We start from the raw sequence: 58,413 nt of genomic DNA on the forward strand, positions 1-58,413 counted from the left end.
GGGCCCCTCTCCTCACCCAGGGCCCCTCCCCTCACCCAGGGCCCCTCTCCTCACCCAGGGCCCCTCCCATCACCCAGGGCCCCTCTCCTCACCCAGGGCCCCTCCCCTCACCCAGGGCCCCTCCCCTCACCCAGGGCCCCTCTCCTCACCCCAGGGCCCCTCTCCTCACCCAGGGCCCCTCCCCTCACCCAGGGCCCCTAACCTAAGCCTAGCTATAATGGACAGATGGTCTTACACACTTACCCTGGAAACACATTCATGACTTTGAGAAATGTGTGCGTGTTTGCATGAAAGAGAGAGTTTGTGTGCTTCAACCAGAGTACAGAAATGTTCATGTCATTAATTTTGCACACATCAAAGTAATATAAAATATTGCAGCAAAAGATAAAGGATAAAACTGTGTTCAAACCCAACGCAAAGCAAATTTTTCGCACGGCAAGATTGCATGTAAATTCAATGCAAACACGTGAATTTGCGCAATTCGCGTCAATCGCGTCTTATTTCGCTTCAGTTGAACATTTTCAACTCAAGTGAAATATGACGCTGTGTCGCCGAGAGTTTATCACTGTTGAGATGTCACTGACGTTTTAGAAGAAATGGAGGGCAAGAGTATTGTAGCTGTCTGTGGGCGTCCTCTGCTGTACGACACTACTTCGTATTTGTTTATAGTAGTCATTTCAAACATGATTTACGCTGAAAAAATACGTTTGGCTCCTAACGATTTGTTTTGCGTTTGGTGTGAACACAGCATAAAGTTCTACAGTCTTTTGGTGGTCGTTGTCAAGGTATTGTCAAGATATTTTCCAGACACATTGCAAAGCATTCGGGGGGTGTGGGGGAAGGTCTGGGGGTCTGGGGGGGCCCAAGTCTGACTATGAAGAAGACTAAAGTCAGAGAGGGGATGGTCATGTGGAGGTTGATGAGGAACTCTGCTCTGCTCTGTTCAGCAGATATGTGTGATGGGTCACAGTTGAAAACATTTACCTAACGAAGATCTACACTGCTTTATGTCTTTGTGAATGAAAGTATCAGTTGTTTGGAATCATTGACGTTTGTAGGTGTGTGTGATGCATATATGTGGTGTTGGTGGTTGGGGATGGGGAGAACAGTCGTCATGGTCACGGGCTAGCGGCCTCACCAGGCCCCCCCCCCTCTGAGGGGACACATGGTACTACGCCCCCCAACAGCCAGCCACACCACAGGACCCCCTCTCACACCAGCCAGCCAGCCTGGCGCCCAGATGGAGGCTGCTCGCCACACACACACACAGGCAGGCACACACACACACATACATACACACACACTCATGCATACATGCAAGCAGACAAACACACACACACACACATACACACACACACACTCATGCATACATGCAAGCAGACAAACACACACACATACACACACAGACATTGACACAGACACACTGACAAAGACAAACACAAACACACATTCACACAAATACACGCACGTGCACACACTCAAAAGCATAAAACATGATCACTTCATGGAAATGTAATACAGTAAACAACAACTCAGTAAACAACTCTCTAACCACAAAACAAGTCCTCTCTCGGGGTAGCACACACAGTGAATAAACATGCCCAGTCATCAGATTGTTCAGTGTGAAAGCATCAGCAGCTAAGATGAGCAAACTACTATCTATAACTAAACATGAGGAATGTTCCCTGAACAAGACAACAAGTTTACCCTCTGGCCTGTGTCCTAATCTGGCCCTGGAGAATTCTGTTGAAATGAGAAAAGCTGCAGAATGTTGCCTGTCTAATCAGAGGGGAACATTCCCCCATGTGATCGACACGCACACATCAGATCAATATTTGGACATTCTGGAATGATCCCCGATAAGAAGCCAGTGTTAGAGAGTTTATTTACCCAGGGTTAGGGTTAGGGTTTGTAGATAATCACTTTCCACATGGTCAGCAGGGGGAGCGGGGTCTACTAGAACAGTGTCTGGTTGGTCTCTGCTGGTGGTCAAGAACCAGGATTCCCAGGCCCTATACTCCCCCTATCCTCCCTCCTATCCTATCCCCCCCTCCTCCTCCCCCTCCTCCCCCCCTCCTCCTCCCCCTCCTCCCCCCCCTCCCCCCCCCTCTTCCCCCCCCCTCCTCCCCCCCCCTCCTCCTCCTCCTCCTCCTCTACTCTGCCTGGTTAATGTTTACAGGTTTATTGAACTGCCTCTTCAGGCTAATGGAAGACTAACAACATGATTGTGATTAACACATCAAGCCTGGGCCTGGCCAGAGAACAATTTGGCTCCTCAATCTGCAAACTAAACAAGCCAGAGGTGCTCTGTGTTGTCACCCTCTGATTGACCCCTCTCTCTCCCTCACCCTCATTCTCACTCCCAATCTCTCCCCCTCTCTCCCTCCCCCTAACCCTCCCCTCTCTCCCCCTCACCTCTCTCCCCCTCTCCCTCACCCTCATTCTCACTCCCAATCTCTCCCCCTCTCTCCCTCCCCCTAACCCTCCCCTCTCTCCCCCTCACCCTCTCTCCCCCTCTCCCTCACCCTCATTCTCACTCCCAATCTCTCCCCCTCTCTCCCTCACCCTAACCCTCCCCTCTCTCCCCCTCTCTCCCTCACCCTAACCCTCCCCTCTCTCCCCCTCTCTCCCTCACCCTAACCCTCCCTCTCCCCCCTCTCTCCCTCACCCTAACCCTCCCTCTCTCCCCCTCTCTCCCTCACCCTAACCCTCCCCTCTCTCCCCCTCTCTCCCCTTCACCCTCACCCTCTCTCCCCCTCACCCTCACTCACCCTCTCTCCCCCTCACCCTCTCTCCCCATCTCCCTCACCCTCATTCTCACTCCCAATCTCTACCCCTCTCTCCCTCACCCTAACCCTCCCCTCTCTCCCCCTCTCTCCCTCACCCTAACCCTCCCCTCTCTCCCCCTCTCTCCCTCACCCTAACCCTCCCTCTCTCCCCCTCTCTCCCTCACCCTAACCCTCCCCTCTCTCCCCCTCTCTCCCCTTCACCCTCACCCTCTCTCCCCCTCTCTCCCTCACCCTAACCCTCCCTCTCTCCCCCTCTCTCCCCTCACCCTAACCCTCCCCTCTCTCCCCCTCTCTCCCTCTCTCCCCTTCACCCTCACCCTCTCTCCCCCTGACTGATGCCAGGGTATCATGCCTCCCCTCATTTTCTCTCTTTCTTTCTTTCTTTCTTTCTTTCTTTCTCCAGCTCATCCTCCTCTTTCCTCATATTATCTTCTTCTCTCTGACCTGTCTTTCTTTCAGGGATGGTAAATGTGCGTCACACTCTTACAAAAACAAGCCGTCAGAAGTCCATTTGAGACGAGGTGTGAAATCTGTCCACTCCCTCCTCTCTGCAGTCTCTCCTCCCCCAGCCTCTCTGCAGTCTCTTCTCCCCCAGCCTCTCTGCAGTCTCTCCTCCCCCAGCCTCTCTGCAGTCTCTCCTCCCCCAGCCTCTCTGCAGTCTCTCCTCCCCCAGCCTCTCTGCAGTCTCTCCTCCCCCAGCCTCTCTGCAGTCTCTCCTCCCCCAGCCTCTCTGCAGTCTCTCCTCCCCCAGCCTCTCTGCAGTCTCTCCTCCCCCAGCCTCTCTGCAGTCTCTCCTCCCCCAGCCTCTCTGCAGTCTCTCCTCCCCCAGCCTCTCTGCAGTCTCTCCTCCCCCAGAGGTTAGAGGTCCCCAGCTCACCCCAGCGCCTCTGTGACAGGACCCCCGATTCTCAGCCCCTCACAGCCTGTTCAAATAATAACAACCAAAGCCAGAAGTTACGGCAGCTTTACCAAAGTATTTACAAGACAATCCCTAAGCCAACGGAGTAATGCAAGTGGGAACAGTGAAGAGTGAAATATGAATGTGAGGTTTTCATTAACTAAAAGACAGCCTGGAGGTGTACATGACCATCTCCTCTCTTGCCCTCCTCTCACTCTCTTTCTCTCTGTTCTTTCTGTTCACTGTTCTCCCTCTCCCTTTTTTTCTACCCAGCCCTCCTGAACCCCCTCCCTCCACACACACTCACACACTCACACACACACACACACACACGCACACACACTCCATCCCCCGCCAGTAGCCCCCACTCTCTTGGTGTGGTGTGAAGGACCGGGGAGGTACGTAGTGTGGCCAGTTGTTTGTTGTCACAGTCAATTATGGTGACGCACTGGAGAAGTGACAGCTCTCACTGGGTGGGAGAGGAGAGGGTCTCATAACCCGGGAGGAGGGAGGAGGGAGGGAGGGAAGGAGAAGGGAGAAGGGAGAAGAAAGGAGGGAGTTGGGAGAGTAGAAAGAGAATGCAGGGAGGGGTAGTTAAAGTGAGCAGCCTCCTCTACAGCCCATAGTGAGCAGTAGATGACTGGAGTGTCACTAAAACATTCCCACGTTTGATCTTTTGTGTTTGTGTAGATTGATCTCCCGGGCAGTTCAGAGATATTTCCTTAAAAACCTAAATCATTCACCGTATTTTGTCTTGAAGATTGTTGAGAAGACTTCAGTCCAGTATTTCCCCTCCTGGTTTATAAATATGTTAACAAGCACTTGGTTAAGTGGGTATGGTCTCTGCTCTCCTGCCCAGCCCAGGTTCTCCTGGAGAGAGGAGGTGTTGTAGACCAGGTTTTCCTGGAGAGAGGAGGTGCTGGAGACCAGGTTCTCCTGGAGAGAGGAGGTGCTGTAGACCAGATTCTCCTGGAGCAAGGAGGTGTTGTAGACCAGGTTCTCCTGGAGAAAGGAGGTGCTGTAGACCAGGTTCTCCTGGAGAGAGGAGGTGCTGTAGACCAGGTTCTCCTGGAGAGAGGAGGTGCTGTAGACCAGGTTCTCCTGGAGAGAGGAGGTGCTGTAGACCAGGTTCTCTTGGAGAGAGGAGGTGCTGTAGACCAGGTTCTCCTGGAGAGAGGAGGTGCTGTAGACCAGGTTCTCTTGGAGAGAGGAGGTGCTGTAGCGGGCCATGCGTTGAGGGACAGGCCGTTCACAAGCTGCCGTTGTGCAACCGGCTAATTTACCAGCATGAGTGCGTAACGGCAGACAACAATGTAAATCTGTCAGTCTGGGCTCTGAAGGTATGCAAGCCACAACACGGAGCGGAGCGCCGAGCCAACCTGCTCACAATCCCTCCTCTGTTATCCTGTCAGAGCAGGAAACCTTGCTGCAGGAGCAGCTCAACACACACACACACACAACCACACACACAACCACACACACAACCACACACACAACCACACACACTCACACACATTCTCACACACGTTCACACACACACACAACCACACAGACACATATTCACACACACAAATGTAGAGTAGGGCAGAGGAGAATTTATGACGTAATGAACACAAGGAGACGGGGTAGGGTGAGGTGTTGGGTAATGTATAAGGTGATGTGGTTTGAGTTTGTACTTTAGATACAATGTTTTTGCACTGTGTCTTTCAACATGAACAGTTCCTTGGCCTTAACCACTGTAAGACTCTTACAACTATGAACTAGTCCTGATTATCTGCTACACATACTGCATGGGTTAGGTTTGGGGTTAGGGTTGGGCACGTTTGTACATTGCTTTGGAAAAAGAAGTGTATGTCAATGTGGGGCTGATCATGAGCAGGGAATCGAGACCACAGGCATGCCAAGGTCAGGCCTTTAAACTGCTGGTTTGGGGCGAGGGGTGATTTAGGTGCTGGGGGGGGGGAAGGTGTTGAGCGCTATGCTGTTAATGACAGCAGGACACAGTGCAGAGTCTCTAGCCTGGGCTGGGGGGGAAGGGGAGGGGGGTCAAAGGTGAGACAGCACATTTACTGACCCTGTGATTTATTCCCTGCCCCCCCCACTATAAACACAAGGAGAGCAGTGCATGATGGGAAAGCAGTGAACCTCCAGCTCTGTCCTCTTGTTGTTCCAGATTCCAGAAGGTTCTGTGAGCCATTCGGATATGCAGGGAACTTACTGACACGTCTAGCAACCAGCATAAGTTGTCTTAGAGGTTAACTTTTGTTAACAGGAAGTACTTGGTCTGACTTTCCGCTGGGCCTGTAAACAGGAAGTACTTGGGCCTAACTTTCCGCTGGGCCTGTAAACAGGAAGTACTTGGGCCTGACTTTACGCTGGGCCTCTAAACAGAAATTACTTGGGCCTGACTTTACGCTGGGCCTGTAAACAGGAAGTACTTGGGCCTGCCTTTACGCTGACCCTGTAAACAGGAAGTACTTGGGCCTGACTTTACGCTGGGCCTGTAAACAGGAAGTACTTGGCCTGGCTGCGAGGGTGAGCTAACCAGACCCGGTGCTGTGACTCAGCAGCCAAGTCTGAACAATGTTTAACTGTTCTTCCTGCTGCTCCAGACAGAATGACTCTGCAGACCACCAGAGTCAGCACTAATGGATAACCTCCACCACACTCCACTGTGAGATCTCACCACTGCAGTTAGCATCAAGCTCTGTGTCACTGCTGGCTATTGAATTTGTGGGACATGACTTTACACTCCAGTATAGGACAGGCAGAACTCAAGTTTGGGGAGGAATCTGCATAACTCTGCTGACAGGATCATCTTCACTGCAAAACAAGCAGATCCTTTTACGTATGGCACTGGACTAAAACCACATTCAAATAATTCACATCTGAAAACAACAGGGTGTTTTGCTCACTAATGTTGGTTTCTGGGTCATCTCTGTTGGAACTGAATAACATTCAGTGTCTAAAGAGGAGCCAAGCTATCTATGCCAAGTTCACTGTCAGGGCGTGGATTGTCAAACCATTAAAAACCACCATATAAAGGCTGCCTAACTCCAGCTGGAGCCAGCAGCTAGCAGCTCTGATAATCATAGCAGTGATACTGTCCTTGTGGGATTCCAAACCCACTATGCTTCTGCAAGCAGCACCCTGAGGTCTAGAGACCCCCTCTTCTCCTCTCCCTTCTACGTGAGCATTGGGAACGACCCTTCACAACTCGGAAATGTCTGCTTCCCTTTCCATCTTCTAACCTCCTTCTGAGAGGAGTGTCTGTTTGTAAACTCAGACAGAATACAATTAGACTGGTATCAGGTGAGGATGAGCAGCACATGGTGGCTGGCGGATGGGAATCAGTTTTACGGCCCCTCAGGAAGGAGAGGTAGCTGCCTGTTGTTGATTAGCTCACTTCAGCAGCTCCTCTTTAGCATAGCAGCACAGTTTCCTTTCTGATGATGGAGAGGGAGAGCTCATGTATTGACTGAAACCCTCCAAGCATAGTTACTATGCTAGTACTGTAGCCGGTGTGTGGTGAAACTCACTCCTCAGGTATGTAACAGGCCACCCGCGTCAACGAATTGCTAGCTTTTCGTTGGCGTAGTTGGTAGTGGCGGCGCTTGGGAAGTCAGAGGTGGTCGGTTCGACTCCTGGTCGGAGTGAACAGTGGCCCGTATACCTCTGACCTCGGAGCTTGCAAGACCACGTCTGTTACAGTAGCATAGCATAGGTTCTGCAATTCCTATTTATAACCTTTAAAAACTATTATGGGATAGTAAGAGTTGTCAGAGTTATCGCTTCTTCCATCCCCCACTGGCAGGAGGGGGGGTAAAAGATGTGGGAGAGAGGGAGGACAACAGCAGGCTGCGTAGTTTCCCCTGCTCTGCTGCCTGGAGCACTGCTGGGCAGAAGCTAAGCGTGATGAGGTTTCTCCTGGGCTGTAAACCAAGATGGGAGAAGACTTGAACGTCCCTCCCCCATCTCTCGCTCTCCCTTCCTCTGTTTCAACCCTGCTGCCACCTCTCCTCGCTGATGGCTTCACTGCTGGAGACAAACACTGATGAAGCAAGAGAGAGCCATTCACACCCCCTTGCCTTTCACAAAAGGCCTTATTAGTTGCCCTCTTTAGAAAGAGTAGGAGAAGCCCCCTCCCTGGACTTCCATACTGGAAGAGAGAGAAAAAAGTTAGGGGAGATTAGCCTCTCTCCCTCTGTTCCACTGCTCTCTCTTTCAGAGCCCTTTAGAAGCCCAGAGCCAATGAGAGAGACAGCTTGGAGTGGACTGCAGGGGCCCGCTGCTGAGAAGAGCCTGGGGCCATTGTAGTCAGGATCCCAGGAATGATCTTAACATTCACAGTCAGAGTCTGAGAGTCTACTGGGAGGGATCAACACATGTTTTCTTGAATCCTTATATTTGCTCATCTGCAGTAACAACTGCTGTTCAGAGTGACTTACAGTAATTTGGTGTAGGTACAAGAAATGTTGGCTAAAGTGAATTTGGTAGGCAAATGCTCAGAAGCTAGTTGATCCCAAATATGAATTAGTAAAATACCTCCTACTATGCGCTTATCGGTATAACATTGCTTCTGTCCACAGGGCGGCGTTGTTACTGCGGGTTGCTAGTGGCCGAAAGGGAGAGGAGGACTATGCACGCATGGGCCAAGTTTGTAGTGAGCGCCGTAAGTTGAGCCGTCTCCGCGGGCGTACGGAGCAAGGCTCGTCATTTCTTTGAGGCAGAAGCGTACAACGGGGGACACTGAGTTTTGATTGGCGGAGGAAGGCAGAGCCAAAATCACTCTCGCCAGGAAACGGGTCGAATTTCAGGGGGGAGTGACACCCACTAGAGTGAGGGAGGGGGGCAGTGTGTGGGGACGTAAGGAGGAGAAAAAAATCTAGCTAGTAAACCTGACAAAGCGTCTGAGAACACAACGAGGATTGTCGGGGGAGAAGACGCCGAGCCGCGAGGGACCGTATATTGATGGATTCTATGTTCTTGGATAGTAGATCGGCGTTCATTTCCGCGCTCTAGTTTTCACACGTTGTGAGATTTGCATTTACAGTGCACTACTTTAGAACACTGACATAAATGCCTCTAAAAGAAACTTGCTGAGGAAGTGAAGTTTCGGGAACCTATGTTTTTCTGTCTGTTTTTGGAGGATATATGCATTGAAACGCGGATTTCTTCAAGTGCAGTGGACTACTAAATATTTTGGAATACATGAAACGATTTTTTTCTGTGATTTGAGTCGGTTCTTTTGGGTTCTGCTGCTTTAAGCTTTGCATTTTTTGGTGCAGTGGGGAGTAAGAGCTACACATTCCTCTCTCGTTCCGGCCCGTGCATTCGGCTCTCTGCATGCAAACAGGAGATCTTCAACACTTTAGTCCGTCTTGGTGAGTACTTTCCAACCGGCAGAATGTGTGAATATGTCGCGTAACGTCATGGCTTGGCTACCCTCGACCCTCTGACAGTCTGATCCAGATGCAGACCAGTCACCGCGCATCTCCCGTCATGTCTGGGAAAGTTGAGTTGGTAGCTTAGCTTAAAGTTGCTGTAGCTTTACAGATTTTCCTCAATTTTTTGTCAATAAAAAGAAAGAAAAAAAGCCAATCCTAGGCCTAAAATATGGATTTATTGTAAGAAGCATCAATGTAGGCCTTTACTTTTCCGACCCACAGTATTTCTTCTACGTGTAGATTCTTTGATTGTATTTTGTATGAGTAAAATAAGGCTACAAATTATGTATATTGAGCAAATCATAATTCAAGCAGACGAAAAAACGTATCACAGTATGCGCGCGGATATTTTCTTCTGGAGATTATAGATTACATTGTAAGCAAGTTTCAGTCTTTAAAACATTGAAATACATTCCCCTGGCTGCATCATTCACTGTACTCTCCTTAACAACTATTAAGGTAATTTTCTTGTAACATTTTCTCCATTGCCTTTATGGTGCCGATAATGTCAATTAATAATTTCTTGTTTAATTGTTTACGTTAGCCTACATTAATGGTGCCAATTATCCTGTGACCACAGTTGTTATTTCACTGCATTAAGATGGACCTCTAAATCACTGAGCGCTCTAAATGAGCCTTCATTGTAAAAAAAATAAAAAATAAAAATAAAAATAAAAATTGATTTGAATTTCAATAGGAATTCAATCAGTGCCAAGAAATTTCATTCAGAAGCCCTGGTTTAAAGGGGGGATATGGAAACTTGTGGACGTGCATAATGCTCCAATCCCTCAGGGATCCAAACCTGTTCGCCACCTAACTGCAGCATCCAGAATACTTAATGAAACGTTTACAACCCAAGATATGTTATGTAATGAAACAAACGTGCACTACACAAATGAAAAATTCCGTAAAGCCGAGGTAGGCTGTAACTGTAGCCTTTTGTTTAACCTTGCTTGCTGTCTACATCTATTGTATATAAATATAATATTTGAGTCTTCGATGTGTCCCTCGATTTAACCATGTTAACCAGGTTACTACAACCTTTAGTTGGCCAAGACCCTAGTTCTCCACGCTGTCTCCAGCACGTGCATAAATCTGGCCTCAGTGATGTGATGCGCTTGTTCGGTCTTATTTGTGGCCCACGATCGGTTTTCTCGAGGGTCACTATAGATGAAACGGAGCCTCTTGACACCTTGGCGGTTTGCTCCCGTCACATGGCATGCATCTTTCGGGGTAAACTAATCAATATCTCGCAGCTGGAACAGAAGGCGCTCGAGGAAGCGTGACTTGGGTGCCGGTGCAGCAAGCTTCAACCCTCCCGAGACTCTTCAACCGGATTGAACCGCAGATGTCTGGCCAATACCCTGGCGCAATCCTTAATGTCTTGCACTGAACGTGCTATTTAACGGTTTCCATTGATAAAATATTAATCTAAATTAATCGAAAGCAACAGGATTGATTAATCTGTTGTGCACTGGAAAAGTGGGAAAAATATAGGCCGACCGGGTAAACTGTTCAAAAAAGTGGTGTTAAGGTGTAATCTGTAATGTATCAGAAATATGATAGACTATATAATATACGTTGACTTTTTAAGAATTATTAGGTTTTCTCAAATAAGATGCTGGTAGCCATATGCGGAATCTAAATTAAAATAAAATTCAAGTTATAAAATAAAAGTTGAAAAAAATAAAAAATAAAATCTTCGTTCAATTTTGGTTCTCATTGTAATTACGCAATTTAGCCTATAGTTGCATATACAAATAATTACTAAAAGTATTCTCAGCACGCCGTTTAGTCACTGGTCCTTCAGTGGAGTACATTGTTACAGGGAACAGCTGTCACAGTAATTAGGGGACAGTAGTTCAGAATGAAAGGTAGGTAGCTGTATTGTAGTTGACTGTGTGTGCGTGTATTGTAGTTGTGTGTTGAGTGTGTAGTTGTGTGTTGAGTGTGTAGTTGTGTGTTGAGAGTGCATCAGAGTTTCGGTATGTCTGTGGCGAGGCTCGTTCGACAGCATTTCGAGAAACGATCTCCTGCTTTCTAACACTCTCTCGCTCTTTTTCTTTCTCTTTTCGTATACAGAATATATATATATACACCTCTCTCTCTTTTGTTTCTCTTTTATCTCTGTCACTTATTATTCTGTACTGGTGGAGTGAGAGGATGCCAGCAGGGTTATTGTACAGATTTTGTGTGGGTTGACATCATAACATTATTTATCAAGTAATTAATTAATGTTTCTCCATTTTCCTCACCACATGCTTGCCCAACTGTCCTTCATACTAACCCTGGTCTCCTTCATCCTTTCATCCCAACTCTCCTGTCTTCCCTCTCCTCTCCTCTGCCCTGCAGCCCAGGTGATTGCTGGGACTTCCAGTGGGTGACAGGCCAGACAGCCTGCAGTTGATGGTTGGGTGGTGGAGCCCCTCAGATGGGATCCTTGTCCAGGGGGAGGCGAAGGAGGGGGGCATGGCTGGACCTGCGCCCCAGTAAAGGCATGGCCTCGTGGGCCTGGCTTCTTGCAGCTGTCCTGCTGTCGCTGCTGACAGCCACCCTGGCCAGACCTCCATTCACTGCTACAGAGGAGGAGGAGGAGGGGGGGGCCACGACGGAGCCTGAAGGTACGACCCTGGGGGGGGGGGGGGGGGGGGGGGGGAGAGACACTGCTTGTTGACCTGACCAAAGAGTGGTGGAGTTGTAAAGGGTAGGTTGGAGTGGTGGCTTGTGGTTGGGTAGATCTGGCTGAAATAATTCCACAGAAAACAAGTAGTTGAGGCTACGTTTTGGGGGGAAAGAAAAGGAAAAAAATAAACTCACCTTTGGTATGTCCAAAATATTTACCACATGGCACACAGCTTAGTCTTAGTCATTTCCTGGCAATTTAGCTCTGTCAGAGGCAGGGGCTGTGATACCTGTGTGTGTGTGTGTGTGTGTGTGGTAGAAGATGAGGAGGAGTGCGTGTGTGTGTGTGGTAGAAGATGAGGAGGAGTGTGTGTGTGTGTGTGTGTGGTAGAAGATGAGGAGGAGTGCGTGTGTGTGTGTGGTAGAAGATGAGGAGGAGTGTGTGTGTGTCTGTGGTAGAAGATGAGGAGGAGTGTGTGTGTGTGTGTGTGTGGTAGAAGATGAGGAGGAGTGCGTGTGTGTGTGTGGTAGAAGATGAGGAGGAGTGTGTGTGTGTGTGTGGTAGAAGATGAGGAGGAGTGTGTGTGTGTGTGTGGTAGAAGATGAGGAGGAGTGCGTGTGTGTGTGTGGTAGAAGATGAGGAGGAGTGTGTGTGTGTGTGTGGTAGAAGATGAGGAGGAGTGCGTGTGTGTGTGTGGTAGAAGATGAGGAGGAGTGTGTGTGTGTGTGTGGTAGAAGATGAGGAGGAGTGCGTGTGTGTGTGTGGTAGAAGATGAGGAGGAGTGCGTGTGTGTGTGTGGTAGAAGATGAGGAGGAGTGTGTGTGTGTGTGTGCGTGGTAGAAGATGAGGAGGAGTGCGTAATGTGGCTGGGACTGTTTTCACAGGTATTTTTCTCGTGCCCTGCTGCCCCAGAAAGAGAGAGATAAAAGAGAGATTAAATGAGGAGAACAGAGACAAAAAGAGAGAGGGAGATAGAAAGAGAGAGAGACAGAGAGGGAGATAGAAAAAGAGAGAGAGATAGGAGGCGAGAAAGAGTGTGTATGGTGGCACATGGGGTTTTTGAACTCTGCTTATAGTTTACACCTGCCTAGCATGTCAAAACCTTTTTAGGTGTTTCTAAAGGTTGAGGAAAATATTTTCATTATTTCTCTCTGTGATGTTTAGCTGTTCAGTGTCTCATTGTCTCAGCTGAGACTATAACGGAGCAGTGATTTCAGAAGGAAACATTTTCTTCCTTTTAATAGTTTTTTGTTCCATCAAACCCTGGGACATTGTTTAGGTTTTTACGCCTAGCTTCTTAGTTCTGGCAAGTAGGAACACTTTCAGGGGCTATTTTGAAATGAATTTGAAACTGCTGGAAAAAGGTTAAAACACCTTCTAGAAGGTTCTGTCCCCCTGATGGACACGTACGTAGCCAGCAGCGTGTTTATCTGTTGTGGGGACATCTGTCCAAGTGTCATCCTAGTCTGGGCTCTGAGGTCATTGGGTGTGCTCAAGCCTTCGGCGAGAGCACAACCTTTGTTCTCTCACATATATGTTATTATTATTATTCTTGCCCCCCTAAAACTCAGTCAATATTTGGCCTACATAGACAACCTAGGTGTCAAAAGTTTCGTCTTGGTAGCGATTGAGTTGCTTCTATTGGGATTTACGTTCCGTTGCATGGTTTAGGCTCAAGTTACGTTTTTGTGGCGAAAAGTGAAGCTAACGGTGGCTAATTTGCTAGCCACAGTCACTGACGTTACTAACGTCACTACGTCACTAACGTCACGAAAACACGCGTGACTACCTGTAGCAGAACATTCGTTTCGCATCTGTTAACTTGGGGGATAGCTAGGCTAACTATAGCTTTACTGCAAGGCAGCTGCAGAAACGCCACAAGCAAAGAGGCCAGGGTGATAACTATTTACTTATTTTACTTTGTGATGTGAAACACAATTGTAAAATGTAATGTACAATATTATCTGATATTATTAAGGAAGTAGGCCCACATCTACTTTCGGAAACGGTAGTCTACTATTTCACTGAGGCATTAGCATGACATTAGCCTCTGTTACCCGGGCAACACATACTACAGTGGTCTATGATGCATCTGTTTTCAATCATTAAAAAAAACATTCCTCACAAATACATTTTCGTTGTAGGATTTATTATGACATTACATTACAAGTAAACGATTTGTTGGTGAAATTATCATTACCTGTGGTTTCAAACCAGTGTTGCTCACTGCAATGCTGTAGCCTACACGAGACACACTACAAAAAAAACATCTACACAGCTGTTTAGGAAGTCAAACGGCGACAGAACATGTTTGGCACTCCCCTTACTTAAATCAAAAGTCTATCTAACTACTAACCTGAACTTCATTGCCACAGGCCCACAGCCTAAACTTTGTCAATCTGTTCATGAAAATAATTAATTTCAGCCTAAACCGTACAACGGAACGTTAAATCGAATTCAACCAACGCAGTCGCTACCAAGACGAACACAGCAGTAGTCTAGTACTGTACTGTAGTAGTAGAATTTACCTGGGCAGCTTCTCCACACAGGGCCATATCGCATTTTGCGTTGTTACTGACAATGATCTCTACCAGTGAGCTTTTTATGAATGAGCGATTTTCCACTAAATAAATGTCAAGCTTATTTACGTTTTTGGGGGCATATTTTCAGTTAGCAGATGGTACTGTTTGAATCGCGATTCTATCTTCTGCCGGTAACGTCGTAGAATAATCTTCAAAGGGGGTTCTTTATTAATGAATGAATGCAATATGAGTAGGCTAAATGCCTGAAAATATCACGAGAAGGGAAAACTTAAAAGGACGTTTAAGTCATAGAGATAAGGTCAATTTTTACACCGGTCTGCCAAATTTATTCGTTTTGATTCAGCCTGTCAGCTGCCTCTTGCAGGGGAAATGAGAAGACATCTATTTCATTCTACACTTCACTCGTATTTTGAGTTGTAAATGAGCAGCAAAAAAAAGATGCTTTTAAATCTATGTAATCTTTATAAATAATAAGTAGGCCCGATGCATTTTTATATAAAATATACAGACCCCTGTGCAACCGACGCAAGCAAGCACACCCTACAATTTCCCCAGAAATTGTATCCTCTCTAGTTAGTGTTGTTGTGATGGATACTACATCACATCCCTCTGTCTTTGTTCCACACTGTAATCAATCTGGACAACCAAACGCTTCCACCTCCACCCAACCTCCACCTCCACCACCCAACCTCCACCTCCACACAACCTCCACCACCCAACCTCCACCACCCAACCTCCACCTCCACCCAACCTCCACCACCCAACCTCCACCTCCACCCAACCTCCACCTCCTCCACCCAACCTCCACCACCCAACCTCCACCCCTCAACCTCCACCTCCACCCAACCTCCACCACCCAACCTCCACCTCCACCCAACCTCCACCGCCCAACCTCCACCTCCTCCACCCAACCTCCACCCAACCGCAACCTCCACCTCCAACCTCCACCTCCACCCAACCTCCACCTCCACCCAACCTCCACCTCCCCCACCCAACCTCCACCTCCACCCCCCACCCCACCTCCACACACTCTCACCTCCACCCACCTCCACACACTCTCACCTCCACCCACCTCCACACACTCTCACCTCCACCCCCCACCCCACCTCCACACACTCTCACCTCCACCCACCTCAACACACTCTCACCTCCACCCACCTCCACACACTCTCACCTCCACCCCACCTCCACACACTCTCACCTCCACCCCCCACCCCCACCTCCACACAGTCTCATCCCCCCACCTTCACCCATAAGAGGATTTGCAGATATTTGACTTCAGATAGGAGATTAGGGAGACTGGAGTCTGGAAGTCATGTGACTGAGGATTAAGTGGCTGGACCTGGGTCACATGAGGAGGGCTGCATCACAACCTGCCCTCCGCTTTCCAACACACATGCACACACACACCAGACACACACACATGCACACACACATGCACACACACACACACTAGAGAAGGAGAGAGAGATGGAGGGAGAAGGAGAGAGAGAGGGAGAGGAAGAAGGAGAGAAATAGAGTGTGAGAGAGATTGTACAAGTTGTACAAGTTAGGTATTGTTGTCAGTCCAGCCTCCTGCCTGGTCTCTATGGTCTGCTGTGTTTACCTTGTCCAGTATCTAGATTGGCCCTGTGATTAAAATACCCTGTGTGTGAACTGTGATACACCACTGGAGCTGAACAGAGGTGTCTGTGTGTGAACTGTGATACACCACTGTGTGCCTGGGTCCTGCAATGGGCTCTTGTGAGTTAATGTGCACTGTGAACTATGTGTCAGAGGAACTGACAACACAGACACAAAGAAGGCAAGCTAACAATGGTTTAGCTGGAGCCAAACTTGGCTCAAACTGGTCAGGTCAGTAGAGCAAACGTGAACAGAGAGACACACTGTTCAATAGTCTCGCTCAGGTGTTTTCTAACAAGATAAATAGATCGAAAGACAATTAGGATGGACAAATCCACCTTGTGTTACTGGATGGCAGGGTGTGTGGGCGAGGCTGGAGGCTGGGGGTGTGTGAGCGAGGCTGGAGGCTGGGGGTGTGTGGGCGAGGCTGGAGGCTGCGGGTGTGTGGGCGAGGCTGGAGGCTGCGGGTGTGTGGGCGAGGCTGGAGGCTGGGGGTGTGTGGGCGAGGCTGGAGGCTGGGGATCTTCTGGGATCTCTACAGGATCAGGGTTGTAAAAGTATAAAAGTGTCAGACTGCAGCTGGCTTGTTAATGACAGTGTTTGTGTGTTGTGTGTGGCTTAGTGGCAATGAAACTGAACTCTCCCACTGAATAAACGGTGTGTGTCTGGCTCAGTGGGCAGTTAGCCTGCATTATACACAAAGGTTATATATACTAGCCACTAACGTTAACCAGCGTTACACATGGAGGTTGTATATACTAGCCTCTAGGGTTAGCCATAGCCCTGAGGTGTGCTGGAGGTGTGACCTGCTGTTTGCTTTGGCTGCAAAACCCAGGACACACCTTGTTCCTCCTCCTGCAGGATCTTCTCCTGCAGGACAGGATCTTCTCCTGCAGGATCTTCTCCTACAGGACAGGAGTCCTGGAAGGAGCAGGCAGGACTGGAACTAGGAAGTTTGAAATGTTCCGGTTTTCAGTGCTGGCTGCAGCAGCAATTGTGGTGCCCTGAGGTCTGAGGGGGTAGCTGCCCCCCACTGACCCCCCCAGCTCTGACGTCACAAGAACCAGGGGACCAGAGGATGACTGTGTGTGACTAGTGGGGTGGCTGGACACAGGGCTGTTACCAAGGACACCACCGAGAGGCAGTTGGCAAAGCCGCCCTATTGTCATGACAATAAAGCTGTTTGGGATTTGAATTTGAAAGGGGAAGCATGAGAATGGAGAGAGAGACAATAAGGAAGAGTCCTGGGATTTGACTGTGAGGAAGAGAGGGAAGAGGACAGTGAGAAGATAAAAGAAGAGAAAGGATATGAGGAAAGGGATGATGGAGTTAGCATGTATAATGAGCTGTATCTGTGTGTGTGGGTGAGTTGGGGCGGGGGTCATTGTAAATGTGTGTACTTATGGATATTGGTTTTAACTATCAGTATTCCTCTTCCGTAACCTAACCTACAGAACAGGAGCTTCAGTTTAAAGTCAGGCTGGTATGATGGCTAGGAGTATCTCTCACGTGTTCCACTCCAGGAACACCTTCATGGGGCTCCCGGGGGAGACAGACAGAGACAGACAGACCGAAGTTAGTGGTGTGAGAATTGGTTGCTGCGTCTTACCGTGGTCAGAGATCCTTATTACTCCAGACAGGATGGTGTGAATGTGGAGAGGAGAGACAAATAAAAGAGACAGGAAGGGAGAGAGAGAGAGACAAGGAGAGAGAGAGAGACAGAAGGAGAGAGAGAAAGAGAGAGAAGGAGAGCGAGAGGTGTGAGATTGATCCTGGCAAACTCTCACCTGATGGACACAACGATAATAACTGTCGCTGACGAGGAAGAGGAGACAGGAAGGGCTGCAGAAAGAGAATGTCTCTCTCCCTCTCTCTCTCTTTCAGTCTGTGCGGAGTGAGAATTGAGAGAGGGAGAACTCAATATACGTAAGGAAGCCTGCAAGATAGGGAGTGAGGGAGGGCAGGCTGTTTGATTGGAACTGAGCGAGCTGTCTGACGAGGGGAGGTGAGTCCCCCCCTGCAGAGGGGGAGACAACACAGCCATGATGAGTTTCACCTCTTCACCTCACCATCCCACAGGGGCTGGGGGCTGGAGGCTGGGGGCTGGAGGCTGGGGGCTGGGGGCTGGGGGCTGGGGGCTGGAGGCTGGGGGCTGGAGGCTGGGGGCTGGTGTGTGTGTGCAGGTCCCCAAGGTTCCCATGAATAATCAGGCATGTTGGGGGTGTCAGCAGGGTGGGTCAGGGTCAGGGTCAGGTCAGCAGGTCAAGTGGGGAGGGGGAGGGTGATAGAGAGGAATGAGGGAGAAGAGGGGCAGTGAAGGAGAAGACACAGGAGACAGATGGACACAGAGGCAAAGAGCATCCAGAAGTATTGAGTGTGTATGTGGGTGTGTTTGTGTGTAAGTGTGTATGTGTGTGTGTGCGCTCACCTGCCAGGGTTATCTTTAGTGCTCCATTGTGTGTGTATAGTGTATATTTAGTTTAGTTTAGTTATATATGTACATGTGTGTGTGACAGAGCGCTAGTGCCATGGTGTCATCCTCTCTCATATCAGCTTTCCCTGCTGGGCCTCAGAACTAGTCTGCTCTCCTAGCTATGTTGACAGACAGAGAGAGGTAGAGTGTGTGTGTGTGTGAGAAATTCCAGGTGTTTCTTAGCCGGGGGGGGGCTCATATTGGGGCCCTATGTGGCTGTATCTGCTGTCTCCCTAGAGGAGGCCTGGGCTACATCAGCAGAGAAACATCTCAGCTCAGTGTTAACAGGAAGCCCATCAGTAATGATGGCATGGAAGCACAGTCATGAGGGTTCCCTGATCTGAAATTGGAACACAGCTTCCCCCAGTCAACACTGCTACTCCTCCCAGGACCACCCACTCAGGCTGGGGGGAGCTGGGGGAGGGTGGAGGCTGGGTAGGATGGGGGTTGAGGGTGGGTGGGTTCTACTATATTTCCGGAGCGCTGGAAGTAAAGACTAGACCTGAACCTGTTTAGAAGCTGGACACAATCTGCCGGCTCACTGCCAGTGGAATTACTTTCCCTTCCTGCTGAGGACTGGGGGTGGGAAAACGCGCACGCACGCACACACACACACACACACACACACACACACACACACACACACACACACACACACACACACACACACACACACACACACACACACACACACATAAAGGTGGAGGAATGTTTTTGGGAGAGGTTTGCGGAGGTACAGGAAAGGTTGGGAGCATTTCTCCCTCTCTAATTGTCCCTATGAGGGACAATTGTCACTGTGAGGGCCTCACATGACTGCAGGTTCCCTCCACTTCACTCCTCTCTCAGCTCCACCTCTTTCCTGAGTGAGAACTCACACACACACACATAGATTATCTGACACACACATGCAAATAGAAAGACACACACACATACACGACAGTTTTGTAAACTTTTTTGTTCGGCAATAAACAAAACTTGGACTGTCCCCAAACGTTTTTATAAGGTTTTGAGATATGCAGACTGAGCTTATCCAGAGAATCCTGAATGTATATGTGTGTGTGTGTGTATTTGTGTGTGTACTGTATGCATGTGTAAGTATGTATCCATGTGTGTGTATATGTGTTAGTGCAGTTGTGTGTGTGTGTGTATATTCCTGTGTCAGGGTCTGCGTGAGCCTGAGGGTGAGACTGGGCCTGGTTTCAATATATACTGCATGATCCAACATACTTTTATGGCATAGTTACAGTGTCTAAGTCAAAGTTGTTGCTGCATGTTCTGTCCTAACACCTGGACTTCCAGCCTCCAGGTTTGTTAGCTGGTACTGGACCTCCAGGTGTGGTAGCTGGTCCTGGACCTCCAGGTGTGGTAGCTGGTACTGGACCTCCAGGTGTGGTAGCTGGTCCTGTTCTCCTGCTCCCTAGCCCTGCTCCTGGGCCATGTTGAGTACAGAGGAGCTGCAGATGATCTCAGATCTCAGAAAGACTTTGATGCTCTCTGGAGTTCAGAGGTTTGTCGCTTTAGCGTGTGGAGAGATTTTAAACCAGATTCTCTGTGGCTGTTTCAGAGAGAGAGACAGAGAGATACAGAGAGAGATACAGAGAGAGATACAGAGAGAGATACAGAGAGAGATACAGAGAGAGAGACAAAGAGATACAGAGAGAGATACAGAGAGAGGTACAGAGAGAGATACAGAGAGAGGTCAGACCACATTGAGGTCAAGGTTTTGCTGTCATAAACAAGGAAAAGAGAGAGAAGAGAAAGGTTCCCGCATAAAAGCTTCATCTTTCAGAGCTTTCCTGGCTGCCTAACCTTCTGACAGACATAGTTTTATATCTTTTTATTTAGTAGAGAACAGTTTTTCCTGCTGTACTCACTCACACACACCCTGACTGGCTGTCTTGTGTGCTGAGAGGAGGGTGGGTCTTGTTCCCTGCCCTCCTCTGCTTGGGCTTAACTGCATGCTTCAGAAACAGGATCGTAAAACGAGACTTGATATCCGGAGAAGGGGCATATGTGGGGTGATTTGAAACTCTGGATTCATCAGTATTTACATTCGGTTTAACTTCTTTTTCTTTCAGTTGCTCTTGCTGCAGTTGAGTTCAGTGCATCCATGGGGTTATGTGGTGTTTTTTAATTTCTTACACTATTGCTTGTTTCTTTCCTCTCCCACCTTTCTTTCTGTCTCTCACTCCTTCTTCGCACCCTGTCACCCTTCCTCGCCCTCCTCCCTCCTTCGCTGCGCAGAACCTCCAACCAAATACCAGATCTCTAAGCCCACGCTCTGCTCGCTCCTGCCGGGGGAGGTGCTGAAGCTGAGCTGCCCTCTGCCCCAGGGCAGCATCACCTGGACCAAAGATGGCACCTCCCTGGGGGCCAACAACCGCACCCTGATAGAGCAGGCGGTGCTGCAGATCCGGGATGCCACGCCCCGGGACTCGGGGCTGTACGTGTGCAGCAGCGGCCTGGCTGGGGCCCCGGGCTCCGAGAGCCTTCAGCTCTGCTTCATAGTCAACATCACAGGTGAGTCAGGCCAGGGTAGGGCCAGGCTAGGCCCAGGACAGGCTAGGCCCAGGACAGCAGGGCAGGCTAGGCCCAGGGCAGGCTAGGCCCAGGACAGCAGGGCAGGCTAGGCCCAGGGCAGGCTAGGCCCAGGACAGCAGGGCAGGCTAGGCCCAGGGCAGGCTAGGCCCAGGACAGCAGGACAGGCTAGGCCCAGGGCAGGCTAGGCCCAACATGGAGCAACCTCCTCCTGTAGGAAGAGAGCTGAGGAGCTGAGCATAGCCTCTCTTATGGCCTGCTGTGTGAGAGACCTGCTGTGGGTGTGTGTGGACGGGAGTGGCCAGGAGGGGAGGGGCCAGGAGGGGAGGGGCCAGGAGGAGAGGGGCCTGGAGGGGAGGGGCCAGGAGGGGAGGGGTCTGGAGGGGAGGGGTCTGGAGCCCTTGGCTGGAGCTGCTGGCTGGGGCCATGACTCACTGAAACTCTTTACTGTGACAACAGTAAAGAGTGTTTGGGGCTGTATCCACTGTAGGTAGGCATGGGTTCTGCATATGCACATGTGTGGATGTGTGTGTATGGGGATGTGCACTTGTGGATTTGTATGTATGTGTCTATAAGTGTATGTGTGTGTATGTGGGTGTATGTGTGTGTGTATGTATGTGTGTGTGTATGTGTGTGTATGTGTGTGTGTATGTATGCTTGTACGCGCATATGTGTGCGTGTCCTGGAGGGAGCGGAGCTGGCTAATGGTGGTGCTCTCTGCAGATGCCATCTCGTCTGGGGATGATGAAGATGACAGCGAGCGTTCGGAGGACGTGGGGGCAGATGCAGCCGACCAGATGAGTGAGTATGGGGGCAGGCTCACGGTCCTCCTATGGACCAGATGAGACACACTGAAGCCACAGAGCAACAGAGTCAGCCAAGTTGAGCAGTCGTCTCGTTCTGCTGTCTGTGGATGGAGAGGGCCCGTTCTAGCCGGGGTGTAATTTGAGACGAGTTACTCTGCTGTGTCGGCCCTGTGTAAACTCTGACTGGGAGAGTGTGTTTGTAGGAGTGTGTCTCCCAGCAAGGCTCCAGGGAACAGGAATCCTTCACATTCCTCTAGTCTGGTCAGTCAGCTGGAGTAGGTTAGCGACCTGATGGGAGATGGCCTGATCTGTGTGTTAGAGAGAGAGTGTGTGTTAGAGAGAGAGTGTGTGTTAGAGAGAGAGTGTGTGTGTGTTCGAGTGAGAGAGTGTGTGTGTTAGGGAGAGAGCGTGTATGTTAGAAAGAGAGTGTGTGTGTGTGTTCGAGAGAGAGGCTGGGCTGGGCAACAACAGCCAAGAGGAGTCTGCAGGAGGTGGTCCTGCAAGGACGAGCTTAGAAAGGTGGAGGGGGAGGCCTGGGGCAGGGGGGGCCAGAGAGAGTTTGGCCTCAGTAAGACAGGGATACAGGGGTCAGGTGGGTTTGTGTCCTTTGAAGTTGTGCATCTCCGGACAAGGATCCTGGGAAACCCTCAGACACAGCTACCAGGCTGGGGTCAGAGTTCACCTTGGAGAGACAGGCTCTGGACGGGCCAGTCCTCACCTCATCTGTCTCTCTGTCGGCTCCAGGAAGGGTGGACAGGGTGAGTGGATGGAGGAACGATGGGAGGGATGCACAGATCACTTAGGGAAGCCTGACTAATTATAGTGCATACTTTATAGCAAGCGTTCCGGAAGGAAGAGGTCTGTTTACTTCACTATCAGAGTATGCATGCTGTTTCTGTGTCCTCCCTCTCCTCCATCCCCTTCCTCCATCCCCCTATCCCTCTCTTCTGTCTCTCCAGCTACATGGAGAGGACCTGAAGGAGGGCTGGACAGTGTTGTTGCTGTCTTCGGTCTCTCCAGCCATGCTGGGATCTGCATCTGCTTCTGCAATCACTGTCCCAGGTGGACAGAAAGAGAGAGGGAGGGAGAGAGGGAGAGGGAGGCAGGAAGAGAGGGAGGAATAGAGGGAGGGAGAGAGGGAGAGGGAGGGAGGGAGGGAAGGAGAGAGGGAGGGAGGAAGAGAGGGAAGGAGAGAGGGAGGGAGTAAGAGAGGGAGGGAGTGAGTCAGGGAGAGAGAGAGAGAGAGAGAGAGAGAGAGAGAGAGAGAGAGAGAGAGAGAGAGAGAGGGAACCACAGTTCACTGAGAGATCTCTTACTGAGACTGAGGGAGTGGGAGTGGGAGAAGGGATAGAAAGTGGAAGAAGAAGATAGTTGGGGGAGGAGCATTTCAGCGTGGTGTTGGGTAGATAGTGAGAGAACAGCTGTGATGACGGAGTGCAGGTGGAGATGTGGGTGAGCCAGCCAGAACGTTTTCCCAGCAGAACATTATTATTATCCAAGTGTGATAAATATTACTCACTCCAAGCTCTAGATAAACCAGACAGCCATATAAACATAGATAGTATGGTAATTGGAGGAAATCAAAGAAGTCGGTTTGCAAAGTCAAGTATAATAAACAAAGTGAGGAGGGCTGTGGTGTAGGGGGAAGTGAGGAGGGCTGTGGTGTACGGGGAAGTGAGGAGGGCTGTGGTGTAGGGGGAAGTGAGTAAGGCTGTGGTGTAGGGGGAAGTGAGGAGGGCTGTGGTGTAGGGGGGGAGTGAGGAGGGCTGTGGGGTAGGGGGAAGTGAGGAGGGCTGTGGTGTAGGGGGAAGTGAGGAGGCTGTGCTGTAGTGGGGAAGTGAGGAGGGCTGTGCTGTATTGGGAACGTGAGGAGGGCTGTGCTGTAGGGGGGAAGTGAGGAGGGCTGTGCTGTAGGGGGGGAGTGAGGAGGGATGTGGTGTACGGGGAAGTGAGGAGGACTGTGGTGTAGGGGGAAGTGAGGAGGGCTGTGCTGTGTTGGGAAACTGAGGAGGGCTGTGGTGTAGGGGGAAGTGAGGAGGGCTGTGCTGTAGGGGGAAGTGAGGAGGGCTGTGGTGTAGGGGGGGAGTGAGGAGGGCTGTGCTGTAATGGGGAAGTGAAGAGGGCTGTGGTGTAGGGGGGGAGTGAGGAGGGCTGTGGTGTAGTGGGGAAGTGAGGAGGGCTGTGGTGTAGGAGGAAGTGAGGAGGGCTGTGGTGTAGGGGGAAGTGAGGAGGGCTGTGGTGTAGGGGGGAAGTGAGGAGGGCTGTGGTGTAGTGGGAAGTGAGGAGGGCTGTGGTGTAGTGGGGAAGTGAGGAGGGCTGTGGTGTAGTGGGGAAGTGAGGAGGGCTGTGGTGTAGTGGGAAGTGAGGAGGGCTGTGGTGTAGGGGGAAGTGAGGATGGCTGTGGTTCTTATTCTCTTAGCTATCTGTTTTCTCCATGCTCCATGCTACCTTAACTTCATGCTAATGCTAACAATGGTAAAATAAAGAATGGACATCTATCATGTACTGTTTACAGTATGGTTCTATGTCAAGCTAAAAACAAAAAAACTTTTTGTCAGTTGTGGTTATGAAGTTTGAGCATGTGATGTGTTGACTGAGCACTGTGTGTGTGTGTGTGTCTGCCGGGACACCCTACTGTGTGTTGACTGAACACTGTGTGTGTGTGTGTCTCCAGGGACACCCTACTGTGTGTTGACTGAACACTGTGTGTGTGTCTCCAGGGACACCCTACTGTGTGTTGACTGAACACTGTGTGTGTGTGTGTCTCCAGGGACACCCTACTGGACGTCTCCAGAGAAGATGGAAAAGAAGCTGCATGCTGTTCCTGCTGCCAACACCGTCAAATTCAAGTGTGCGGCAGGAGGGCACCCGCGCCCACGCCTGCGCTGGCTGAAGAACAGCCGTCCCTTCCGCCAGGAGGACCGCATGGGCGGGTACAAGGTACAAGGTTCCCGCATGGGCGGGTACAAGGTATTAGCACAGAGAATCCTGGGACCTTTAAACAAGACAGTCAGAGTTATCTCTTGTGGCAGCATCCTCCAAGAGTCGGGTCTCTCGGCTTACTGTGTTCTGGAGTCCTGCTCCTTGGAGCAGCTAGGATGGAGGTCTGGTGGTGGGGGATTTGGACCTGCTCGCCCGTGTGTCTGTTGCTTCACTCAGGCTCTCACCGTAACTCTCACAGAGCAAGTTGGATAGTGTCATAGTCGAAGGGAGTTAAGAAGAGAAATACTGAAGTCATTAAATTTCAGGGAAAACTGGTCCTGCAAGCTTTGGCATCAGGAGAGTGTGATTCCTTTGTTCTGAAATGAGTTCAGTGATTAGATGAGTAGCTTCTGCTGCACTGGTAAAGGTTTAGGGTTAGGGTTAGGCTCACTCTGCACAGAGAACTGAAATGATGTGAACACTTGAGAGATGACCTGTGACTAAACTTGTGCATACAAACACATACTTTGGTTGCAAAACAGCCACAAGTTCCCCAAACGTTAATTTTTAGACTAGCACTCATTTTTACAGCACAAATACACCAGTGTGGTACGATAAGTGTATAAAGCTGAGTAAAAGCTTTTTCTTTTCTTTTTTTTTCTTTTTAGTTTTTTAGTTTTACCCCAACTTGAGAGGTATTTTAGGAAACACAATTTTTACGTTCATTTGTAATGAAAATAGCTACTTCCATGTGTCACTGGAACAGCTATCAGCTAACTATGAAGACAGTTTGCTCTGGTTTCCTCCCTGTGCTAAACACTAATGACAGCTCCTCATTAAACACTAGTGACAGCTCCTCATTAAACACTAGTGACAGCTCCTTATTAAACGCCAGTGACAGCTCCTCATTAAACACTAGTGACAGCTCCTTATTAAACGCTAGTGACAGCTCCTCGTTAAACACTAGTGACAGCTCCTCATTAAACACTAGTGACAGCTCCTTATTAAACGCTAGTGACAGCTCCTCGTTAAACACTAGTGACAGCTCCTCATTAAATGTTAGTGACAGCTCCTTATCAAACACTAGTGACCGCTCCTCATTAAACACTAGTGAAAACTCCTCATTAAACACTAGTGACAGCTCCTCATTAAACACTAGTGACAGCTCCTCATTAAACACTAGTGACAGCTCCTCATTAAACACTAGTGACAGCTCCTTATTAAACGCTAGTGACAGCTCCTCATTAAACACTAGTGACAGCTCCTTATCAAACACTAGTGACAGCTCCTCATTAAACACTAGTGACAGCTCCTTATTAAACACTAGTGACAGCTCCTTATTAAACACTAGTGAGAGCTCTGTGTCTCTGTAGGAATCCCTCCCGCCTGACAGAGCTGTTGGTCTTGCAGCAGCTTGCTGTGTTTGGGTCTGAGATCCCTCTCTCTGAATTTCAACAAGCATCACATTCAGAGATAGAAATCTGTGGGGAATGCTGGAATGATATGGTTACCACCCTAGATATGTGCTGATGCTAATAGAGGCGTGTTGTGGAGTAAGTGAGGGGATGATGCCAACCACAGTCCGTGTGTGTGTGTTCTAGTTAATGGATGATAGTTTACGAGGAAACGGATGTCTCTTTAAGGGGCGTTCAGAAGGAGAATGTGTTGATGTAGCTGGTAATGTTTCCCCTTATGGCCCTGTCTCTGTAAACAGTGTCATTATAGCTTGACTCCAGACAAAGACATCTGCACTCAGCGTACTATACTAGCCTTAGACTCTAAGCTCGGAGCTAAGGCTACAGTTACAGTTACCCAGGACTCCTCTCTCACCTGGAACTATATTATTTCCACTCCCGCAACACTGCCACCCTACTCCTCATCCAGCACACCTCTCCCTCACACTCTCTCATTTACTCTCTCTCTCTCTCTCTCTCTCTCTCTCTCTCTCTCTCTCTCTCTCTCTCTCTCTCTCTCTCTCTCTCTCTCTCTCTCTCTCTCTCTCTCTCTCTCCCTCTCTCCCTCTCTCTCTCTCTCTCTCTCTCTCTCTCTATTTTTGGCTTCCTTCATCTGTCAACAGGATGAATTGTTTCAGTAAATTGGTGTGTATACGTGTGTGTATATGCTGAATGTGTGTGTATATACTATGTGTGTGTGTCTAGACGTGTATGTTTCTGTCGCCCCCCCCTCCTCAGGTGCGCCACCAGCACTGGACCCTGATCATGGAGAGTGTGGTGCCGTCAGACAAGGGCAACTACACCTGCCTGGTGGAGAATGAGTATGGAGCCATAAACCACACCTACACCCTGGATGTCGTGGGTGAGTTAGCCCCGGTTAGCCCTGGTATTGTCTGGTTAGCCCTGGTTAGCCCTGGTACTGTCTGGTTAGCCCTGGTACTGTCTGGTTAGCCCTGGTCAGCCCCAGTACTGTCTGGTTAGCCCCAGTACTGTCTGGTTAGCCCTGGTTAGCCCTGGTTAGCCCCAGTACTGTCTGGTTAGCCCTGGTTAGCCCCAGTACTGTCTGGTCAGCCCTGGTTAGCCCCAGTACTGTCTGGTTAGCCCTGGTTAGCCCCAGTACTGTCTAGTTAGCCCTGGTTATGTATGGTTAGCCCTGGTTAGCCCTGTTGTCTATTGTCTGGGCTCTGTATGGCCACTATACATAACCTGGGAACGAGTCCCTGGCAGTGTGACGTCTGTGTGTGTGTGTGTGTGTGTGTACCTGCGTCCCTGGACAAACAGAACCACTGGGGTCAGCAGTGTTACAACGAGGACACAGAGAGTTCAAACACAATTCTCTCAACCCCTGAACTTTGGAGCCAACACTAGTGTGTGTGCGGGGGGGTGGGGGGTGGAGGGGAGTGTGTGTGTGTGGAGGGGATGGTGTGTGTGGAGGAGAGAGCGTGTGTGTGGAGGGGAGAGTGTGTATGTGTCTGGAGGGAGTGTGTGTGTGGGGGGAGAGTGTGTGTGTGTGGGGGGGGAGAGTGTGTGTGTGTGTGGGGGGGGGAGAGTGTGTGTGGAGGGAGAGTGTGTGTGTGTGGAGGGGAGAGTGTGTGTGTGTGTGGAGGGAGTGTGTGTGTGGGGGGAGAGTGTGTGTGTGTGTGGAGGGAGTGTGTGTGGGGGGGGAGAGTGTGTGTGTGTGGAAGGAGTGTCCGTGGGGGGGGGAGAGTGTGTGTGTGTGGGGGGGGGGGGAGAGTGTGTGTGTGTGTGTGGAGGGAGTGTCCGTGGGGGGGAGAGTGTGTGTGTGTGTGTGGGGGGGGAGAGTGTGTGTGTGTGTGGAGGGAGTGTCCATGGGGGGGAGAGTGTGTGTGTGTGTGGGGGGGGGGGAGAGTGTGTGTGTGTGTGTGGGGGGGGAGAGTGTGTGTGTGTGTGTGGGGGGGGAGAGTGTGTGTGTGTGTGGAGGGAGTGTCCATGGGGGGGAGAGTGTGTGTGTGTGTGGGGGGGGGGAGAGTGTGTGTGTGTGTGGAGGGAGTGTCCATGGGGGGGAGAGTGTGTGTGTGTGTGTGTGTGTGGAGGGGTCTTCTTGCTCAGCTTGCAGAATGAGTGGGTGGAAGGGTGGGTATTGAGAGGGAAGGGTGATAGAGATAGACCATTGGGTCTGAAAGCACTCAATCTGTCGGTCTGTCTGACTGCCTGTCTGTCTGCACATTTATACTTTGTTTTTTCCATAGCCGCACTCACACACGCACACACACACACATGCGTCCTCCCCTTCAGCAGACCCTCTGTCCTGGGATTAGCTAAAGCTTTACTTCAAAGTTGCTGTTTGGTAAGTTATTTCTCTCAGTCTCACTCCAGACCCACTCCCCCCAACCACCTTTACTTTTTTACTCTGATTTGTCTAAATTTTAAAGAGGGTTAGAGAGGAGGAAGGGTCCCAGGAGGGAATGGGGGACGGGGGGGTAGGGGGGGGGGGGCTCTGGGGGCCGAGGAGGGCGGTAGGGGGGGCACTGGGGGAGGGGGGGGGGGTTGTTATCAGGCGTCTGGGTCCAGATGACCGGCAGGATCTGTCACTGAAAACAAAGTTTGACCAGCCTCTCCTGCTTTAACTGGCCTCTGGAGGAGGAGTTACACACACACACACACACACACACACACACACACACACACACACACACACACACACACACACACACACACACACACACACACACACACACACACACACACACAGGAGAGGGCCTACACACACACACAGCACCAGGTTACCCAGGGTTCAGTGATCTTGTTTGGGCCCTGTCCTGTTCCCCCAGAACCCCAACCCTGTCAGCCGTGAATACCTCCCTAATTACTTAATTGATAGATTGATTTAGATTTTATTCGGGTCAATGGATCCTGGTCAAGTAACTGCTACTGCACTTTGATTTTTTGTGTGCTGCAGGGAAAGGAAGAGGCTGTGTGTGTATGCATGCATCTGTGTATGTGTGTGTGTGCATGTATGCGTGTGTGAGTGTGTGTGTATGTATGCATGTGTGTGTATGTATGTGTATTGAGACAGTGCTGTAGTCAGGTCCAGTAGAACACTGCTTGGGGACACCGAACTGTCAGCTCATGCTGTCAGTGCTGAGAGCAGGACAGGAGATGAGGTTACTGAGATCCCCCTCTAACCCTCACTGTTACTGCTATCCCCCTCTAACCCTAACTGTTACTGCTATCCCCCTCTAACCCTAACCCTCACTGTTACTGAGATCCCCCTCTAACCCTAACCCTGTTACTGAGATCCCCCTCTAACCCTAACCCTCACTGTTACTGAGATCCCCCTCTAACCCTAACCCTCACTGTTACTGCTATCCCCCTCTAACCCTCACTGTTACTGCTATCCCCCTCTAACCCTCACTGTTACTGCTATCCCCCTCTAACCCTCACTGTTACTGCTATCCCCCTCTAACCCTCACTGTTACTGCTATCCCCCTCTAACCCTCACTGTTACTGCTATCCCCCTCTAACCCTCACTGTTACTGCTATCCCCCTCTAACCCTCACTGTTACTGCTATCCCCCTCTAACCCTCACTGTTACTGAGATCCCCCTCTAACCCTAACCCTCACTGTTACTGCTATCCCCCTCTAACCCTAACCCTCACTGTTACTGCTATCCCCCTCTAACCCTCACTGTTACTGCTATCCCCCTCTAACCCTAACCCTCACTGTTACTGCTATCCCCCTCTAACCCTAACCCTCACTGTTACTGCTATCCCCCTCTAACCCTCACTGTTACTGAGATCCCCCTCTAACCCTAACCCTCACTGTTACTGCTATCCCCCTCTAACCCTCACTGTTACTGAGATCCCCTCTAACCCTAACCCTCACTGTTACTGAGATCCCCTCTAACCCTAACCCTCACTGTTACTGAGATCCCCCTCTAACCCTAACCCTAACCCTAACCCCACACCTAACCCTAACCCTAACCCTAACCTAACCCTAACCCCTCTAACCCCTCCAACCTTCACTGTTACCAGCCAGGTGTGCCTCTGTCTCCCTTCCTGTTTTTATGTTTATATCTGTCACTGCCTGTCCCTCTCAACCGTGTGTGTGTGTGTGTGTGTGTGTTTCCTCATGTCTGCTTTAAGGCAACACTGTGTAGAGCCCCTGCTGTGTGTGTGTGTGTGTGTGTGTGTGTGTGTGTGTGTGTGTGTGTGTGTGTGTGTCACTGTAAACCCCAACAGTTCCGCCTGGTCGGTTGTGGGGAGTGTTTCATGTGGTAGCAGAGAAAGCGGAACATGGTTGTGGTTTTCAAATACCTCTGCTTTCCTCTCCCTCCGTTGAACTTTTTCCCTCATTCTCCATCTCCGCCCGTATGTCTCTGTCCCTTATTCAGTGGGTCACTGTAGTTCTCTTGTTCGGGGTCAATCGGCCTTTAAGGAAACGCTTTTGACCTCCTCCCCCACCAAACCCCTTTCTCTATTTTTAACTGAGTTGCTCTACAGATCTGTATTGTTAGCAGGTTCGTCCGAGCCATGCAGCCTGTTTTCTCTCTCGCAGTCCAGGGAGCCTCGTCCAGACTTGTTGGTCCAACATCTCTATTTTGAACAAAGTATTTACTGTATACAGTTCTTGTTCAGACAGAAGTTAGATCTGTGTTAGCAAGTCTGAACTCTTTTTTGCATTTAGAAACCCCACAAGTATTTATCTTTTCATATTAAACTTAAATGTAGTGTTTTTGTGGAATTGTAAACCTACAGTAGACAGCTAGCGTTCAGGTCTGTCTGGTTGTAAATACTGGTGGTGAGAGAGTGAGGGTTTGGCTACCCTACTCCCTTTCTCCTACAATACTGTGTGAAGAGAGAAATGAGGCATGTGAAAGAGAAAAGAGAGAGAGGGAGGGATAGAGGGGGAAAGAGAGAGAGACAACAAACACCATGAGCCCTAGGAATGTGCAGGGAGGAGGAGAGAGGGAGAGAAGGGGGAGGAGGGGGTGGAGGGAGAGGGGGAGGAGGAGGGTGGAGCCTCTGATCTGAGTCCTGGTGGAGAACAGACTGGGCTCATGAGGAGAGTCTCTACCTTTCTCTCCTCCTGCACTAGAACTCTTCTCTTTTTTCATCTATTGTGATCTCTTTATTCCTTCCTCTAATACCCCCTCAGCCTTCTCTCCTCTCCTTTCTCACCTCCTTCCTTATATTTAATCCCTCCTTCTTCAAATGATCCCCTGCGCCTCCCCTCCCCTACTGCCCTGGATGGAGTGACGTCATTTTTGTATGGATGTGTGTGTGTGGCAGCAGGGGGTGCTGTCAAAGGGGGGAGGGCTGTGCGGTGATAGTGGAGGCAGGAGAGTGTGTGAAAGAGGTCTTTGTTCTACAGGTTTTGCTCTGTTTGGATTTGCAGGCCAAATGTTTGCTTGCAAAAGAATGCAGATAGTTTGAGTGTGTGGGGGAATGGAGGGGGTTCTCTCTCCAAGACAAGCCCTGACGCTGCCTCAGTCAGGCTGCCTCAGTCAGGCTGCCTCAGTCAGGCTGCCTCAGTCAGGCTGCCTCAGTCAGGCTGCCTCAGTCAGGCTGCCTCAGTCAGGCTGCCTCAGTCAGGCTGCCTCAGGCTTAGCAACCCACAGCTCAACTCCAGTTCTTACATGTCAGACTGCTTGATGTGTTTTAGAGCTCCTAACATGGCCTTACACACACACACACACACACACACACACACACACACACACACACATACATACACACACATACACACACACACACCTATACACACATGCACACACACTTGAATACACACCTATACACACACCTATACACACACACCTACTCACAAACACACACAGTGAGGCTACAGAAAACCTGTGCTCAACAACATCCAGTTTGTCTCCAAACATGGCCGTGTCAACGTCTTATCAGAAAGATAACTCTCTCCGCTTGTTCCAGGAGACCTAACGCTCACCAGGATAAGAGATATGGGGCTGTGACAAATCTAACCTGCTGCGACATTCACATACACACACCTATACACACATACCATACAATGACTCTTGCTTAGAGACTTGTTGCTCTTGTGGTTAGTGGTAACTGATTTAAATTTTTGGTTCTCGCTGTGATATATTGTTTTATTACTGTTGCTTGCTTTTTTCCACAGGTACACTTGCACTTATAGCTGTTCATGTTGTTTGGTTGTGACTTGTTTAACTACATGCTCTTATGGTTCTTCCCTTTGGCACTTACTTTGGTTGTTCACAATGTGTGCTTCATGTTTTGGCTACTCGCGATGTTTTTTGGCTATCTTGTTGTTATGATCAGTGACCTATGCACTTTGTAAAGCTCTCTCTTGGAAGTCGCTTTGGATAAAAGCGTCTGCTAAATGAATAAATGTAAATGTAAATACCCATACACACACGTACACACAAACACACACACTGCACTCCAGTTAACCCCCCCTCCTGTTTCTGTGTTCCTCAGAGCGCTCCCCTCACAGACCCATCCTGCAGGCAGGGCTTCCGGCCAACACCACAGTCCACGTGGGGGAGGATGCCCGCTTCGTGTGCAAGGTGTACAGCGACGCCCAGCCCCACATCCAGTGGCTGCAGCACATCCAGAAGAACGGGAGCCATGTGGGTCCGGACGGCCACCCTTACGTACGCGTGCTCAAGGTAGGATCCCACCTCTCACTGGCTGCTCCTGGGAGACAAGGAGGGACAGGCGTACCTGTGATACCTGGTTACCTGACCTACCTAGCCTCTCTCTGGTTACCTGACCTACCTAGCCACTCCATTTTTGTTTTCTCACCTTAACATTTGATTACAGAAACTGTGTTTGCAGTTGAAGAGGTGTATATGTATGTAGATGTTTTTAAACTTGTTTTAAAATCTGGTTTTCTTCAAGAGGAAGTTTAGCTTCATGTACCTGAACCTGACTGTGTTCTTCTGGGGCCCTTCGACCAGCCTGCTACTCTGCACAGCTTGGAGAGTAACAGGCTTATGTCCCTTTGCTGCCCTGTGTGTGTGTGTGTGTGTGCATGCGTGGCCACCAGCGCTCGGGCATAAACAGCTCTGACGTGGAGGTGCTGACCCTGTCCAACGTGACGGAGGAGGATGCGGGGGAGTACACCTGTAAAGTCTCCAACTATATAGGAGACGTCAGCCAGTCTGGCTGGCTGACGGTGATCCCAGGTAACAGACCCCTGAACCTCGACCCCTGACCCTGCTCCCTGCTGGCCTCTCCTGTCACTGACCTGCTGGTGTGCTGTGGTGGTCTGGTCCTGGTTCTGGTCCTGGTGGTCTGGTCCTGGGTTCTCTCCTACTATCTCAGCTGCTCTACTGTGACTGCTGCCATGGAAACACCTCTGGGTTTGCACACCCACATCCTGCCACACTTCCTTCCACCCCCCCTCCCTCTCCCTCGTTCTCTCTCTCTCTCTCTCTCTCTCTCTCTCTCTCTCTCTCTCTCTCTCTCTCTCTCTCTCTCTCTCTCTCTCTCTCTCTCTCTCTCTCTCTCTCTCTCTCTCTCTCTCAATCTCGCTCTCTCTCTCGCTGTCTCTCTCTCTCTCTCTCCCTCCATCTACCTGTTGTTCTCTCTCTACTCCTCTTTCACCTGGCAGGGTGTTGTGTGCTGCAGTAGGGTGCTCTCCATGTCTCTCCCCTTGGTGTGTGTGTCTGTTTGTGTGTCTGTGTGTGTGTCTGTGTGTTCCTGTGCATGTAACCAGGTCAACGGTGAACTGCTCATTGGTTGGTTGGTGAAGGGACCTGACAGTGTTGTCTTCTCTCCTAATGTGCTGGTACAGGGTGTCTATGTCTTCTCTACAGGGTATGTTTGTTTTGTATGCCCTCCACTCCCCCTTGGAAGCTCCCATCTTTATGGAGGATGAAGGACGTCATCCAGCCCCTCTCTCTCCTGGTGTTCTGGGTCTCACTGTATCTCTCTGCTTCCTCCTCCTCCTTTTCCCCTCCCCTCTCCCTCCCCTCTTTTCACCCTTCCTTCAATCTCTGACCTCCTCGTCCTGCTATACTCCTTCTTCTTCCTCCTGCTCCTCTTCTTCCTCCTCTTCTTCCTCCTCCTCGTCCTCCTCCCCCTCTCCCAGACCGCAGGTGTTAACACCACGGATAAGGAGATTGAAGTCCTCTTCTTGCCCAATGTAACTCTGGAGGATGCTGGGGAGTATACGTGCTTGGCTGGTAATTCTATTGGGATCTCCTATCACACTGCTTGGTTGACGGTGCTTCCAGGTATATACCCTCACATTCTGTCTTCACCCTCCTCCTCTCCCTCCTCTCCCTCTCCATCCTCTCCATCCTCTCCATCCTCCTCTGCCTCCTCCTCCTCCTTCCCTCCCCTGCCCTCCTCCTCTCCATATCTCCCGTGGGTTCATGTTATTTCCATGAAAACAGAAGGCAAGCAGCCCCTCTGGAGTGGAAGACACAAACTCCAATTTTAGATTATATTAAATTACTCTGATGAACTAGCACATGCAATTTCCAGTCCAGTGAAATGGGAGAGAATATATATTCTCTTATCTATATGTGCGACCTGTTGAAAGCCTTGGCCAGAAGGCTGGACTGGGCTGATTATAACTGTGACCGGAAGCCTGCCTGGCCAGAAGATCTCAAGTGTCTCCATGCTCCACAGAGGGCTGCCTTCCTCCTTCCCTTCTTCATGTGTCTCTCTCCCTGTCTGTCTCCCTGTCTCTCTCCCTCATCTTGACAAGGTAGCATGTCTGTGTGTCTGTCTGAATGCCCTACAAGCCTCCAGTCCTGGCTCTGATCATTCATTTCATTTATCTTAATTCTTCATGAAGAATTAAGAATGAATCATATCGGAGAATGAATCATATCTGTATGCGTCTGTTTAAGGTGTTTGTAAATGTTTTGTGTGTGTATGTGTGTGTGAGCATGTATGTTTAAGATGTTTGTTACTATTGTGTGTATGTGTGTATTGTACATTTCCTATCTATCTGTCTGTCTGTTTGTCCGTGTCAAGTCAGTGTGTAACAGAGCAGAGCAGACAGGCTGTGTTCAGTCAACGCAACAAAGTCACAGCCAACCTCAACACATCTACATGTATTTAGGCTGAGCAATATGTCTGGGCACCAGTTAGAAGGGAGGCAGCTAGACTCTAACCTAAACACACAACTGCTAAAGAAACACCCCTAGTGTCCACAGAAATAACACCCCGGTTTTATCTAAAAACAACCAATCCTAATCACAGTCAAGGGATTTTATCTGGAATAATATGATGTATTTGTTGCCCTCTTGGAGTGCATCTATGGTGCCAGTTAGTTTGTGAGGTGTGTGTGTGCCGAGGTTGAGGGACAGTGGTTCAGGAAGGTCCTACATGGATTAAACCACCACCTCACATGAGGTGTGTGTGTGGCCTGGATGACAGACATGCATAATGGAACAGGCTGCTATAGTGCGCACACACACACACACACACACACACACACACACACACACACGCACACACACACACACACACACACACACAGACCATTCCCTCCACAGGAAGCTTAGGCCATACACAACCACAAAGGACACCACTCACTCACCTGCGGTCTGAAGTGATGCATGTATTGTTCCATACACGTGTGTGTGTGTGTGTGTGTGGCATAGAGAGCAGATATCAGCTCAGGCTGAATACAGAGCTCAGTCAAGAAGCACTCCTTTCCAACACACTTCCCTTCTATGGTCAGTTCCATGTCCTGTCTACCTGCCCTGGGTCCTGTCTACCTACCCTGGGTCCTGTCTACCTACCCTGGGTCCTGTCTACCTGCCCTGGGTCCTGTCTACCTACCCTGGGTCCTGTCTACCTGTCCTGGGTCCTGTCTACCTGCCCTGGGTCCTGTTTACCTGCCCTGGGTCCTGTTTACCTGCCCTGGGTCCTGTTTACCTGCCCTGGGTCTTAGCTGCTTGATGAAGAGGAGGGGGGAGTAGGAGAGAGTAGGAGAGAGTAGGACAGAGTAGGAGAGAGGAGGAGAGAGTAGGAGAGAGTAGGAGGGTCAGGTTTACACACTTTTTCTTGTTGTTTATGTTTGTCCATCTGGTGATTTCATTATTTATGTTCCATTTGTCCCTGTGTGTGTGTGTGCTTGTGTCGTCATTACTATTGTTAGTCTGTTCTTGTTTGTCTATTAGATATACCATGTTGTTAACCTGAAGGGTGTGCGTGTCTGTTCATGCATAAGGTTTGTGTGTTCATGTCTAGGGTGTGTGCGTGTTTATACTTGTGTGTGTGTGAGCTGTTCCGTCCCTGTGTGGTCTCTCGTAGGCAAGACTGACCACCTCCTCCTGACCTCCTCCTCCTCTTGACCTCCTCCTCCTGACCTCCTCCTCCTCCTGACCTCCTCCTGACCTACTCTTCCTGACCTCCTCCTCCTAACCTCCTCTTGACCTCCTCCTCCTGACCTCCTCTTGACCTCCTCTTGACCTCCTTTTGACCTCCTCTTCCTGACCTCCTCCTGTTCTTGACCTCCTCCTCCTGACCTCCTCCTCCTCTTGACCTCCTCCTCCTCCTGACCTCCTACTCCTCTTGACCTCCTCCTCCTCTTGACCTCCTCCTCCTCCTGACCTCCTCCTCCTCTTGACCTCCTCCTCCTCTTGACCTCCTCCTCCTGACCTCTCCTCCTCTTGACCTCCTCCTCCTGACCTCCTCCTCCTCCTGACCTCCTCCTCCTGACCTCCTCCTCCTCTTGACCTCCTCCTCCTGACCTCCTCCTCCTCTTGACCTCCTCCTCCTCCTGACCTCCTCCTCCTCTTGACCTCCTCCTCCTCCTGACCTCCTCCTCTTGACCTCCTCCTCCTGACCTCCTCCTCCTCTTGACCTCCTCCTCCTCCTGACCTCCTCCTCCTCTTGACCTCCTCCTCCTCTTGACCTCCTCCTCTTGACCTCCTCCTCCTCTTGACCTCCTCCTCCTCCTCTTGACCTCCTCCTCTTGACCTCTTCCTCCTCCTGACCTCCTCCTCCTCTTGACCTCCTCCTACTCCTGACCTCCTCCTCCTGACCTCCTCCTGCAGCCAACACAGACGAGCCCGTCACCGGCCTGACCTCTCCGGATTATGTGGAGATTGGTATCTACTGCGTGGGCGTGTTCCTGATCGCATGCATGGTGGTGATCGTGGTGGTGTGCAGGATGAGGAACACAGCCAAGAAGCCAGACTTCGGGGGTCAGCCTGCCGTTCACAAGCTGAGCAAGCAGATCCCCCTCCGCCGCCAGGTAACAGAAAGTAGATAAAGAGTTCCAAAGGCATCTAACACCCCTAGAGGAAGGTCACGCTCCATACACACACACACACACACACACACGTAGTCTATACACACACTGAGACTAGTCTTTAGAGAACAAAAAACTGGTCTGTTGACACAAACACAGTTAACGGAACTGAATACTAAAATAATGTATAAAAGTATTGAATCTTGCTCTGTGTTTGAGTTCTGCTGATTTGAAAGCTATGCAGAGAGAGCTATCTAGGGTAGGGACACCAAGTGTTGAGGTATCCTGCATGGGAGAGCAGCTAACGATTAGCACCGGCCCTCAGCCCTCCCCTTGCTGTTTGGTTAGCACTGCTAGCTAGCACCTACGCTAGCTAGGGCCTCCGCTAGCATCTTCCTGGTGAGTGCATCCTCTCCCTAATGGCTGCAGAGAACCCCAGCAGTCCTGGGACAGAGGCGTCCAGTGCCAAGGAAAGGTGAGGCCGGAAGGAGGAGAGGACTGATGAACTGACCTGGTCACCCTGGCTGCAGGTCTCCTGCTTGGCGCCGAGGGCTCTGATCGCTGTTTGATTGGAGCAATACTGAAATACTCTAAAGACATCTATTGTGAAAATGTGACATTCAAGTTACGGGAATTATTACCAGTCTTGCACATACGCCCATCCCGCCCACTCTCAACTCCCCCCCCCACATGCCCCCCACCTCACACACACACGCCCCTCTAGTCATGCCTTTGTAGCTCTTCCTCTGTGTTGTGCAGACCCAGGTGATCAGCCATGTCCTCTTGCAGGTGTCTGCTGACTCCAGCTCCTCCATGAGCTCCAGCACGCCGCTAGTACGCATCACAACACGCCGAAGCTCTGCCCACGACGATCCCATCCCCGAGTACGATGTCCCGGAGGACCCCCGCTGGGAGTTCTCCAGAGACAGGTGAGGGGGGAGGGATCGGAAGGTGTTGGGTGGAAGGACAATGGAGTATGTGTGTGGGCATAGACCTTTCCAACAATATGACATTTCAGGATAAAAACAAGTAAACCCCATGTATTGTTCTGTATCCAGCCAGGTCAAGGTTACAGCATATTACAGTCAAGTCTAGTTTGGCCCAGCGATAGCTTGTGGCTAATTTGGCTTTAATTAACATTTCCTTTGTAGTGTGCTAACAGGAAGTGTTATGTCAGGCCTGTGGGGGGCTGAGGGGGGCTGTGGGAGGATGAGGGGGGCTGTGGGGAGCTGTGGAGAGCTGTGGGGGGCTGTGGGGGGCTGTGATAGCAGCTCCAAAGGTGTGTGAAGTGTGTCGTTAAAACGCAGCACTGTAATGATTAACCAGTGATGGAGTACAGTGAGTCATTACTCGGTAATCTGACACCCCCACACATACACACGCACATACTCTCACACACATACACACACACACACACACACACACACACACACACACATACACACACACATACTCTCACACACATACACACACACATACACACACATACACACACGCATACACCCCCACACCTCACACACATACACCGGTCAGGGTTATACAGGTTTAGAGGCCTACAGGGTCAGAGACCTACAGGGTCAGAGTCCTACAGGGTCAGAGTCCTACAGGGTTAGAGGCCTACAGGGTCAGAGTCCTACAGGGTTAGAGGCCTACAGGGTCAGAGGCCTACAGGGTCAGAGGCCTACAGGGTCAGAGTCCTACAGGGTTAGAGGCCTACAGTTACTAGGGTCAGAGGCCTACGGGGTCAGAGGCCTACAGGGTCAGAGTCCTACAGGGTTAGAGGCCTACAGGGTGTGTGTGAGAGTTTGACAGTGTGGTTGTGTTTGTGTGAGAGTTTGACAGTGTAGTTGTGTTTGTGTGAGAGTTTGACCATATGGACCAAGCTCTCAGACCCTTCCTCACCAGAGAGTTTGACAGTGTGTTAGGGCCAGAGAAAGTCACCAGCCATGATAATTTGATGTGCTAATGAAAATATATAAATATTTAGTTTTTTGGGGGTTTCTGCATGCATCCCTCTATGCATATCTCACCCCCTCTTTCTATCCTCTTTCTGTCTTTAACACGCAATTGTGTCTCCTCCTCCCTCCCTCCCTCCCTTGTCATCTCACAAAGCCTGAGGGATCGTAGTGGAACATTCTGGAATGCTAACGTTTGTGGAGGAAAAATAACATTGATTATGTGTGGTGGAGGGAGGGCAGAAAGGGTGCTGTTGATGGCGCCGGGGCTGGGTGTGAGGACAGATGGGGGATTGTGTTACCAGGCCTCAGTGCCACACTCAACATTTACACACACCAGACGAGGCGGGTCTTACGCCTGCCAGTCAAACTAGGGTTCTGTAGAGGAGCAGGGCCATGAGGGGAGGGCAGTCTGATCAGCCAATCAGCAGCAGGCATTCACAAGGTACTGTGGTGACAACCCTCTGGTTTACAGCTGGTCACTCCTGTGGGTAATGTGACAAGCATAAGTGGTGTAAGGACTTGTTAAAGGCAGCTATTGAACAGGTCAGGACAGACATATTTAGAGAGAGGTGTTTCTCCTACCTTGCTAGTCTTATCAGGCATTCATCATCCATGGCACTGTCCACATACACTATCCCAATAAAGCACTCGAGTTTAAATCACAAAGGAGGGACATTGGAAAACTGTCCCCCTCTCTACATCTCTCTCTCTCCCCTTCTCTCTCGCTCTCTCCCTGTCTCTCAAACCTGTTTATTTTGGTCTGCTATAAAGAGAGGGAGAGGGAGAGAGGGGTAGGGAGATGTTGAGAGAGGGAGAGGGAGGGAGAGAGGGAAAGGGAGGGAGAGAGAGGTGTGGAGAGAGAGAAAGGGAGGGAGAGAGAGGTGTGGAGAGAGAGAAAGGGAGGGAGAGAGGGAGAGAGGGAGAGGGAGGGTGAGAGAGGTGTAGAGAGGGAGGTGTGGAAAGAGGGAAAGAGAGGGAGGGAGAGGGAGGTGTGGAGAGAGAGGAAGGGAGGGAGAGAGGGAGAGGGAGGGTGAGAGAGGTGTAGAGAGGTAGGTGTGGAAAGAGGGAAAGAGAGGGAGGGAGAGGGAGGTGTGGAGAGAGAGGAAGTGGCTCCTGTACCTGTTAGTGTTGTTCGAGTTAGGGTTAGGGTTAGTAGTCAGGGTAGTCTCTTGCTGCCAAAGAGCAGCTGAGATCTTGCTTGTTTTCCGGCCCTGATCCCAGTGATTCATCCCTATAACCTTTCTCTCTCCCCTCTCTTCCCCCCTTCCCCCCCATCCCCAGGCTGACCCTGGGCAAGCCCCTGGGGGAGGGCTGCTTTGGCCAGGTGGTGATGGCCGAGGCCCTGGGCATTGACAAGGAGAAGCCCAAGGAGGCTGTGACCGTAGCAGTCAAGATGCTGAAAGGTAGGCGCTTCTGTAAGTGTACCCGGCTCCACGTGCACCTCACCACACACCTTCTTCACCACACCACTCCTCACCACACCTCACTTCACCATATCTCACCACACCTCACTTCACCATATCTCACCACACCTCACTTCACCATATCTCACCACACCTCACTTCACCATATCTCACCACACCTCACTTCACCATATATCACCACACCTCACTTCACCATATCTCACCACACGTCACTTCACCATACTTCACACTAGTCCTCACCACACACCTCACCACATCTCACCAATCCTTACCTCACTCATGGGGGTGGGGCTATACAGGCCGTGGTCATGGGGGTCCGAAGGACATGGCTGACCTCATCTGTTCACCCGCAGTCTGGGGGGGGCATTGATGGGTGCAGGGGACCTTGGCAATGGCTGAGCAGAGGAATCTCACAGGGAGGGAGAGAAGGAGGGAGGGAGGTGGAGGGCTAGTAGGTAATAGGGTGGAGGGAGAGAGTGAGGGAGCAGGAATGTGTCTGACTGCCTCGCTCAATCAGGCCCATGAAAACAGAGCCTGGGTCGGAGATAACGACCCCAGATTGAGCCGCTGTCTTTAATTCCTCCAAAACGTTGAAAGGATGTCTCTGTGGTCTGACTGGTCTCTCTCTCTCTGTGCTATGACACTAGACCATCCTGTCAGTCAGTCATGATTCTGTGTAACGAACCATGGAAGAGAGTAGTAGTTATGCTGGCACCGTGGGGGTCACAGTGGGGTCACCCTTGGGGTCAGGGGTCAGGACTGTGGTGTTGACAGTGTCTTTCCTCCCTGCAGACGATGCCACTGAGAAGGACCTGTCAGACCTGGTGTCGGAGATGGAGATGATGAAAATGATTGGGAAGCACAAAAACATCATAAACCTGTTGGGGGCGTGCACACAGGATGGTGAGTGTGTGTGTGTGTGCACACAGGATGGTGAGGGAGTGTGTGTATGTGTGTGTGTGCACACAGGATGGTGAGGGAGTGTGTGTGTGTGCACACAGGATGGTGAGGGAGTGTGTGTGCACACAGGATGGTGAGGGAGTGTGTGTGTGTGTGCACAGGATGGTGTGTGTGTGTGTGTGCGCACAGGATGGTGAGGGAGTGTGTGTGTGTGTGTGTGCACACAGGAGTGTGAGGGAGTGTGTGTGTGTGCACACAGGATGGTGAGGGAGTGTGTGTGTGTGCACACAGGATGGTGAGGAAGTGTGTGTGTGTGTGTGCACACAGGATGGTGAGGGAGTGTGTGTGTGTGTGTGTGCGCACAGGATGGTGAGGGAGTGTGTGTGTGCACGCAGGATGGTGAGGGAGTGTGTGTGTGTGTGTGTGCACACAGGATGGTGAGGGAGTGTGTGTGTGTGTGCGCACAGGATGGTGAGGGAGTGTGTGTGTGTGCGCACAGGAGTGTGAGGGAGTGTGTGTGTGTGCACACAGGATGGTGAGGGAGTGTGTGTGTGTGCACACAGGATGGTGAGTGTTTGTGTGTGCGTGTGTGTGTGTGTGCGTGCGTGCTCGTGTTTGTGTATGTGCACACAGGATGGTGAGGGAGTGTGTGTGTGCGCACAGGATGGTGAGTGTGTGTGTGTGCGTGTGTGGTCTTGTTTAACTACCTTTATAGGAACTGAATGTCTTCAGAAGTATGGTGAAACATACAAAACATACAACGTTTTGCTGGGACACAGAACCTCAAATGCTTTTTTCAGGTTGTTTTAGGGTCAGAATTAGAATTACATTAAAGGTTTAGGTCAGGGCTTCAGGTTAGGAATAACACAATTTTGAATGGGAGTGAATGGTCGGGGCACTCTGGGATAGACCAAAAAACTGGTGTATGTATATATGTACGTGTGTATATGTGTTTATGTGTATATATATATATATGTGCACGTTTATATATATATATATTAGTGCTGTCAAACGATAAAAATATTTAATCGCGATTAATCGCATCAATGTCATAGTTAACTCACAATTAATCGCAATTAATCGCACATTTTTATCTATTCTAAATGTCCCTTGATTTCTTTTTTTCCCATAATTTTTTCTCATTTTAATGCTCTTATCAACATGGAAAAGTGGATCGGCTTGCTTCGTGCAATCGCCTGGCTTTGACGAGGGGACGGAGAATTCGCATTAGCGGTGTGCTTGGCCATCAAGGGGTATTTCAGACTGGATGTGCTGCGATGATAGCTCAGCTCACAACAACAAAACACACAGATCACTTTGGTCTTGTCAATGAAACCATTTGGCAACTTTTTAAAAGTAAACTTTCCATTCAGAATCTTATTGGCATCCATTTCGGCGTCTCACGCTTGCCATCCACTTAAACGTAACGTTAGTCTACTACTCTTTAGCCGGCTCGCAAGCCCAAACAAGTGTGTGTGGCGTGCCTGTTGTTTTGTTTCCAGTGTAGCTAGATCCGGTGTGGTGTTGTAGTTTTTCTAACGATTACAAAGTTTGCTAGGCCAAAAAGAACGTTAATCTTGCGATAAAAAAATTTAAGCAGTTAAAATGGGTTTGCGTTAACGCCGTTTAACTGACAGCACCAATATATATATATGTGTGTGTGCAGGGCCCCTGTATGTGATCGTGGAGTACGCCTCCAAGGGGAACTTGAGGGAGTACTTGCGCGCCCGTCGGCCCCCAGGGATGGACTACTCCTACGACATCGCCCGCTGCCCTGATGAGCAGCTCACCTTCAAGGACCTGGTCTCCTGCACCTACCAGGTGGCCCGGGGGATGGAGTACCTCGCCTCACAAAAGGTACACACACATCCACACACACACACACACATGCAGGCTGTGTGAGACCAAAGTGGGGAGAGAGGGGAGAGACGTGTTTTCCCAGTGTCCTGCCGGCGGGAGAACAGACACGTTAACCCAACACTCCCCTCACGCTCTCTCTCCCTGCTGGAATGTGACAGAGCACACACACACTCACTCGCTTCCACACATGCTCTTACACGCACAGCTATGCTCACAAACAAGCCGTGTGTGTGTGTAGTGTGTGTTAGTGTGTGTGTGTGTGTGTGTGTGAGTTCATGCCGGTCAGTCAACCCTCTACTGCTTCACGTGTTCCTGAGGCCTCACATTCTTCATAAACATAATTTCTAGCAAAGTTCACCCTCCATTTTGGTGCCATATTGCAGTGAAGTAACCTTATCATGTTCTCCCTCCCCCCCCCTTTCCCTCTCTCTCCCCCTCCCTCCCTCCCTTCCCTCCCTCCCCTCCCTCCCTCCCTCTCCCCCTCCCTCCCTCCCCCTCCCTCCCTCCCTCCCTCCCTCCCTCCCTCCTTCCCTCCCTCCCTCCCTCCCTCCCTCCCCCTCCCTCCCTCCCTCCCTCCCTCAGTGTATCCATAGAGACCTGGCAGCGAGGAATGTCTTGGTGACGGAGAGCAACTTCATGAAGATTGCAGACTTTGGCCTGGCCAGAGACGTCCACAACATCGACTACTATAAGAAGACCACCAATGTGAGTTCCTCCCCTGACCACCAGCTAGGTCAGGTGGAAGGAGAGTCTAATTGTCTTAAGAGTCCATCACTCCATCCACCCCCCTGTTCGTCCCTCCTTCTCTGGAACCTGGTTATCTCCCCAGTCCTGGATACGGTTGGGTACCGAAACCCGGTTCCACTATGGAACCTGGTCTTACGCAACCGGTAGGAATCGGACCGGATTAGAATGCAAATTTTGGTTCCTCATTTAGGTTCCACTTAATGTGTCGACTGAAATATTTTCCCTCTGTCGCTCCGAAACGGACGTAAAAATATCACACTTTCTCGGTAGTCTACCGTTAGCTAGCTACTGTAAATGTAGGCTACTTTCAAAATCCATATTTTCCCTTTGGGCTCACCAAAACGGACGTAAAAGCATATTAACCATTCACTGCACGTGATCGCTAGTAGATGTATTACACTTGCTCTTGCGGCGACACACGGATACTTCTAAAGCAGAGGGATGCACCGTGTTCGACAGCTTGCGGACATCAGTCCCTGGTCCCGGGACAGCCTCCCCAATTTGTCTGCCCTTTCAGCCTCATACCTGTGTGTACAGGCCTCTTCGACACCATCTGAGAGAGTTTTCTCCTGTGCAGAACATGCCATAAGTCAGGAGGTGTCGTATCTTGCCAGAGAAGGCAAATATGGTAATTTTTCTGCAAAAGAAGTGCTAAAGTTTGAAGCTGGTTTAGTTAGCATACCAACTCAACATTTATTTTTTGTTACTTGTTAATAGTGTAACTGTTATTTATTGTTAAATTATTGTAGTTGTGTGTTAGGTGACTTAGGTTTACTTATTATATATTTAAGTAGGCTACTTTAAAACATTAATATATTCTATAAAACTCTATAAAAAAGCCTTTTCTTTGATGTCATTTTTCAGTTTTCAAGAATCGGAATCGGAATTGTTTTAAAAGTAACCCAACCTTAGTCCTGGACCATGTCTCTCTCTGGATGCCTGTCTGCTTGTGAAGCTGAGCGCTGCCCTGCGACCTGTCTATACTGACTGACTAAGAAATTAAAGACCGCAGGAATGTCTGTTCATATTGTATGGTACCCCTTGCCCTCTGTGTGTGTGTGTGCTTAGGGTCGTCTCCCAGTGAAATGGATGGCTCCAGAGGCGTTGTTTGACCGAGTGTACACACACCAGAGTGACGTGTAAGTACCTTACTGTCTCTCTCCTTCCATGTTTCTCTCCTTCTCTCTGTCACTCAAACACTCCTTCACACATTTACATTTATTCATTGAGCAGACTCTTTTATCCAAAGCGACTTACAAGAAAGAGTTTTACAAAAAGTGCACAGGTCAATGATCATAAACAACGAGATGGCCCCAAACATTGCGAGCAGCCAAAACATGAAGCATACATTGTGGAAAACCAAATAAGTGCCAAAGGGAAGAACCATAAGAGCATGCAGTTACAATTGAACAACATGAAACTCCCCACAAGAGTGCAAGAGTTTCCCTGTAGAAAAAACAATCAACAGTAAAAATATTTCACAGCGAGTACAAGCATTTGAAACCGTTACAACTAACCAACAAGAGCAACAAGTCTCTCAATACGAGTCATTGTGATCCTGGAGGAAACTAACATCAGGTCCAGCCAAGCATTCCTAAGTGCCGTTGTACTCCCGGAACAAGTGCGTCTTGAGCCTTTTCTTGAAGGTGGGGAGACAGTCAGTGTCCCTGATGGAGGTGGGGAGTTAATTCCACCATTGGGGGGCCAGACAAGAGAAGAGCTTGTGTTGGGACTGGGCGCTCTTGAGCGGTGGGACCACCAGACGGTTGTCAGAAGAAGACCGTAGGTGGCGGGGGGGGGGGGTGTAAGGCTGGAGCAGAGACTTGATGTAGTCGGGTGCAGTCCCGTTCACCGCTCGGAAGGTCAGTACCAGAGTCTTGAATCTGATACGGGCCGTGATGGGAAGCCAGTGGAGGGAGATGAGGAGCGGGGTAACATGGGAGCGTCTGGGTAGATTGAAGACCAGACGGGCCGCCGCGTTCTGAATCCGCTGGGAGACCGGCGAGCAGCGAGTTGCAGTAGTCCAACTTGGAGAGGACAAGTGCTTGGACTAGCAGCTGGGTGGAATGCTCAGATAGGTATCTCCTGATCTTCCAGATGTTGTAGAGGGTGAATCTACACGACCGGGAGACCGCAGCAATGTGGGCTGTGAGGGAGAGCTCGTCATCCATGGTCACCCCGAGGTTCCTGGCAGAGGATGACGGGGTCACCGTCGCCGATCCCAGGGTGATTGAGAGATCGTATTATTACACAGGTGGAAGTCAACCTCTGGCTTCTTACTGCAGTTGTAGAGTTAAGAAGATAGTTTTTCAGTCTGGGAGAAAGAGATGAGTAGACGGGGGCTGGAGGGGGCCAGGGAGGTGTTTGGGTAGAACGTGAGGTTATGGGGAGAGATAGAGGAGGAGGGGGCCAGTCTGTGGCGAAAGTGAGGATTTCACGCTAGACTTGCAGCCAATGCCGTGTTACTAATCTGCCCTGCTTCAAAGGCCCTGGAAGAGGCCAGAACCCCCCTCCCTGCCCCTCTCGGAAGTCTCCCCTAACACAAACCCTAACCCAACCTAGCCCTAACCCTAACCGCTGGGAGACAGCAATGTAGCGTGGTAGCAAACACACTCACCCACTTTAGCAATCTGTTACAGGAAATAATTTATGTGAACAAATGCTGTCCCACAGGGCATCCCTCCAATCAATATCCAGGGAGACCTGGGGGGGGGGGCAGTCCAAGCATAACACTTTGTGCTTGGCTCACCACTAATGATGGTACATCACTCACTTTAGTAATTGGCTTTTTCACGTTGGGCCTTGGGGGGAGTGGGGGTGTTAGAGGGGTGGGGGGTTACATGAAAACCAAACCAAAGGCACAAACAATCCATACATGACATCAGATTAAATTAATACATTAATTCAAATGGAATCTGTGCCGTGTTCTTTTGACAGGTGCACCCAGGGGGACATGGTGGTGTTGGGTGGGACCTGGATGAGTTCAGGGAGCCATAGTTGGCCCCTTAGCCCAGGGAGAGGGCTGTTGTAAGGCTACCGTGAAGCCATGTGGGGGGTCTGATATACCGAGGGGGAGGGGCTAGGTAACCCCCCCCCCCTTTTCAAAGCCTTCAGCCGCTCAACCTTTCATCTCCATCTCCCTCTCCTTCCTCTCTCCTCCTCCCAGCCCCTCTCCCCCGACCAGTTCAGAATCAAAGCCTTCTGATGTATGGATATCGATCAGGGTTTTTTGAATTCATATTTATGTGGTTTTCTCTCTGTAAGGACCATAAATATACATGCTGTTGCTTTGTAGGCCTAAGTGCTTCAGAGGTATATGTCTCTGAGTCAGATGGCTGAGCGGTGAGGGAGTCGGGCTAGTAATCTGAAGGTTGCCAGTTTGATTCCCAGCCGTGCAAAATGACTTATGTCATTTTGTGTCCTTGGGCAAGGCACTTCACCCTACTTGCTTCGGGGGGAATGTCCCTGTACTTACTGTAAGTCGCTCTGGATAAGAGCGTCTGCTAAATAACTAAATGTAAATGTCAGTCAGGATGTACCCCCTGCTAGAGGCCTAGCTCCTGCTGTATGTGATGCTCTAAGCTGTGCTATGCTGCCTGACTCTCTAGTCATCACTAAACATTACAACTGTGTATGTACACTTTAGGACTGTGTGGCTTTATGTTTGATTAGAAACACACCATTAATGCAAATACAGGCAAGATTTCTTTTCATTGGTACTGATCCTGTGAATGAGGACAGGACCAAACCAGGCTGCTGGTATAAACAGATGGGAGGATGGATAACCAGAGGAGTACATAAAGGCAGTGTCTGGCCTGGCCTCATAGGGTCACTAACATAGGAGTGTGTGATGTGTTTGTGTCTGTGTGTGTTGGCCACTCTGAGTGTGTAATAATACACTCTTTGTTATTCGCACCACTGCCAGGATCATTCATTGATGCTCTGTAGAAATAAGCCCTCGTAGTGTGAGCTGTCGCCTGACAGTTTATTCTGTGCAGATAAGCGTGATGATTTATGTAATCAGCTTGGTGTTAGGGTAACTGAGGGGACCGGATACAGTTTAGTAGAGGATGTTGTTACCAGTGAACTAACGATCACCACAGGCCCCGGAGCACTGTCTGCTGTAGGCGCTGTTTGTCTTGGCCTGGCGTGTGACTGGACAAAGGCTTCAGTGTGCCTGTCTGCTCGGAGGGACAAAGGCTATCTGTGAGCTCTTGGTGCCGGTGGCACTGCCCTCCAGCAGAGGGGGAGGGGGGGTGCTGCCTTCCAACAGAGGGGGAGGGGGGGTGTTGCCCTCCAGCAGAGGGGGAGGGGGGGTGCTGCCCTCCAGCAGAGAGGGAGGGGGGGGGTGCTGCCCTCCAGCAGAGGGGGAGTGGGGGTGCTGCCTTCCAGCAGAGGGGGAGGGGGGGGTGCTGCCCTCCAGCAGAGGGGGAGGGGGGGGGTGCTGCCCTCCAGCAGAGGGGGAGGGGGGGTGCTGCCCTCCAGCAGAGGGGGAGGGGGGGTGCTGCCCTCCAGCAGAGGGGGAGGGGGGGTGCTGCCCTCCAGCAGAGGGGGAGGGGGGGGTGGATGGGCAGACATACATACATCAATCAGTCACTAATGTTCTGTGTGTGTGTGTGTGTTTATGTCGGTAGCTGGTCGTTCGGGGTGCTGATGTGGGAGATCTTCACCCTGGGGGGGTCTCCCTACCCTGGCATCCCAGTGGAGGAGCTCTTCAAGCTTCTGAAGGAAGGCCATCGCATGGACAAGCCTGGCAACTGCACCAATGAGCTGTAAGACACTGCACTCACACAGACACACACACACACACTGCCACACACACACTGCCACACACACACACACGGTCACACACACACACTGCCACACACACACACACTGCCACACACACACACACACTGCCACACACACGGTCACACACACGTCTCCCCATCCCCCAGTCTTTATCAGGTCTATGCGCTGCCATCCCCTAACGCCCTTGTCAGCTGGCTGCTCTGCATCAATGTTCTCATTCACCGTAGTCCCCAGGACCCTTAGTCCCCAGAGCTGACGGTACTGACAACAGGGCTACAGTGCTTCCGTTAACCCCTCTCCTCTCACTCCCTCCTCCCTCTCCTCAGGTACATGATGATGAAAGACTGCTGGCATGCTATCTCCTCTCACAGGCCCACCTTCAAGCAGCTAGTAGAGGATCTGGACCGCATCCTCACCTTGGCCACCAACGAGGTGAGACCACGCACACACACCACATCCCTGAGACGAGTAGTGCCATCGTTCACCTTTCACAGTGTCTCAGACAGCCAGGCAGCTAGTAGGTCTAACCCAGCAGCTAGCAGGTCTAACCCAGCAGCTAGCAGGTCTAATCCAGCAGCTAGCAGGTCTAACCCAGCAGCTAGCAGGTCTAACCCAGCAGCTAGCAGGTCTAACCCATAGATATCCGCTCGGCACTGAAGAGGGCTTGGCTGAAGAGGTCTGTGAATGGAAGTCTATCAGGGCTCGGTGGAACCATGGACTGCCTACGTTGTCCCAAAATCCCAATTTTGAGTTTGAACTTTTGAAATGTAATAAAGCGCATTTTTCATTCCCCCCCCCCCATTCCCCAAACCACTGGCAGATGTGGAGCTCTGTGGTAATGTGAGCCTCCTTGTGTTGAGCTGGGAAAATGGAAGCCAGCTCCTTTTGGACTACAGCAGAAACTCTCCTCACAACCACAACTGCCACGAAAGACATGTTGAAAAAAAGAAAGCAGAGACCAAGATGAAAAGATCAAAAAAGCTGACCACAAAATGCTTTATCAAGTCAGAAATTAATAACAGAATTGTAGGGTTTGAGGCTTCCCTGGGTTCTTGGCGGGTGTTGCCATAGTGCTGAGGTATTTTTTCAGCCGTTTTTACTTTTTCCAGCCTTCCCGCGCTGCTTGAATCCTGCGTTCCAATTTCAGATGTCAGGTTTGTTTTGATTGTGCTGCAGAGTGACGAGAAGCTCAGTGCCTGGCTCCATGCCCACCCCCCCAACCCGCCCGCCCACCATCTCCCCCTCTCTCCCTTCCTCCCTCCTCCTCCCTCCCTGTCTCCACCCCCCCTCCCTCTCTCCCACCCTCTCTCTCTCCCTCTCTGTCTCTGTAGACTCACCATGGTCTCACTAGCCCAGACACATTGAATCACTTTGTAGAGACGAGGTCAGCCCTGCTCTGTGGAACTTTCCCTTCAGCACCATTTATCAACTATTATTATAACAAATATTTTTATATGGGTCCAATTTTATGATTATTTTCTCTCTTGGCATTGGCAACTCTAATGTGAAGCATCCGGGGGGCTTGGTGTGGATCTACATGTGTATACAATAATGAAGATGAACCCCTCGCTCCATGTCTTTCATCTCTATATGGAGACTGTCTGTCTGTCTGTACCCAGTCTGTCTCCCTACCTGTGCATGTCTGTCTGTCTCTCTTATCTTATTTCTATTTGCTGTCAGGCTACCCTCCCCTGTGTTCATCTCCTTTCTCCCTAACCCTAACCCTTTCCCCTCAACACGTGTGTGTGTGTCTTTCCCTGCTGTCTGCAGGAGTACCTGGACCTGTGCTCCCCAGCGGAGCAGTACTCTCCCAGCTTCCCAGACACGCGCAGCTCCTGCTCCTCCGGGGACGACTCTGTGTTCTCCCATGATCCTCTAGCGGACGAGCCCGGCCTCCCTAAGTACCAGCACATCAACGGGGGCATCAAAACATGAGCCCCCCAACCTGCACCACGCCTCCTCCTCCAACCACCTCCCTTCTCCTTCTCCCCCCTCCATAACCTCCCCTCCTCCTCCAACCACCTCCCTCCTCCTTCTCCCCCCTCCATAACCTCCTCTCCCCTCTTCCCCCCTGTCTGGATCTTATGGACAAATGGACCTGGACAAGACTGGGCAGGTGACAGTGCTGCTGGCAACGTCAACACACACACACCGTCATACATAAGCTCTTACAGACGTGTTGAAGGGCTGAAGGAGAAAACAGGGACCTGAGAGTGTTCCCCTTGACTGACTGAATGAAGAGCTGGCCCCTTTATAGCCCTGCCTTTAATAGCCCCGCCCCCAAGCCCAACCCCCTGGATAGTCCCAGCCCTGGATTGCTGCCCCCACCCCTTCAGTTGTTTAGCTCTTGTTGTTGTTCCAAAAGTTCTGGAAATATGTTTCTTCCATGATTGCATTCCATTGGCTGGCATTCCAAGACTTTGTTTATTCCCAGAGGAAAGATGGACCTTAATAAACTGAAAAAGGAACGGAAAACAGAGGAAGAGAAACAGAAATGGAATTGAAAGAAAAGCCTAACTAACAAACATATAGATGGATGGACTGAGGGGAAGAATGCCTAAAGACACTGCCTCTTGTTTATTTTGTAATATTGTCTAATTTCTTTTTACTTTACTCTCTTGATACACCCATGCAATTATTCATATGGAGAAAAACAATACACAGTAAACTGTATAGTGCTGGGTATATCTGTAAATATATTCAAATATGTATAAATATATATTATATATTTACAGTGAATTATTTTTTGTATGGGCTCCAGAATAATGAGCCCTCTCCTTGCTCTCTCTTGAGGACAGAGGGCATGTTGGGCAGGTTCTTACACAGACCAACACATTGCAGACACACCTGTCTCTCTCGCTCAGTAACACAGTGGACTTTTGGCTTTCAGGGACAGAGGTAGCATGTTAATTTATTGACTTATGTTTTTTTGAAAGTGAATAAAAAAGTTGAAAACTACAAAAATAGTACAAAATAAATAATGATATTAATGATGCCAATAATAAAGAATAAATAATCCATTATGTATTTCAAAATGATCTTTCATAGGTAACAGAGAAAGCTATTTTTAGTGGGTTTGAAAGATCCTTGTTTTGTATGGTTTATATATGAATGTGAATATTAAGTTAAAATTGAAATATTGTACATTTTATAGTCGTCTAATCCCTTTCTTACGTAGCTGGTGCAGTTTTTATCCAGTCAATTTACTCTTTCTTAGGTTTGCATTTGAAATTACATGATTTCTGGATATTTATATATAAGAAATAAAAAAGATTCTGAAATTACCCACTAGCAATCTGTAATCTCCTGTAGATGGAAGATAGACTAAATTCACACAAGAGAATTGAAAGCTGGGAATTGAAAGTATTAAATCATTCAAGTGTTTTTCTTTTTTTTTACTGGACCAAGTTGAAAATGTTCTGTTCAAATGTTACTACCACATTGGCAACATTAAAGATGGAAAAGCATATCTGGGTCTATGTATTTCACTCCTCCATGCTATGCTACGTGTTATGGCTCCTACTCCTACCTCTAGGGTGTATGTCGTGTCTCTGTAGGAGTTCCTGTGACGGCAATGACGTAGGAGTGCGCCCCCCGGCGTTGATGTTCCCGGAACTGGTGCGGCTGTGTCTGATCGGGCCAAATTAGGTTGATGATGTCGTCGGATTTAAATGTGATGGCGTACAGAGAGAGGATGGAGTCACGCTGGGCGTTTGTCTAACCGTGTTCCTCTTGAAGGGAGATAGAGTAGAGACCCATGGGTTAGGGTTAGTTAGTAGAGACCCATGGGTATACTCCTCAGCATGTAAGTAACTCATTTTATACACAGCAGTTTAGGAGCGATTCCGCCTGCACCCTTTGTAACCTAGAGTGTAGAGTAGAAGTTTAAGAGTAGAAAAACTCAGGTTAGAATCCAACAGCGAGCAGGTAGCTGGTGGGTTCCAACAGGGCCGGTTCGGTCCTTAGAGTAGTGCACCTTGTTTGTCTCATTAGGAATCGCTCATAGTCTCTGTGTCTTGGTTTGTTGCCTGGTATGTCACTTGTTTTCTTGTATTTTCGCTACTGCCACTCTATGCTATGTGAATACTTGTCCTGTGGAGCTGTTCAAATACATGTACATAACCTGTCCCTAAGACCCCCTCTGTATTGCTGTATATACTAAACTTTAAATGTTTCTATTTACTTTAACTTGTGTGAAAAAGTGTATCTGTACTTCTACTTGAGTGAAGGATGTGTGTACTCTTGCCATCTCTGTATAGTACACTACAGTACTGTGTTCTATGGTGGACAGTACAGTATAGTAGTGTTGCATATGGTTCAGTTTATGGTTGAATTTTTTAGATTATGTCTTGGTTCCCTCAATTACCAGGCGTTGACTTGCACACACACACACACACTCACCCTCCCTCGTCCAGGCTCAGGTCCCCGGGGGGCCGGCCGCTGAACGTGTTCCCTCTTGCCTCCGGAACGGGAGCCAGGAGGGAGACGGCAGGAAAACTTTTCAATTTTTCCACAGAAATAAGGGAAAGCAAAAACGCCAAACCCTGAAGGAAGAGAGGCAGGGTAAGAACCCTCCTACCTGGAGGAAGAGAGGCAGGAAGAGAGGCAGGGTAAGAACCCTCCTACCTGGAGGAAGAGAGGCAGGAAGAGAGGCAGGGTAAGAACCCTCCTACCTGGAGGTAGAGAGGCAGGAAGAGAGGCAGGGTAAGAACCCTCCTACCTGGAGGTAGAGAGGCAGGAAGAGAGGCAGGGTAAGAACCCTCCTACCTGGAGGTAGAGAGGCAGGAAGAGAGGCAGGGTAAGAACCCTCCTACCTGGAGGAAGAGAGGCAGGAAGAGAGGCAGGGTAAGAACCCTCCTACCTGGAGGAAGAGAGGCAGGAAGAGAGGCAGGGTAAGAACCCTCCTACCTGGAGGAAGAGAGGCAGGAAGAAAGGCAGGGTAAGAACCCTCCTACCTGGAGGTAGAGAGGCAGGAAGAGAGGCAGGGTAAGAACCCTCCTACCTGGAGGAAGAGAGGCAGGAAGAGAGGCAGGGTAAGAACCCTCCTACCTGGAGGTAGAGAGGCATGAAGAGAGGCAGGGTCAGAACCCTCCTACCTGGAGGAAGAGAGGCAGGAAGAGAGGCAGGGTAAGAACCCTCCTACCTGGAGGTAGAGAGGCATGAAGAGAGGCAGGGTAAGAACCCTCCTACCTGGAGGAAGAGAGGCAGGAAGAAAGGCAGGGTAAGAACCCTCCTACCTGGAGGTAGAGAGGCATGAAGAGAGGCAGGGTAAGAACCCTCCTACCTGGAGGATCCATTAGGAAAGGAGGGGCAGATAAATAGAGATATAGAGCAAAAAGTGTGTGTGTGAGAGAGAGAGAGAGAGAGAGAGAGATGGACAGATTACCAGACTAGCAATTTCAAATTGTTATCAACATGGTAGCTCAGCCCCTCTCCATTGTCTTGTGGGCTGCACCCTTCAACCACCCACACACACACACAGGACAACCAGGAAGTCAACTCATGCAACTTGAGAAAGTTGTGATTTTAGGACCACACACAATGACACATCAATCAAGCTAAAAGCTCACAATGAATTCAGTCATTGTTGGAGTTAAATATCACTTGTATTGTCTTCGACCCTCACCCCCTCAACATCACCCCTTCACCCTAACAGAACAAGGGTACTGGAGACCAGGTTGGCCCGGAGAGAGTCCACACACAACAGCTGAACTGAGATGCCAACATCGCTATCCGACAGGCAGGCCTGGAGACCTACAGGAGCTGGTGTGCACCAGCCAGGTGCCTCCCTTCTCTAGAGCCCCCCTAGACCACCCCCCCCAGCCCCCTGGACCCCTCCAGCACCGCCCTAGCCCAGCCATCTGCCAGGGGGCTGGGTGTTTGCACAAGGCCTGGCCTCTGGAATGTCAACATGGAGCTTTGTGTGAAGCCCTGAGCGGCCCTAGGGGCTGGAGATAAGAGCTTACCAACCCAGCCCAGCAACAGGAAGAGAAGGTTGACTTTTTAAACTGCACAGTTTAACTGCTTACACTGACCGCTGAGCCCTTTACTAACAGTGATCCCCCCCATAACAACCCCCTCGATCCCCCCATAACGAACCCCCCTCGATCCCCCCATAACAACCCCCTCGATCCCCCCCATAACAACCCCCTCGATCCCCCCATAACAACCCCCTCGATCCCCCCCATAACAACCCCCTCGATCCCCCCCATAACAACCCCCTCGATCCCCCCATAACAACCCCCTCGATCCCCCCATAACAACCCCCTCGATCCCCCCATAACAACCCCCTCGATCCCCCCATAACAACCCCCTCGATCCCCCCATAACAACCCCCTCGATCCCCCCATAACAACCCCCTCGATCCCCCCATAACAACCCCCTCGATCCCCCCATAACAACCCCCTCGATCCCCCCATAACAACCCCCTCGATCCCCCCATAACAACCCCCTCGATCCCCCCATAACAACCCCCTCGATCCCCCCATAACAACCCCCTCGATCCCCATCTAACCCTAACCCCCCTCGATCCCCCCCATAACAACCCCCTCGATCCCCATCTAACCCTAACCCCCCTCGATCCCCCCATAACAACCCCCTCGATCCCCCCATAACAACCCCCTCGATCCCCCCATAACAACCCCCTCGAACCCCCCATAACGAACCCCCCTCGATCCCCCCATAACAACCCCCTCGATCCCCCCATAACAACCCCCTAGATCCCCCCATAACAACCCCCTCGATCCCCCCATAACAACCCCCTCGATCCCCCCATAACAACCCCCTCGAACCCCCCATAACGAACCCCCCTCGATCCCCCCATAACAACCCCCTCGATCCCCCCATAACAACCCCCTCGATCCCCCCATAACAACCCCCTCGAACCCCCCATAACAACCCCCTCGATCCCCCCCATAACAACCCCCTCGATCCCCCCATAACAACCCCCCTCGATCCCCCCATAACAACCCCCTCGATCCCCCCATAACAACCCCCTCGATCCCCCCATAACGAACCCTAACCCTAACCCCCCTCGATCCCCAGCCCAGCATGACAGCAGAGAGCCATTATGAGGCAGTCCCGGTGGTCACATAATTGTGTTAAATACATTTAATTATTGTTTGGTAGCTCCAACCCCTGGCTACACTGTGCTCGTGTGCAGCTCTAGAGCTGCTGGATGGGCCATCCATCATGGCGCCGTGTTCAGAGCACGATGGGGTGGATGAGAGATACTGAGAGGGTCGTGGCTGGGTCACAGGGAGGGAGGCTCTGCTGCTGTTTGATTAAGGAGTTTGCAAGACTTATGTCTCTTTCTGCATGTGAGAATAAACAAAACGATGTGTGTGTGTGTATATGTGTATGGGTGTTTGTATATGTGTGTGTGTGTATATGTGTGTGTGTTTTTTTTTCTCATGGGATCCCCCAGTGCTTTTGTGTTTTAGAATGTTCAACTTTCCACTGACGTGCTGAACACAGGCTGTTGGATCACTGGAAACCACTCAGAAACAAACAAACAGAAAAAGCAAGATCCAGCCCTAAACAGTTTAGACTACTCAGGACACAATGGAGTCTTCCAGAAAATGGGGAAACAGAAACCTCGGATTTTGAGCAGCAAGCGGGAGGAGCTGGTTCATGCAGGAGACTTAGAGACCTTAGCGCTGTCAGCCAGCATCTGAACACATACTAACCAGCCTGTCATTCCTACTGCAGCAGGGAACTCTGACCAGGAACTCACCCACATGTCACCCTCCAAATGCACTACAGGATGGTCAGCGCTTTCTTGTTGTTACATGGGATTGTACAAGAGACTTTCAAATGTCAAGGAAGGTGTGCTAACCACACATATTCCCTGGTCTCTTGTCTCATGTTGATGATGTCAGGTGTATGATGTCAGAGGTGCAGCTCTCTGGCTCAATACCCATGATGTCTAGTTTTACCAGTTGAGGAGAAACACACTAGTACAACAACAACATTATCCTGCGTCCCAAAATCTAAACCCTACAGATGTGGCAATCAAGTATTTTCATATAGAAACTGTAACCTTACCCCCACTAATTTAATAAGTTCCAGGGTTCAAAGGTAACTCAGTTCCACTTCAGTTCTCTCTAATTTCGGTTTAGCATCATGTTGTGTCATGACAGGAGAGGGATTAGAGTTCATGTCCAGCTCCAGCCTCCCCTGTCCCACATGCCACCAGGAACTCTGGACAGAGATCTAAGGCTGTGCAGATACTAGACTGAACCAGACCAGTCAGCTGTCATGAGCAAACATCAACCCCGGCCAGTAAAAACCCAGTAAAACTAGTGCCCATAAATGTTGTTTGATTGGAAATGTGCAGATCATCAGAGCAGTTCCCTTGCCGGATGCCAGAAGGAGGAAGAGGAGGGAGGGGAAGGAAGAGGGAGAGGAGAGAGGGGGAAGAGGAAGAACAGGGAGGGGAGATAGATGGGGAGGTAGGGGGGTGTCAAGGGGAGGCAGCATTTTTTACTTCCTGGGAATCAGGGGGAGGAGATAGGGGTTAAGTCTGGAATTCATGGACAGTTCTATACCTCGGCCTGGCCGTCAGACACTGGTCAGCATGTGGTCAGACTGACTGGATAGGTAGCACACCTCTCGCAACACAGAACAATCTTATTTAAACCAGCAACACAAGTGAAAGTGAGTAAAAAAAGTGGGAAAATAAACATGTGAAAATTTTGTAATCTCTCACTCCCTCCTCCCTCTCTCCTCTCTCCCTCCCTCCCTCCTCCCTCTCTCCTCCCTCCTTTCCCTCTCCCATCCCTCTCTCTCTCCCTCCCTCCTCCCTCTCTCCTCCCTCCCTCCCTCCCTCCCTCCCTCCCTCCCTCCCTCCCTCCCTCCCTCCCTCCCTCCCTCCCTCCCTCCTCCCTCTCTCTCTCTCTCCTCCCTCTCTCCTCTCCCTCCCTCCCTCCTCCTCTCCTCTCTCTCCCTCCTTTCCCTCTCCCATCCCTCTCTCTCTCCTCTCTCTTGCCTCTCTCCTTCTACTATTCTACTGTTGTCAGTTTGACTGTTTTTACAATCCAAAAGATTGATGATCACCATGACAATGCCATGGTGACAGACATGAGGTATAAATCACAGAGGAGGTCTCTCCCCCTCCTGCATTAACCTCCCCAGCTAACAAGGAGCCCAGTGTTTCTGGGACCTTGCACAGCTCTCCCTCACCCTCCGCCAGACAATTAGTTCATTTCAAATCTACTTTCAAAGTTTTCTGCCTTCTTTCTCCCTTTCACACCGTGCTTCTCTTTCCTCTGCTCTGACACTCTTTAAACATTCTTTCTCGTTTTCATCAGAATCAGAATTCTGATTCTGACTCCCTTTCCTCTCTCACTCTTTCTCTCCCCCATCTATCTCTCCCCTCTTTCTTTCTCCCCCCTCTCTCTCTCTCCCCCCTCTCTCTCTCCCCCCCTCTCTCTCTCCTCCCCCTCTC

General features: G+C 50.2%; 1 protein-coding gene across 8 annotated transcripts; it reads left to right on the forward strand.

The window, feature by feature from the left end:
• The first annotated feature begins 8,629 nt into the window (after positions 1-8,629).
• On the forward strand, positions 8,630-52,432 carry fgfr2 (fibroblast growth factor receptor 2). Of its 8 annotated transcripts, none has more exons than XM_067236066.1 (18): positions 8,630-9,071; positions 11,487-11,755; positions 20,641-20,916; positions 21,658-21,735; positions 24,511-24,680; positions 26,855-26,978; positions 32,542-32,732; positions 33,113-33,251; positions 37,089-37,294; positions 38,075-38,214; positions 40,525-40,658; positions 41,460-41,570; positions 43,234-43,424; positions 44,010-44,132; positions 45,243-45,313; positions 48,809-48,946; positions 49,292-49,397; positions 50,736-52,432. In XM_067236066.1, the coding sequence occupies exons 2-18, from the start codon at positions 11,566-11,568 to the stop codon at positions 50,898-50,900; spliced, it is 2,553 nt and encodes an 850-aa protein (XP_067092167.1). In that variant the 5' UTR covers positions 8,630-9,071; positions 11,487-11,565; the 3' UTR covers positions 50,901-52,432. The 8 variants fall into 8 exon arrangements, with proteins under 8 accessions (XP_067092167.1, XP_067092171.1, XP_067092165.1 ...); XM_067236070.1 differs by having other exon boundaries at positions 37,089-37,288; positions 40,525-40,646; XM_067236064.1 differs by lacking the exon at positions 33,113-33,251 and adding an exon at positions 34,160-34,304.
• Positions 52,433-58,413: the final 5,981 nt, after the last annotated feature.

The sequence above is a fragment of the Osmerus mordax genome, chromosome 5 (genome assembly GCF_038355195.1).
Source record: "Osmerus mordax isolate fOsmMor3 chromosome 5, fOsmMor3.pri, whole genome shotgun sequence".
Lineage (NCBI taxonomy): Eukaryota > Metazoa > Chordata > Actinopteri > Osmeriformes > Osmeridae > Osmerus > Osmerus mordax.

Bases quoted from the DNA above. Each gene is read 5' to 3' on its own strand.
- fgfr2 (XM_067236064.1), top strand. From the start codon at position 11,566: ATGGGATCCTTGTCCAGGGGGAGGCGAAGGAGGGGGGCATGGCTGGAC. The intron at 41,571-43,233 runs GTGAGTGTGTGT...GTGTGTGTGCAG, and splicing joins GGGGGCGTGCACACAGGATG to GGCCCCTGTATGTGATCGTG. The intron at 43,425-44,009 runs GTACACACACAT...TCCCTCCCTCAG, and splicing joins AGTACCTCGCCTCACAAAAG to TGTATCCATAGAGACCTGGC.